The sequence below is a fragment of the Bufo gargarizans genome, chromosome 2, assembly GCF_014858855.1.
Source record: "Bufo gargarizans isolate SCDJY-AF-19 chromosome 2, ASM1485885v1, whole genome shotgun sequence".
NCBI classification, from domain to species: domain Eukaryota; kingdom Metazoa; phylum Chordata; class Amphibia; order Anura; family Bufonidae; genus Bufo; species Bufo gargarizans.
Genome location: NC_058081.1, coordinates 700543687 through 700615775, shown reverse-complemented (window position 1 = coordinate 700615775; position 72089 = coordinate 700543687). Strand labels below are relative to the sequence as shown.

Sequence of the window (72089 nt, the reverse complement as noted above, 5' to 3'; positions counted from 1 at the left end):
TCAACTCTGTCTCCCTCCCGCTCTCCCCCGTCCCACTCCTGCTCGTCTTCAGCCCCATCCCAATTACGCTCGGCCCACTCCGACTCACGCTCGGCCCGTCCTGCTCTCACCCATCCTTGGCCCCGTCCCACTCCCGCTCGTCCTCGACTTTGTCTCCCTCCCGCTCGCCCCCGTCCCACTCCCGCTCGTCTTCAGCCCCATCCCAATCCCGCCTGTCCCACTCTCGACCCTCCCCATCCCGCTTGCCCTTGGCCCCGTCCCACTCTTGCTTGTCCTCTGGCCTGTCCTGCTCCCGCCCGTCATCAGCCCTGTCTCCCTCCCGCTCATCTTCTTCCCTGTCCCACTCCCGCTCAGCCCCGTCTCATTAGCCCCCTGCTCGGCCCCATCCCACTCCTGCTCGTCTTCTGGCCCCGTCCCACTCTCGCCCTTCCTTGGCCTTGTCCCACTCGGCCCCGACCCACTCTTGCCCGTCCTTGGCCCTGTATCGCTTCCTCTCGGTCCTGTCCCACTCCTGCTTGCCTTTCGGCCCCCTCTCATTCGTCCTTGGTCCTGTCCCACTCCCGCTCCTCCTCTCTTCTTAATTATAAATGATCTCATATTTTCTTTTTGGTGCACGAGTATCTGGATTGGCCGGATGATTCATCATATTTAATTATCTCCGTGACCACCATCCCCCAAAATCACATGAGAAAGTCTGAAAAAAACATCATAGGTGTCTGGTTGTCAGTCTGGGGGCACTAGTTACCAGACCGGAGATTAGCGTAGAGGTAACCAGGTCCTAACCCTGGACCCACCTAGTAGGCTGGTAAAGTCTTGAATTTTGTGCCTGCTGCCATCCTGGTGGCACATCAAGCAGTCAATGTTTGTCACAATCATTGACTGGTGAGAGTATTCTGTTTATCTCTATGGAGTCATAACTGGGGGCTTTATCCCAGAGAGTTCTCTAGAGGCCCATGTGAGGGGGGCAGGGAAAGTAGATTATTAGTGCTTGATTTTGGGAGTCCCCCACACCTCTTCTCCACATATGCGATGTGACTGTGTGTGAAATGCTGGTGCTTTATGAATATACCGGGTGATAACAGAGTATACAAGCATGCATCCTAGCAGCTCCGATCCAGAGTTCATGACTAAGATTGAGCCGCCCCAATTGCTGCCCTGGACTCCAAAGAGTCCCCTGCATGTGGCCCCTGCACTCCTATGAGACTGGGAGAAACAGACGCTGCCCTCGCCATCTAGTGTCCAATCTCAGGAACTGCAGAGAAGCCAATTACAGTCTCCTGCAACTTTAGAATAGAGTTGGGGATTCACTGCCACCATCTCCTCTACTTGCTGTCTGTGAATGGAAACATGGTTTGCGTTCAGAGGCTGACTTAATCTCTTCCCATGTGTTTAAGGTTTCTTAAATCTTCAGTTTACAGCTAAGAGGATTGTCCAAACGGGATGCAACAGTAGCAAACCCTCAGCTGCGAGCAAAGCATTAGGTCAGTCTCTGACTAGCAACACGGATTGCTCCCATTCATTGACAGGGAGCAGAGATCTTGAAGTAGTGATGGAGCTGTACTGACATGGGACTGCCGGCCAGCCCCCTGCTAGTGTCCACTCTGGTTTTGGCTTTATGCATATGATGTACATGCCGTGCGCACACTGCCAGCAGCATAACTCTACTTTCCTTCTTACAGGATGGCCGAGCCACGCTTTAACAATCCTTATTTTTGGCCTCCACCTCCAGCGATGCCCAGCCAGGTGAGAATGACTCCATGACTATCTGTAACGCTTCATTCCTTCAGCAGCTGCGAGGCCGCCATGCTTCCTGCCATGTATCTGAACAGAGGGGCGATCCCCCAGTGCTGCAGCCTGAGCGACCATCAGCCTGGACCTCTGTGCTCTGGGGGGCGCTCTACCTCTGACCCTCATATATGTTCATAAAGCACCAGCATGTTGTATATCAGTGTGAGTAGCGGCAGCGTGCAGGTGATCCGTGTGCCTGGTTGTGACAGGGCCCATGTGCCCAAGGTGTAGGTGATGCTCCCAGGGATTCTGACATTGCACATAGGGGGCCACAGTAATGATGATGCCACATAATGTGCTCCCCAATACCTGCAGGTTACATCACATGTTACCATAGTCTGTGTGTGTGCACCCGATGAAGGGTCATGGGGGACATAGTCAACTGCACTGCCTCCCCACATTTGTAATAATACCGTAATTCCAGATCAGTACAGGACAAGTAATGTATGTACACAGTGACTCCACCAGCAGAATAGTGAGTGCAGCTCTGAAGCATAATACAGTACAGGATAAGTAATGTATGTTCACAGTGAGTGCAGCTCTGGAGTATAATACAGGATGTAACTCAGGATCAGTACAGGATAAGTAATGTAATGTATGTACACAGTGACTTCACCAGCAGAATAGTGAGTGCAGCTCTGGAGTTTAATACAGGATGTAACTCAGGATCAGTACAGGATAAGTAATGTAATGTATGTACAGTGACTCCACCAGCAGAATAGTGAGTGCAGCTCTGAAGCATAATACAGTACAGGATAAGTAATGTATGTTCACAGTGAGTGCAGCTCTGGAGTATAATACAGGATGTAACTCAGAATCAGTACAGGAAAAGTAATGTAATGTATGTACACAGTGACTGTGCACCAGCAGAACAGCGAGTGCAGCTCTGGAGTATAATGCAGGATGTAACTCAGGATCAGTACAGGATAAGTAATGTAATGTATGTACACAGTGACTGCACCAGCAGAATAGTGAGCGCAGCTCTGAAGCATAATACAGTACAGGATCAGTACAGGATATTTTCACAGTGAGTGCAGCTCTGGAGTATAATACAGGATGTAACTCAGGATCAGTACAGGATTATGTAATGTATGTACACAGTGACTGCACCAGCAGAATAGTGAGTGCAGCTCTGGGGTATAATACAGGATGTAACTCAGGATCAATACAGGATAAGTAATGTATGTACACAGTGACTGCACCAGCAGAATAGTGAGTACAGCTCTGGAGTATAATACAGGATGTAACTCAGGATCAGTACAGGATAAGTAATGTAATGTATGTACACAGTGACTGCACCAGTAGAATAGTGACTGCAGCTCTGGAGTATAATACAGGATGTAACTCAGGATCAGTACAGGATAAGTAATGTAATGTATGTACACAGTGACTCCACCAGCAGAATAGTGGGTGCAGCTCTGGAGTATAATACAGGATGTAACTCAGGATCAGTACAGGATAAGTAATGTAATGTATGTACACAGTGACTGCACCAGTAGAATAGTGAGTGCAGCTCTGGAGTATAATACAGGATGTAACTCAGGATCAGTACAGGATAAGTAATGTAATGTATGTACAGTGACTGCACCAGCAGAATAGTGAGTGCAGCTCTGGAGTATAATACAGGATGTAACTCAGGATAAGTAATGTATGTGCATGGTGACTCCATCAGCAGAATAATACCACTGTTAATTCTGTATGTGACCTGTAATATAAATTGTCAGACGCACACACTTGGGGCTTTGTTTCGGGTCAGTAAAGACGATCATTAATGTCCAGCGTGTCCTTAGGGAAACAGTGCTGAACATTACTTGGTCAGCTGTGACTCCCATGAGAGCACAGTCCCTGGAGTTCTGCCACCTCACACATTTTTGGGGGTTGATTGGGCTGCTCCAGAGGCACAGGGCGACATTATGATGATGTTGCTCTCTGTCACTGCTGTGTGTGAATGGTTGTGTCTGATAAATGTCTGGATCAGATCACACATTTACCAGTTATCAGCCACTACATCAAATAAAAGACGGTAAGTATCTAACTTATCACATCCAGCCCCCACTGGTCCTCTAGTCGCATCACATCCAGCCCCACCGCTCCTCTAGTCGCATCACATCCAGCCCCCACTGCTCCTCTATTCACATCACATCCAGCCCCCACTGCTCCTCTAGTCACATCACATCCAGCCCCCACTGCTCCTCTATTCACATCACATCCAGCCCCCACTGCTCCTCTAGTCACATCACATCCAGCCCCCACTGCTCCTCTAGTCACATCACATCCAGCCCCCACGGCTCCTCTAGTCGCATCACATCCAGTCCCACCGCTCCTTTAGTCGCATCACATCCAGCCCCACGGCTCCTCTAGTCGCATCACATCCAGTCCCACCGCTCCTCTAGTTGCATCACATCCAGCCCCACCGCTCCTCTAGTCGCATCACATCCAGCCCCACCGCTCCTCTAGTTGCATCACATCCAGCCCCACCGCTCCTCTAGTCGCATCACATCCAGCCCCACCGCTCCTCTAGTCGCATCACATCCAGCCCCACCGCTCCTCTAGTCGCATCACATCCAGCCCCACCGCTCCTCTAGTCGCATCACATCCAGCCCCACCGCTCCTCTAGTCGCATCACATCCAGCCCCACCGCTCCTCTAGTCGCATCACATCCAGCCCCACCGCTCCTCTAGTCGCATCACATCCAGCCCCACCGCTCCTCTAGTCGCATCACATCCAGTCCCACCGCTCCTCTAGTCGCATCACATCCAGCCCCACCGCTCCTCTAGTCGCATCACATCCAGCCCCACCGCTCCTCTAGTCGCATCACATCCAGCCCCACCGCTCCTCTAGTCGCATCACATCCAGCCCCACTGCTCCTCTAGTCGCATCACATCCAGCCCCACCGCTCCTCTAGTCGCATCACATCCAGCCCCACCGCTCCTCTAGTCGCATCACATCCAGTCCCACCGCTCCTCTAGTCGCATCACATCCAGCCCCACCGCTCCTCTAGTCGCATCACATCCAGCCCCACCTCTCCTCTAGTCGCATCACATCCAGCCCCACCGCTCCTCTAGTCGCATCACATCCAGCCCCACCGCTCCTCTAGTCGCATCACATCCAGCCCCACCGCTCCTCCGTTCACGCTGGGCCCCACCGCTCCTCAGTTCACGCTGGGCTCCTCCGTTCACGCTGGGCCCCCACCGCTCCTCCGTTCACTCTGGGCCCCACCGCTCCTCCGTTCACGCTGGGCCCCACCGCTCCTCCGTTCACGCTGGGCCCCACCGCTCCTCCGTTCACGCTGGGCCCCACCGCTCCTCCGTTCACGCTGGGCCCCACCGCTCCTCCGTTCACGCTGGGCCCCACCGCTGCTCCGTTCACGCTGGGCCCCACCGCTCCTCCGTTCACGCTGGGCCCCACCGCTCCTCCGTTCACGCTGGGCCCCACCGCTCCTCCGTTCACGCTGGGCCCCACCGCTCCTCCGTTCACGCTGGGCCCCACCGCTCCTCCGTTCACGCTGGGCCCCACCGCTCCTCCGTTCACGCTGGGCCCCACCGCTCCTCCGTTCACGCTGGGCCCCACCGCTCTTCCGTTCACGCTGGGCCCCCTTATCCCCGCTCTTGGCTGCGGTGCGGTTGGGCCGGGGTCTGTTGTTTCGGGATTATAATCTGAAGCCTCTTCTTTCCCGCACAGCTGGATAATCTCGTGTTAATCAATAAAATCAAGGAGCAGCTGATGGCAGAGAAAATCCGACCTCATCATCTGCCTCCCACCTCCGTCCCCTCGCAGCAGCCCCTGCTCATCCCCCAGTCACCTGCTGAGACCAGCCAGTCCGTCATGTCCCTGCAAAAGCTACAACAAGTTCCAGGACTGCACCCGCAAGCTGTACCCCAGCCAGATGTGGCGCTGCATGCCCGGCCTGCCACCAGCTCAGTCACAGGTACCTCACTGGTAGAATGGCGCAATGTTCTGTTCTGTAAAGAGCGGTGGACGGAGGCAGCCAGTCCCCTGAGGCAATGCATAAGATGTGTTATAGCGGTTTTCAGTGTCACCCCTTCTGGCCGCATGTCCGGTGTATGTGTCGTCACTACTGATCTTGGTGGCGGTTTTTCCTGCGACCAGAAGCCATGGCACTGAAAGTCTCTGTAATCGTGATACTGACTCGGCTCCATCTGTGATTCCAACTTTCTTCTCTTAGCGTTGTCTTCGCTTTTAGGGCTGGGTCTTTCATCCTCCCGCTCAAATATCAGCACGTCAGAGTCAAGCACCGGTACCAGCGGCACCCTCTCCACCCCCACCTCCAACAGTCAGACTCGGCTCATTGCAACCTCCCCCACCCTCATCTCAGGAATCACGGGTGCACCCATGCTGGATTCCATCAAGACCATCCATAGCCACGGCCTGCTGGGACCAACCAAACCCGAGAGAGGACGCAAGAAAATCAAGGCAGAGAACCCGCCCGGACCACCCGTGCTCGTCGTCCCCTACCCTATTCTGGCCTCAGGAGATATTGGAAAAGAGGGAAAAACTTACAGGTCAGCAAAATATTCTGGATGTGATACAGATGTTGTGTCCAGCTCCCTCCAACGCATCACCAGCGTGGAGTCTCGTGTGTCTGACCATTGACCAGTAACATGGAGTCTCGTGTGTCTGACCACTGACCAGTAACATGGAGTCTCGTGTGTCTGACCACTGACCAGTAACATGGAGTCTCGTGTGTCTGACCACTGACCAGTAACATGGAGTCTCGTGTGTCTGACCACTGACCAGTAACATGGAGTCTCGTGTGTCTGACCACTGACCAGTAACATGGAGTCTCGTGTGTCTGACCACTGATGAATAAGACTGAGTAATGTGTGGGGATGTCAGAGTTCGTGTGTCTGACCATTGACCAAGAACGTGGAGTATCGTGTAGTTGTCAGGTCATGTGTCCGACCATTAACTGATAACGTGGAGCCTGTATTGTGGAGTTGTCAGAGGTCGGGTGTCTGACCATTAACCAGTAACGTGAAGTGTGAAACTATAAGAGGTTGTGTGCCTGACCACTGACCAGTGTTGTGGAGTTGTCTGGTCGCTGTTCTGCAGTCCGGAGGATGCTGACTTCAGGTAATAGATGCATCTGTGGATGTGTGAGGTTCGATGTGATGCGGTATTCTGTCTGTGAGCAGTGTTGTTCTATGGCTGCATACTATGAAGGGGGCACTTATTTTTCCCAGTCCTGTTCCTTGCAGTTCCTCGTAGTGCTGTGGCGGTCTCTTCCTCTGGTTACATGGGGTGCTGAGAGACTGACCTCTTCTTCCCTCCTCTTGCGGTTCTAGGTGTAAAATTTGCCCATTGACCTTCTTCACCAAGTCTGAGATGCAGATTCACTCCAAGTCTCACACTGAGGCCAAACCTCACAAGTGCCCGCACTGCTCCAAATCGTTTGCCAATGCTTCATACCTAGCACAGCATCTGCGCATCCATCTGGGCGTGAAGCCCTATCACTGCTCGTACTGTGAGAAGTCCTTCCGCCAGCTCTCTCATCTCCAGCAGCACACCAGGTAAATGCCTGACACCCGCACCGCACACCCAATGTGCTCCTCGCTCCTCGCTCACTGCAGCAGACCTGTGGAAACTCTGCTTCTCCTCTGGGTAGGTCACTGGTTTTCAGAAGGGGTTAAAAAAAATGTAATCAATAAGTTATGTGTACCCCAAATTAGTGCCATTGGAAAATACAACTCACCCTGAAAAAAGCCTAAAATAGTAAAGTTATGGCTGTTAGAGAGGAGATGAAGGAAAAACAGAAAACACTTGTCCCTTTAAAGGGGAATTCCGGGATTTTGATGGCCTATCCATACCCCCCCCCCCCCCCCCCCGCTCTCAGCTGTAGCTCCAGGTACCAGAAGTCGGTGCCAGAACTGCATAGCTCTGTCCATTGTGTAGTGGACGGGACCCTCCATCAGCAGCCATGTGCGCAGCGTAGCACTGACACGCAGGGGAGCGGACCTGCATCTTAACATTAATTATTCTTATATGTTTAATAATGCTTAATACCAGCTGCGAGCGTGTGTTGTTCCCAGCGCATGTGCCGCTAGTAATATAAACTGGTCAGCAGCTTTGATAAGGCTGATACAGAAAAACGAAAATTGTCCTGGTCCTTAAAGGGTTGTTTACCTTCAGGGGACCTTTCTGCCAAAATCCAGCTAAAGCCCCTGCCCCATATAGCCAGACCTGCTCCTCGCTTCTGGGTTCCAGCTCCTTTGCCCCTCCGCCGCTGCCTCCCTCTGGTCTCCCCGTGTCAGCATCCAGTTTGACACGGGGAGACCAGCAGTGACGTGTTCCCAATGCGTCATGTGACCCAGTGCGTGGACCCTTGGGGGGGAAGGGGGGTTTCAGATCACCGCTGTGGCCAGACTTTGGCTGCAGCAGCTCACGTCGAACCGGAGGTGGTGCAGGCGTAATGTCATGTTTGTATCTTGTTCTGCAGGATTCACACTGGGGACCGGCCTTACAAGTGCCCGCAGCCTGCCTGTGAAAAGGCCTTCACACAACTCTCCAACCTGCAGGTAAGTGCACCTTCGGGTGCAGTGCGTGATAATGATAGGTAACTGGTGGTGGTGGTGGGGGGGGGGGGGGGGGGGGGGGGGATGTGACTCTTCTGTGTCCGGTGCTGAACCTTCTTTTCCTCAACAGTCTCACCAACGGCAGCACAACAAAGACAAACCCTACAAGTGTCCAAACTGCTACCGGGCGTACACAGACTCTGCTTCCCTCCAGATCCACCTCTCAGCCCATGCCGTGAAACACGCCAAGGCATACTGCTGCAGTATGTGCGGGAGAGCGTACACATCGGTGAGTAGCACCTTTTTATTCCATGTATTCGGAGACATACAAGGGTCGTGGATAGTAAGAGGTCACCAGTGATATGCAACACTGTGCTTGGTATTGCAGCCCCGGCCTATTCACTTGAATGGGACTGAGCTGTGCCTGGGACACGTGACCGATGAATGTGACGTCACTGACCTAGGAAGAGGCCGCTGCACTCAATGGAGCACCGCGGCCTCTTCAAACAGCTGATTGGTGGGTGTACTGGGAGTAGACCCCCACGATCAGATATTGATGACCTATCCTGAGTAAAGGCCATCAGTATTAAACGCCCGGCAAACCCCTTTAATGGAGGAGTCCCACTGCTGGCTGCTTCTACTTTCCATCCACTTCCATTCAGACTGACCGTGCTTATGGAATGGGAGCTGGGACCCTTTGTTCCATATCTAATAGACCCTGTATCCTTCCTAGCCTCTATGTCCCGCTCTGACTTCACTGTGTGGCTCTTCTTTTCTCTGCCTGTAGGAGACCTATCTGATGAAACATATGTCCAAGCACACAGTGGTCGAGCACCTGGTCAACCACCATTCTCCTCAAAGGACCGACTCTCCTGGCATTCCAGTTCGAATTTCCCTGATATAGAGAACGTGCAGCCCAAGAGAGGGTGACCAGACAGCAGCGGCTGACCAAGCTACCCTCCATTAGACACCTGCCCCGGACATCAATTCCAGACTGAAGCTCCAGAGCTGGTGCAGGTGCGTCGGGCTTAGGTTTGGACACCATTATTTCTGTCATCAGCTGCTTGAGGACTCCTTTCACGGCCTCTTGACACAGACAGACTTTACCTCTGGATTATTGCATTCTTCTCACTGGTCGCCCTCGGGAATCAAGTCCTTCTATGTGTCATACTAGAGACAAGCCGGATGTTACTCTGGAGCCACAGAACCTCTGATGGAGCCGCCTGTTGGGATGGCTCTGGAATGGCTGAATTTTGCAGTCCTGCGCTGTTATCCGATCTAAGTCTCCATGCTCATCGATTCGGTGACGTCCGGAGTCCCTAGCCGAGCACTTTGAATCTCTCACGTTTTATATCTGTTTATGTTTCTTTTTTATCCTCCATTTTTTACATATAAAAAAAAAACTAATAATAAAAAAAATCCTATTTATTGGCCAAGAATCTGTGCTGCTAATCGGGGAAATGAGACTTAGCGGAGTCTGCAGAGGGTGGAGGTGCAGAGCGGCAACTTAGCAATTTTGTTTATACCCAGCTCCCCTACAACCTGTGCTGAACCCTCCGGGAACCGCGCTGCTCGGCCCGGATATATCTTCTGGTTTAGCTCGCTGTGGACGCGGCGGGGAGTAGAACAAGGTTCAGGTTCGTGTCTTTGGGTACCGGGACAGATAACACCTTTGGCTTCAGGTCATGCACAGTATCAGATCTGGTTCTGAGTATTATGGCGCCCAGATGTTGTGACAGTCGACCCTGTTACTTTAACCATTTCACCGTTGTGTCATCAGTAACCATGCCACAGGAGAACACGGGCAATAAAGGCTCCCATAATGCACCAGTGCACCCAGTTCATATTGCAAGCAGTGTGTACTGGGGAATGCAGCTGGAAATCTGAAGAATAAGCCACTGGGCGTCCGGTGCTGTATTCTTCATGCCTTCTTGTCTGGCCTCGTACAGCCCAGTTGCAGTGACATTTAGTGCGCTGCAGTTTGGCGTAATAAATGTAGTAGTTCTATATGAGCCCAGACGGACGGCTTCATTACCTCAGAGGTATGTATGACTGCAGGGTGGTTGTCATATTCTGTCCCTACCATGAGGAGGCGCTGCAGATACGCGCTGTGTAGTGTTACACGTTGTCGTGCGCTCCTCTGCGCTCTGTGTGATGCTTGCGGGTTCGGCTCTAGGATTAGAGGGATATGGAGAGGGCTCATCAGTGATTACTGAGGCCTTGAGGTCAGGCCTGGCACTTAGCAATATGTCTCTTTGTTAGCTGTTGTGTGGGTGTTGGGGGGCACTTACCTCTCAGGCTCTTTACTCAGGACTCTTGTTGCTGATTCTGTTCCAGGTACTTGGGTTAATGGTGCACTGAACATACTGAGGCCAGTGCTTGGCACATATAGTGGTTTACTGTAGTTGGCATCAGAGAGATGGGCAGAGGAACGGGCAGCCATGCTGTGTGCACCATTCATCTCATCTGGAGCTGGTTTTCTGCAGTGCCGTGGTGCCTGGAGTAGAGATGTGCTGCTGTCGACATGGCAGCATGTCAGTTGGTGTTCTGTGGCTTCTTGGAGAGGGATGGTTTAGGTTGTACGGGCTTAGGGTCCATTGCTTGCGGTGATGCACCTGAGCTCTGAGGCTTGGGGTCCATTGCTTGCGATGATGCACCAGAGCTTTGAGGCACAGCTCCTGATCATCATAACCTCCCCACGTGACCGTACCACTCCAACTGTAGTGCAGGCCGGTTTGTCTAGCTGTGGTGTTTATCAGGAGATCCTTCTGGTCACTGCTGGATGTGGTGAAATGGCCGAGCAGTATAAGACACTGCAGACAGTAGTGTGCAGCCTCTCATACTTGCTTATCTGAAGTCCACGGTGTGCGTAACTGCCGCTGTGAATCCTTGAGTCACTAGTCCATGTAATACACGGAGAGAATTGATTCACCTGTTACCCTTTCAAATGACCCTCAAATCCCTTCCCAAATTCCCACTGAATCAGTGGAAGCAATCCCCTCCACCAGGCATTGTGAGGGTGGCCATACACAATAGACAGAAGCAGTCTCCTGAACCACCATTACACACACAGCTCTGCACATTTTATTGTACTCACTCATTTTATTTCACTACAGACATGATCTTCACTCGCTGTCCCCAATGGGGCTCACAATCTAAGTTCCCTATCGGGATGTCTTTGGAGTGTGGGAGGAAACTGGAGAACCCGGAGGAAACCCACGTAGACACAGGGAGAACATACAAACTCCATGGACCCCAGCACTGCAAGGCACCAGTGCTAACCACTGAGTCACCGTGCTGCCCCATTTAAATCTATATTGGCTGTGACAGTCCTTCAGACTGGCCATGTGTGTTCAATGACCCCGACGACCGATCGTTGTTAGAACGAAAGATCCTTCATCCAATTATCCAAAAATTTGAATCAAGCCAACCTCTTTTCAAAAGATGAAGGTGTCATGTATGGAACATAGTTAAGAATCGGGATATGTTCTGGTGTGGTATACTGTGGGGTGCGTTGCCATGATCTCACTGGGCAGGCGAGTGGATATTTAACTGTGGGGAATGCTATGGGTCAACCCTAGTCTTGTTGTTCTTCAGCCTTTTCCTGGTCTGAGAAGTGATCCAAGATCTGCTGCTCATCAGGACTTTGGGAGAGTCAATTGACCTGCTTTGATGTTCTCTGTTGGGTTAAACAAGTGAATGGACTCTTGTTCTGTGGAGCGCTGATAGTTGCGAGTTGGATCCTGAAGTCACCAGACTTGAGTGTGGCCCTAAGACGCCAGACCTGAAGTCTTGTTGTGCAGCATAAATAATGATTCCTCTTCCGGACGACCAAATCGCTTTACTTTTCTGGCCTAATAGCTCAAGTGGTGGTGGTGGGGGTTGTCTCATTCTCCATCCGACTGCTCCTTATGCTTTTCTTTACCATTCCCTCCATCACAGGACGCCACCTCCCTGACACGTGTTTGCCGCTCTGTGCGGACCATGTGCTGGTCTGTTGCTTTTTTTTATAAAGTTTGTGTTACGAGTGGTGTTACCAAAAGTCAAAACCAGTTACCTCTCCTCCTGTGACCCCCCTCCATCATCAGGTTCTGGGGGACACAGCGTGTCGTAGACCTATGTACTGACCCTTCTTGTACTGTTGAGTCTTTTAGTTTCTTCTGCTGGGAGGGATCACATCGTTCGTCCTTTCACTTTGTGGAAAGCTTTAAGATATCGTGCTCTGTGCGATGTAGGTAGCGGCTCCGCCCCGGTGAGAGGACGCTTGCTTATCGCTGATACCCGCTTCCTCTCGGATGTTGAGCTGATGTTCTCCGGCTCACAGACCAGAAAGGGGGAGGGGTCACGGTGAACGCCGATCCTGCTGACATTTCATGGGGCTGTACCGAGCAGCGGTGTAACTCTGTATCCGCCCCTCCGATTAAATATCTCTGTATCCGATCCTCAAACTATAACTGTTATTTTTATACGCGTTTTAAGCCTTAACTATACAGTTTATTTTACCAGTTGTATGTTTTATTATCATTTGTTTCCTTTTTTTTCTTTCTGTTATTAGGCTGAATTTGGCTGCCCCTTCTCCTCCCGCTTCTAATGTGTTGTATAAGGGTTATGCAAGGACTGACCTTACCCCCCCCCCCCCTCGGCATGTTAATAATGTGTACATATGCTAATATACTGATTAACACTTTCTTTTTCTATATGAAAATACAAGCCACATGTATGTAGAGCCTAGCTATCTCATTCGAGGCAATGATGGGGGTGATACTTCCTCCATCCAGACAACTGAACTAATTCACAGCTGAGAAATCTGTTTCATTATGTATAAAAAATAAAAAAATGAGGAAAATGGAAAAAAAAAAGTTGGAAAGTTGCTATTTGTATCTGTTGTGAAAATAAACTTGTAAATGCAACCTTTGTATAAACCCTGCGGCTTCTGCTGGCGTTATTTCATTGTGGGCACGTCCGGGGCTCGAGTGACAAACAACATGGCCCCCACAGTGTTTTTTTTTTTTTTTTAAGTCTGTCTGTCTTTGCTTTGTGTTTCTTTACCAAGGGCATCTGTCAGCAGTTTGTACCTATGACACTGGCTGACCTGTTCCATGTGCGCTTGGCAGCTGAAGGCTTCTGTATTGGTCCCATGTTCATATGTGCCCTCATTGCTGAGAAAAATAATGTTTTAATATATGCAAATGAGCCTATAGAAGCAACGGGGGCGTTGCCGTTACACCCAGGCAGTGTACACATTATCATAGCCTGGCCCTGTTACGCAGAGGGCACGCCAGTTGCAGAGAGAGCAGAGCCTCTAAGTGTAATGGTAACGCCCCCGTTGCTCCTAGAGGCTGATTTGCATACTTAAAAGCTTGTAAGGGAAGATGCGGGTTCCTCATCCAGGCACTAAGATCTTATCTCCGGGACTAGTTCGAGGGTCTCTTCATCCCTGGGGCCTATGGCTGTCCTGGTCACATCCCTAGATGTAATGCATAGTGTTGCAGCTCCTTGGTGGGGCCAATCAGTGGTGGAGGACTTTCCTGCAGTGTGTTTCCTGATGAAACTTCTATAAAGACTCATTGGATTTTCTACCTTGTCCCTGATAGATGTATGGAATGAGCAGATAAGGGGGTTTTCCTCCTGTATGTGCCGCTTGTCTCCAGTCTGAAGGACCTGATTTACAAGGACAAGATTCTTGTCTAGAGCCTGGTCTGTCCCAAGATATACGGCGGCCACCACTGTGCCCATGAGGACCGCTGCGTTGTCAAATCGCAGCAATGTGGGACATTCATGCGGAGATGGAGCGAAGCTGCAGGGAGGCAGCACTGGAGAAGTTATCCCCAGGGGCGTCTGAGGAGGCCAGGAGACGACGCTCCTAATCCAGCCAGCAGACGGGTGTTTTTTATGACTCATGCCGCATACTTGTGGTCTGTGGTGGTGAGCAAAATATATCAAGCCCGCCGTAGAAACAGCTGACCCAGGTATTACACATTTATCAAGACACAGCTGTCTGAGGAACTTCCGATCTCTCCCTTAGGCCTCTTTCACACAACTGTATGGCCTTTTCAGTATTTTGCGGGCCATTTTTACCGGGTCCGTTTTTCTATGTTTTGTTTCCGTTCCGTTTTTCCATCTGGCATATACAGTATATACATTGAAAAATTGGACTGGGCATAACATTTTTCTGCAAAAACGGAACAGATACGGAAGACATATGGATGCATTTCCGTATGTGTTCAGTTTTTTTTTTTTGCAGACCCATTGACTTGAATGGAGCCACGGAACGTGATTTGCAGGCAATAATAGGACATGTTCTATCTTTTAACAAAACGGAAAAATGGAAATACAGAAACTTTTTTTTTGCAGAACCATTAAAATGAATAGTTCCGTATACGGAACGCAAAAAAACGACCCATATACGAAAAAAAAAAAAAAGTTGTGTGAAAGAGGCCTTTCACACAAATGTGTGCACCCCGTGGCCGTATTGCGGATCCGCAATACACAAGCACCGTTCAGTGTGCATTCCGCATCACGGATGCGGACCTGTTCATTTCAATGGGTCCGCAAATCCAGAGATGGGGAATGGTGCGGAACCCTATGGAGTGCTTCTGGGGGGTTTCAGCCCGTACTTCTGTTCCGCAAAAAGATAGGACATGTCCTATCTTTTTGCGGAAAGGCCGGATCGCGGACCCATTAAACTGAATGGGTCCGCGATCCGCTGTGGCTGCCCCACAGTGGGTGTTCATGCATTGTTGCCCACAGCATGGGCACAGGGCGCACACGTTCGTGTGCAAGAGGCGTTATACCGGGCCCCTGTTTACAAGAGGGGCCCAAAGTGTAAATTAGATTACTAAATCATGCATTCCGCTGACAACAGCTTAATACAACTGCAACTTTATTTATAAAATAAAGATAACACGGACTTTATAACCTAGCACCAAGATAGCATCATGTGTCCCATCCCCAGGGCATCACACTAGTATCTGGGAAGCCCGCAGCCTAAGGGCACTGCCCCCTGCTGGAGGCCAAAGAACTGTCTGGAGGGTAGCACCATATGCCTCCTCTCCCAGTGACTTTTTGGCTGTGACATTGGCATACAAGAGAACGGAAGGGCAAGTCTAAAAGTAAATAAAACCAAGAGGCATGGGAAAAAAAACTCAAACCAAGCTCTGGGAATATAAAATGGACATAGCTCCAGAGTGGGACCCGGGCACTAGACCGTCAAGGGTTAACTTCTCTTTCTGATCTGCACAACCACCTGCACCTAGTGGAGAATGTGTCAGATCAAGAGAAGTGATACAGGGGCCCCTGTCATTGAGGGCCGATCAAGTTCAGGAGGTGGTCTGGTAGTGTGGAGCTGGCGGACTGGGGACCAGCAGGTGTCCAGGAACCCGTTCAGGTTGATGCTTTCTTGTAGTTAATAAAATACAGGTCAAACTCGAAAAATTAGAATATCGTGCAAAGTTCATTTATTTCAGTAATGCAACTTAAAAAGGTGAAACTAACATATGAGACTCATTACAGGCAAAGCGAGATATTTCAAGCCTTTATTATAATTTGGATGATTATGTGTCACAATCTCAGGTACCCTTTAGGCCTCTTTCACACGGGCAAGATTTCCGCGCGGTAAAATGCGTGAGGTGAACGCATTGCACCCGCACTGAATCCGGACCCGGAATTTTCACGCATGGTTGCTAGGAGACGATCGGGATGGAGACCCGATCTTTATTATTTTCCCTTATAACATGGTTATAAGGGAAAATATTAGCATTCTGAACACAGAATGCATAGTACAATAGGGCTGGAGGGGTTAAAAAAAAAAAAAAAAAAAATAATTTAACTCCGGCATCTCTTGTGTCTTCTATGAGGAATAGGACCTTTGATGACGTCACTGTGCTCATCACATGATCCGTTACCATGGTAAAAGATAATGTGATGGACCATGTGATGACCGGAGTGACATCATCAAAAGGTCCTATTCCTCAAAGAAGAAGACAGAAGAGAAGCCGGGCTGCGCGAACAAGTGGATTAAGGAGAGTTCAATTATTATTTTTTTTTTTAACCCCTCCAGTGCTATTTTACTATTCATTCTGTATTCAGAATGCTATTATTTTCCCTTATAACCATGTTATAAGGGGAAATAATACAATCTACACAACCTTGAACCCAAACCTGAACTTCTGTGAAGAAGTTCGGGTCTGGGTACCACATTCAGTTTTTTATCACGCGCGTGCAAAACACATTGCACCAGTGCGATAAAAACTGAACAACGGAACGCAATCGCAGTCAAAACTCACTGCAATTGGGTACCTACTAGTGTGGGTTTGCCGCAACGCATCCGGACACGCGCGTGTGTGTGAAAAAGGCCTTACTCAGGGGATATGGATTAATTAGCTGACTAGAGGGTGACACTTTGTGCCTAGAATATTGAACCTTTTCACAAAATTCTAATTTTAAGCTGCATTACTGAAATAAATGGACTTTCGCACGATATTCTAATTTTTCGAGTTTCACCTGTAGAGGTCAATGTGAATTGCAATGAAGTAGAAGACGATGGGAGTAGTCACCGCCATCACCCCTTTTTACCACTGATCCCATGTCGTACTCGCTGGGACCTCACTGCTGCAGGAAATGAGGCTGGACCTTTGTGAGGAAAATGCAGAAAATGCTTCTAAAAAAAATAAATAAAAATGAAATATCAGGCAGGTACAAATCTACAAATTCATTTTTGCTGAAAAACGTGAGGATCCTTATAAAATAGAGTATTTGGTCATAAAAATATACAAAATGAGGAAAACTCCTATAAATAACGCAGTTCCCAGCCCATGTCAATTCCTGGTTATCACAATACCCCTGCAGATGTCGGCTTCCTCAGTCCAGATACTGCACCCGTTCAGTATCCGAAGAGGAGGCGTCACCCCAACGGTTAGGAATCTTTCAGCATGCTGATCCGGGCATACAGCTTAAGGGCTGGCCCCAGTTTAATGTTCATGGTGCTCATTAAATGATCCTCTTTGAGGAGTAGCAGGGCCTGGCCATCAATCTCCTGTGCACGGAACTCTTCAGAGATCTCCTGACAACCTGCACAAAGAACAGCGGGTTAAGCCGGCATGGAGGAAGATACGGGGAACGACTTCCAGAAACTACAGAACAATCATGGACAGAACCCTCCTCCCTTGAGATTTAGTAGGAATTAGTTTTGGGTCACAAGACTGCCCGGTTTTAAAGACCAACAATCATTATATCTATAGAAGCAAAGGAACCGGTGGACACCCCCTACCTGGGTCAGTCTTGTATGGACCAGCACACAAAGGAGATTACGCACCTGGCAAGGACCGGATGAACTCGTAGACGTCTTCCACATTCCACTTAGCTGGGTCACTTGGTAAGAAGTTGTGGTTCACTGATATCAGGTCTCCCCTATGCAGGTCCGTCAGCTCCAGTCCCCGATCGTTGCGACGTTGGCGAGAGAGGGACGAGCTGGCAGACATGGGAGATAATGGCTCTTCATAGCTGGAGTTGTCGGAGTAGCGGCTGGAGTCCTCCTGGCTGTTGCTGTGTTTGAGGTTGGAGGTGGTAGTCTGGGGCGTTATGCTGATGGGTGTGATGGGTTCAGATATCTGGAGGAAGAAACGGGATTATATGATGAAAGAAAATTATCTGCCAGACTCATGACTTGTGGTCCTCACCCAACAGCAGCCCTAGCAAACACACATCGGCCCTCTACTATTCTTCCCCTGCAATGTTCTCCATAATTTACAACTAATACTAAAATGTAAAACGCAGTTACATGGGTACCTGTACGTGCACCCCAATCACTACTCTGTGTAAGGTGGATTTAACTTGTCCGGAGCTGGTCCCTTCCTCCCGCCAGTGGCGTAGCGTGGGCGCCAGACGGCAGGAGGGCGCTGGCGCAAAATCACGAATGTTTTCGCTCTGCTGCACTGCGCAGAGAGTGAGCGAGGAGCGGTAAACTCTCAGCCTGGCCGAAGGTGCGCGCGCCCTGATGAATCACCAGGGCGCGCACAGCTGTACGCACTGGCACTGATATAGGCTCCGCCCACCATCGGAGCCTATTTGCGGAGCAAGAAGAACTAAGAGAAGATGGCTGCCTTTTCAGGACCAAGCGCAGCCTGAGTGTGACTGAGCGACACCCGTCCCACGACACCGTCTCACTCATGACAGTGAGTGACAGACAGAGTCACCAACAGTTACTCACTCCCACTGACCAAGTTAAAAAAAATTACAAAAAGGTGTATTGATCGAAAAAAAATGATAGCTCTTGGAATGCAATTTTGAAAAAAAGTTTGTGGTCACTAAGGGGTTGAGAACTGGTAATACAGGTAAATGATATTTGCAGTATTTGGCTCTTGTATAGTATTATTGGTAATATTGGTCTTGGTATGCTGTGGGGCGTCGTTCTATAAAAAGGTGAGTGTCTAAAAGTTATGGGGGCGCAATACTAGGTTTGCCCCGGGTGATGGCAACACGCGGTACACCACTGCCTCCCGCTGCTATGAACACCCCTTGCTCTTATGGGGCGGTTTTCTATTAGAATCTGGCTGCCCGGACTCCTATTTGGCCCAAAATGATTACACAGTGCAGGCTCACAGATGGCGGTGTGGGGTGGGTTTGCGCCCCTTGGTTCCAGCACTAAACTACTGACGTGTGGTGATAACACAATATACACAGAGCCTGTGGAGGGTGCGGCAACATATCTCCGCCATGTTGTCTGATGCTGGAGCTCATTTTTGACGACTTATGATTGAACTCTGAAGTTCTCAGGTTTATGCGGTTCATCTCATTTGGGGCCACAAGCCCACCATCACACCCTTGGGGCCTGTAGCCCTACTGCAGACCGTACCTGCATCGTGCTTTCCGTGCCCAGACTCTGCAGGTTACCCTTGCGTGATCTCCGCCACGAGTGCTTGGCTCCTGCAGGTTTCTGTAGCTTGCTGCGGTCAGGATGAAATAGGCCAACGCGTTTAGTGCATCCCACATTATACCTAAAGGTTCAAAGGAGGAGAGTTATGCCAGAACTGCACAAAATATACACACCTCTTCCTATATACTTCTTACACTGTAGTAAGTATACACACCTGTCCTGTATACCTATTATACTATAGTAAGTATACATGTAATACCCCAGAGTGGCATTACTACTTTTGCACACCCTCACTATCTCTTTTGGGTGATCCTGTGTCATCATATGCATTTATTTCATATCCTGCATAACGTGTATATGTATTTCCTATTTTGCAACTGTGAAAGTGTAATGTGCCTGGTTCACCAGCAGATGGTGGCAATCTTGGCAGAGCTAGTTTCCCTGGAGTGGAACCTTCTATCCATTCCAGCTTTCTCTAGAGAGGGAGGTGGTGGTCAGTGAAAGTCAGTCTAACCTCCCCCATCTTGGGGAGAGGGAGGTTGAGTTCAGAGTAGCCCCTGTATGGGGAAGCTGCAGGCCCTCGTCCCTCCTGGATGAGCCTGCAGAAGATAGACTAGAGCAGCCCCTGCATGGGGAAGGCTGTGTGACAGCCAGCAGAGCATCCTCTGCTAGGCTAGGCCCAAAGAAAGAAGTAAAGGGCTTCAGAGCCAGGAGGAAAGATTCCCTGGATAAAGACAAAGATACAGATAAAGACAGAGTCAAACTACAGAAAGCTAAGTTGCAGTTTACGGCAGAAAGGAAAAGTTCCTAATTAATACAGGCATTAATACAGATGTAGCAAAGCTGATTGTGTTTGCCTGCCAGAAGTTATGCCAAAATCTGCTGATGACAAAGATAAAGTTGGAAGACTGTTCCCTGATGAAAGTTTATTCCAGTAAAGCTGTTTCAACTATAATAAAAGTCTGGACTCCATTCATTCTACAAATCCCTCAAATGTTAACTCTTTTATCACTGCTTCAGACGACCATGCTTGAGGTTCCCGGATATCCAAGTAGGAGCACCGTGACAAGTGCAAAGCCGCACCTAAAGGGACACTATAGGCAACCCTTATACCACTCTGGAATTCCTACACCTGGGGTCCACCATCACCTTCTACATAGGGGGACTTAGTCCCTCGTTGCTGAAATGCAACTGGCGTCACGACAAAAACTCAAAAAACTTTCATAACACCTGTAGAAGAGGCCCCTAGTGCGAGACTGGCCCGCTGCATACACACCTCTCCTGTATACTTCTTACACTGCAGTAAGTATACACACACACACACACACACACACACCTTTCCTGTATACCTATTACACTGCAGTAAGTATACACACCTCTCCTGTATACTTATTACTAGGGTTGTTGCGGGTATCGAAATTTCAGCGAGCTCATGTTCTCTCAGCAGCACGGGGAGAAGGAAGCAGTGTCCCCCTCCCCCCTGTGCTGCTGCCACCAATGAGAAGAGAGGGGCGGAGGAGGCGCAGGTGCGCTGCGCCACCAATGAGAAGAGAGGGGCAGGTGCGCTGCGCCACCAATGAGAAGGGAGGGGCGGTCGCACTGAGCCACCAATGATAGGACTATTCCCACACAGAGCGGCGCCCAGCGATGTCTCAGCACTCACCATTATTCCTGGGCGCCGCTCCGTTCGCCCGCAGTGCCCCATTACCGTCTCCTCTCCTGCTCCACATGCTGCTGATTACTATCGGAGCGATGGGGAGGAGACATCAGCTTCACTAGTGGGCGTTCCTTCTCCCTGCGCTGCGATTGGACAGCGCTACAGCCAGGGAGAAGGAACGCCCACTAGTGAAGCTGATGTCTCCTCCCCATCGCTCGAATCAGCATGTGGAGCAGGAGAGGAGACAGTAATGGGGCACTGCGGGCGAACGGAGCGGCGCCCAGGAATAATGGTGAGTGCTGGGACATCGCTGGGCGCCACTCTGTGTAGCCTGATACTTAGTCTGGACCCAGGAAAAGTAGTCAGTCAGTCTTTAACACAATACAGGAGGCGGGTGCCGGCAGCAGAATCGCATTGCCGGCACCCTGCCCCTAACAGGGAGCTGCGATCAGCGGCAGTTAACCCCTCAGGTGCGGCACCTAAGGGGTTAACTGCCGCTGATCTGCCAGTACCCACCTCCTGTATAAAGGGGTAATTATCATTGGTGGTGCAGTGTGCCCCCCCTCAACCCCCCCCATCCCATTAAAATCATTGGTGGCACAGTGCGCCGGCCCCTCTCAACCTCCCAGTATTAAAATCATTGGTGGCAGTGGGCACAGGGTCCTCTCCCCTCCCCCTCATTGGTGGTACAGTGGCAGCTTCTGATCGGAGCCCCAGCTGTGTAAGCCTGGGGCTCCGATCGGTTACCATGGCAGCCAGGACGCTACAGAAGCCCTGGTTGCCATGGTAACATCCCTGATGCTGTGTGCACAAAGCACAGAGCAGCAGGGACAGTGTGAAGTCCTATTCACCCTGATAGAGCTCTATCAGGCTGAATAGGACAAGGGATGAAAGATCCCAGGTTCTAGCCCCTAAGGAGGGAAATAGAAAAAAAAAAAAGTAAAAAAAAAAACCCACCAAGATATGAAGTATAAATCACCCCCTTTTCCCAATTTCACATATAAAATATATAAATAATAAACATATTACATATCACCACGTCAGAAAAGTCCAAACTATTAAAATATATAAAAAAAATCTAGGTGGTGAAGGCCGGAACAGGAAAAAAAAAAAAAAAAACGGCGCGATTCGCCATTTTTAAAAATGCGGAATGCACATGGCTTTTTTGGTTTATTTTTTTCGCGTGGTATCGAATATCGCAATACTTTTTCATGGTATCCAAACCAAATCAAAAATTTGGTATCGCAACAACTCTACTTATTACACTGCAGTAAGTATACACACACCTCTCCTGTATACCTCTTACAGTGTAGTAAGTATACACACCTCTCCTGTATACCTCTTGCACTGTAGTAAGTATACACACCTCTCCTGTATACCTATTACACTGCAGTAAGTATACACACCTCTCCTGTATACCTATTAGGCCTCATGCACACGACCGTGCCGTTTTTTTGCGGTCCGCAAACCGCGTATCCGCCAAAAACGGAAGGCACCCGTGTTGCCTTCCGCAATTTGTGGAACGGAACGGACGCCGGCAATATAAATGCCTATTCTTGTCCGCAAATCGCGGACAAGAATAGGACATGTTATATTTTTTTTGCGGGGGCCGCGGAACGGAGCCACGGATGCGGACAGCACACAGAGTGCTGTCCGCATCTTTTGCGGCTCCATTGAAATGAATGGGTCCGCAAAACGGCGGCTCGGATGCGGACCCAAACAACGGTCGTGTGCATGAGGCCTTACACTGTAGTAAGTATACCTCTTGCACTGTAGTAAGTATACACACCTCTCCTGTACACCTATTACACTGCAGTAAGTATACCTCTCGCACTGTAGTAAGTATACACACCTCTCCTGTACACCTATTACACTGCAGTAAGTATACCTCTCGCACTGTAGTAAGTATACACACCTCTCCTGTACACCTATTACACTGCAGTAAGTATACCTCTCGCACTGTAGTAAGTATACACACACTTCTCCTGTATACCTCTTACAGTGTAGTAAGTATACACGCCTCTCCTGTATACCTATTATACTGTAGTAAGTATACACACCTCTCCTGTACACCCCCATGCACTTTATGAAGTATACACATTGCCCCCTCCTGTTCACCTTTTTGCACATGCCATAGAACAGAACCGCTTAGAGCGTTTAAATTTGTACTCAAAGTCCACTCGACCGCAGAGCTCACACTTCAGTTTGGGGGGATCACCTTCTTCTTTGGATGCTAAAGGGGGAAAAAAAAAAATATTAAATATGATGAGTTTGGCCGTCTTTCCTGTGGACTGGCCGCTCTGCAGTCTTCAATATGATCCAGGTAGAGACTGGTTTTTCAGGGAGTCAGTGAAGACTGTTAGCTCTTGGGATGAGCAGCTACAGCCCGTACAGAACGTGGCCGCTCACCTGCTACAAAGGTTTCCTCCATCTCAGAGTCTGTTGTTGTGGTTGTCGTGTTTGTTTCTTGTTGGGGTACTTTTTCTGGAAGAGGTACCTGCTGATGCTTCTCCTGGGATCCCACAAGCAGAGAAGAGCGCCCCACCTGTCACACAAGAGCAACTGCAGTAAGGAGCCGAGACCTGGGAATGGAGCTATATTCCTGCACTATGTGGTGAGGGTTACCTCCCCAGGGCTAGGGCGCCTCCTGCCATGTTTATGTCCATTGGCCAGCTGGGACTAATATGAGCCGGGACACAGGGATTACAGGCCCAGCCACGTGACCATCCACATGGTGGTCACTGCATGCCACTTCTATAGCCAATACAGCAAAAAACCATGGCAAACCCAAGAAAATGTGCGGTGACCTCTCGGCACCAGGGCGACTGCCGCAGGCACCATTATGATACAGTCGTCATACATGTATATCAGTGTATGAGCCACCGGTTGTGTATAAAACATGTACCGCACCCTGCATATCACACTAAGAACCACAAGAATGGAAAGGGGGGGGGGGGGGGGTGTCTAGGTTTTGACTGGTCACCCATCAGCCTGTGTCCTGTGCCTCCACCCTCCTATAAGAAGACCCCACACAGCATCTCATGTACAGCAATGTAAATGTGGTGAGGAGTGCAGACCCACCTCGAGGACAGCTCGGCTCCTGTGCGACGACTGCAAAAGCAAGAAGATGAGTGACATGTAATCATCTGTACACAATGAACACGACATAGCATACACTGTGCAGGGAGGAGCAGCGCTACCGGCAGTACTACTACTCCTCCCATCTATTTATTACAGCGGCACTGTACAGTACCAATCTCAACAGAAACCCACATGGGCCATGCTACGTCACAGGACAGAAAACATCATACCGGGAACGGCTGGCCTCCCTCTTGGATCACGAAGCCCTCGATGACATGAGTGAGGATTTGCGGTTTGACCACAGCCTGCGGCGGTTTGTTCTCACCGTTCTGGTGGGTGTTGCCGGTGGCGGTGGCTGGAATAGGAGATGAACCATTCCCTGATGTCATGTCCAGTGGAGGGCAAGAGTCAGAGCCTGGCACGCCTGTGTAAGCGGAGTCTGCGGAGGGCAGAAACAGATGAGAAGCATGAGAAACCCTGACACATTGATACGAAACAACCCACCGACGATCACTCCAGAGTGAGCGCACTATAGGTGTACAGCAATGAGGACGAGGCAGAAACATTCCATAACTTGTTGGATTATGAATACGTTGAACTGAGTCCTTGGACTGAACCAAGGTACCTGTGACCTTCCCTAAGCTGACCCCACCTACCTGTGACCTGCCCTAAGCCGACCCCACCTAACTGTGACCTGCCCTAAGCCGACCCCACCTACCTGTGACCTGCCCTCAACTAACCCATCTACTGTACCTGTGACCTTCCCTAAGCTGACCCCACCTAACTGTGACCTGCCCTAAGCCGACCCCACCTACCTGTGACCTGCCCTCAACTAACCCATCTACTGTACCTGTGATCTGTCCACAGCTGACCCCACCTAACTGTGACCTTCCCTAAGCTGACCCCACCTACCTGTGACCTGTCTACAGCTGATCCCACCTACCCGTGACCTGTCTACAGCTGATCCCACCTACCTGTGAACTGCCCTAAGCTGACCCCACCTACCTGTGACCTGCCCTCAACTAACCCATCTACTGTACCTGTGATCTGTCCACAGCTGACCCCACCTACCTGTGAAGTGCCCTGAGCTGACCCTACCTACCTGTAACGTGCCCTAGGTTGACCCCACCTGACTAGCAATCAACTAATCCCACCTACCTATGATTTGTCCTCAACTGATCCTAAATACCTGTGACCTACCATCAGTTGACTCCCCATCTACATGTTACCTGCACTAAGCTGACCCCACCTAACATAGCTTGTCCTCAGCTCACCCAACCTACCTGTCCCCTGCCCTCAGGATGACTTGTCCTCAGGATGACCCTACCTCCCTGTGACCTGCCATCAGATGTGATTTGAGGGGTGTCACCTCCGACCAGGAGGCTCCCAGCTATGTCCAGCAGACACACAGAGGTCCTTATAGGATCTGCCCTTATCCTATACACTACCTGGATTTAAACCACAGTCATGATCTGTCCTGTGGTCTTGACATCAGAGCCCGACAGAAGCCACCAAAAACATACGTCTATAAGATGGGAACAACCCTAGGGGCCTGAATGCACCCCTCGCTGGGATATAGTCCTGCTGCAATTCAATGGAACACGTGCGATTCTATTAAGGCTCGGAGCAGCATTACCAGCTAGATGGACATGAAATACCCACAAGGCTGTGATTCGCATCAACCACCTAATTGTCACCAGTATTTCTGTGGAGTACAAGATGAGAAGAGCTGAGATGCTGTGACACATCCTGGGACTGAAGAGTGCGGACAGCATGTGTCATGATGCAGACCTCCACATGTCTGAGTGCGCGCGGCTCACATAACTGGCCTGGGGGTACATGGTGCCTTTGAACTTAAACCCTGCACTCATAGGAAACTGCTTGCAAGGTTGTAGGTAACTGGGCACTACTACTGAAGGGGGACCGGTACGTTATGCGATTCAATTTACACAAAGCATCAGAGATTAGGCAGGGAGCTTGGACATTTGTAGCTGCCAGCCTGCCCTCCTCACACCCCTCCAGCAGCCAGCCTGCCCTCCTCACACCCCTCCAGCAGCCAGCCTGCCCTCCTCACACCCCTCCAGCAGCCAGCCTGCCCTCCTCACACCCCTCCAGCAGCCAGCCTGCCCTCCTCACACCCCTCCAGCAGCCAGCCTGCCTCCCTTCCTCACACCCCTCCAGCGGCCGGCCTCCCTTCCTCACACCCCTCCAGCGGCCGGCCTCCCTTCCTCACACCCCTCCAGTAACCGCCTGTCCTCCTCGCACCCGTCCAGCAGCCGCCTGCCCTCCTCGCACCCGTCCAGCAGCCGCCTGCCCACCTCGCACCCGTCCAGCAGCCGCCTGCCCACCTCGCACCCGTCCAGCAGCCGCCTGCCCACCTCGCACCCGTCCAGCAGCCGCCTGCCCACCTCGCACCCGTCCAGCAGTCGCCTGCCCACCTTGCACCCGTCCAGCAGCTGCCTGCCCACCTTGCACCCGTCCAGCAGCTGCCTGCCCACCTTGCACCCGTCCAGCAGCTGCCTGCCCACCTTGCACCCGTCCAGCAGCTGCCTGCCCACCTCGCACCCGTCCAGCAGCCGCCTGCCCACCTCGCACCCGTCCAGCAGCCGCCTGCCCACCTCGCACCCGTCCAGCAGCCGCCTGCCCACCTCGCACCCGTCCAGCAGCCGCCTGCCCACCTCGCACCCGTCCAGCAGCCTCCGGCACCCTTTACACCCAATCAGCAGCCACCTCTTCTCATCCCATCAGACTGAGCCAAAAGTTAGTGCACTATGTTTAACGTAAATGCCAGGGGACGGTATTATTTTTGTTAACATGGGAACATATGGGTGACAGATGCTGCAAAACTCAGACGGGGGCCACAAACACATTGTATACAGAGCCTAATAGACTTGTGTTCATTTTCTCACCATGTTCAAGATCTCTGCTTATTGCCAGTGAACGGAAACTTTCTTGTCTACCTTTAGAGGAAAAAGAAACTCATCCTGACCTAATCCTACTCATGACTGTATCCGGTGTAAACAATCCTATATTTACACTGCAGCAGCGGAAATCTCTCTGCTGTCCTAACAGTTTGTTAAAGTGTATCAGTGCAGGTAACATGCATCAGTTTAGAGTCCTGACTGTTCGACGCTGTCATTCACTGACAGGAAGCAGACATCTCGAAAGTGGTGAGGAATTGAAAAGTTCTGCAACATTCTGAAACACTTTGTGCTCCACCATCATGTTCCCAAATCCCACAAACTCCCCCATGTAATGGCACCCGACACCAACCTGTAGGTGACTCTGTGGTCAGTGGCTTCTCCACAAATATGGACTGGTCATAGGAACATCACACGTGGGGCCCCGCTCCACAAGTGCCACCACCCCCAGACACCCACACTCCTGCCATCAGCCCCAAATCCTGACCCCAAATTCAGGCCTCTACTGGCTGGGAAGCTGGGAGTCGTATCCTCTGAGGTGAAGGTTGGAAGTTGTATCCTCCGGTCGGGAAAAGATTGTGGGTTGTATCCTCAGTGGGGAAGCCTGGGAGTTGTGTCCTCTGTGGCGGAGAAGGCTGGGAGTTGTATTCTCTGGGGAGAAGTCAAGAAGTTGTATTATCTGTGGGGGAGGCTGGGAGTTGTATCCTCTGACTGGAGGTTAGGTTCTGCTCTCTGCTATGCCCTGGAGTAGTGGGAGCGCTGTGCAGGCGCTGGTTCTTTGTTGTGACCAAGGAAGGTAGGAAGAGTTTCGTCTGCTCAGGAAAGTGATGGTCCAGGCCTAGGACTCCTGTTGTTCAGCTCCACATTGTCCACACACACACACACGGCCCCTCGCTCCACGCTCAGACAATGAATGAGAGAGACTCAGCCCTTTGTGAGTCTGCCCATCGCCCGCACTTCCCCTCCTCCTTCTCCAATCCCAGAGGCAGGCGGAGGCAGAAGGGGGAGTCAAAAAGGAAAACAAGTGGGAGGAGGGGGGGTCCAAACAGGGACACAACAGCAGCTGCTAAACTAGAAAGCCAGCTGTCCGCCTGTGAGCAACAGTCCAACCCAAAAGCTGTCTGCACACACCCCAAAGCGGGTCACACCAATTGTACAAAACAGACAAGGTCCCTTAGTGCACGGGCCTGAAACTGGGTCACACTGATCGTACAAAGCACAGAGGGTCCCTGAGTGCACACCCCCCAAAATGGGTCACACTGATCATACAAAGCACAGAGGGTCCCCGAGTGCACACACCCCAAAATGGGTCACACTGATCATACAAAGCACAGAGGGTCCCTGAGTGCACACCCCCCAAAATAGGTCACACTGATCATACAAAGCACAGAGGGTCCCTGAGTGCACACACCCCAAAATGGGGCACACTGATCATACAAAGCACAGAGGGTCCCTGAGTGCACACACCCCAAAATGGGGCACACTGATCATACAAAGCACAGAGGGTCCCTGAGTGCACACCCCCCAAAATGGGTACCCCCCAAAATGGGTCACACTGATCATACAAAGCACAGAGGGTCCCTGAGTGCACACCCCCCAAAATGGGTCACACTAATAATACAAAGCACAGAGGGTCCCTGAGTGCACACACCCCAAAATGGGGTCACACTGATCATACAAAGCACAGAGGGTCCCCTGAGTGCACACACCCCAAAATGGGGCACACTGATCATACAAAGCACAGAGGGTCCCTGAGTGCACACACCCCAAAATGGGTCACACTGATCATACAAAGCACAGAGGGTCCCTGAGTGCACACCCCCCAAAATGGGTCACACTAATAATACAAAGCACAGAGGGTCCCTCAGTGCACACACCCCAAAATGGGTCACACTGATCATACAAAGCACAGAGGGTCCCTGAGTGCACACCCCCCAAAATAGGTCACACTGATCATACAAAGCACAGAGGGTCCGTGAGTGCACACACCCCAAAATAGGTCACACTGATCATACAAAGCACAGAGGGTCCGTGAGTGCACACACCCCAAAATAGGTCACACTGATCATACAAAGCACAGAGGGTCCGTGAGTGCACACACCCCAAACCGGGTACAAAACACAATGACCCCGACCTCATACCTTCATTTCAGAATTTTGAAGTAAAAAAGTCGCAAAATAGGGCTTTTGCAACTTTTTGCACTCGCTGGCGCAAAATTCGTGACTTTTTGAATTTTTACACCAGACTCCAGACTTAAATGTCAATGTGACAATATTTTGTTGCACGGGTGTTTTTGTGCTTCGACACTTGGGGGTATCAGCCCTTGACACACGGATTGCGGTAGGTGCGACTAATTTATAACGAGACGCTATCATAGATGAGGTCCATTCTCTGCCAGCACAAAAAGGGAGACAAAGACTGGCATAAAAAGCTGGTCTTTGTAAATGACCCCAATTGTAGCCAAGATGGAGCCACTGAACAGATCTGTGCCATACACAAGCAGAGCTGCATTGTAAAGCATGGCATTCAAGAATCAGCCTGATGAGACTGGCAGTGATTGTCAGACCACCACATGCTCCAACAGACAATATAGCTGTGCTGGAGCCTTAGATCACAGTTGTGTTGTAATGGAGAAGAGCTGCGGTGTGAAGCATGTGGTCAAGGAAGCAGCCTGAGGAGACAGAAGGTGGATTTCAGACTTTGGCAGCCTCCAACAGACAATGCAACAGAGATGGAGCCACTCACGGGAGCTGTGCACTGGGGGAGCAGAGCTGCAGTATGTGCTGGAGCCTGTGATCAGAGCTGTGCTCTAATAGAGCAGAGCTGCGGTGTAAAGCATGTGGTCAGGGAGGCAGCTTGATGAGACTACAGCCTCCAATAGTCTTCGATTATAGGCGTGTTGTAAAGGAGCAGTGCTGCGGTGTAATGGTGAATTTCAGACTACGGCAGCCTCTAAGAGATAGTGCAACAGAGATGTGCGCTAGTGGAGCAAATATGCAGTGTAAAGCATGGGGGCTACAAAATCAGCAGGTAGGTGCCACCCATAGGCCAGGGGCTTAGATCTCAGGTAAGAGGAGCAAGAAACATCCTTAGTCCTCATGCACACAGCCATTGCCTGGCCGTGGTCGTATGACATGACATGTTCTATTTTTTTACGGTGCGAACGGATCACGGACCCATTCAAGTTGAATGGGTCTCGATCCGTCCTGGCCGCAGCCTGTGCATTGGGGACGCAAATTGCGGTCTCCATTGCACGGAACGGCCGTGTGCATGAGGCCTTACCGTGGGGGGCCGGTAGGTGGGGAGGGATGGAGGCACATTAGTGGACAGGAATAGCTCATCTATATGCCAGTGATTTCATACATGATAGCAGCAGCACATGGAGGACGACCATGTCCCCTGTGCCTGATTATTATTTCATGAGAGCGCGCTCTGCGGCCGCGGTCTAAGTGCAGGGGGGGGGGGGAGAGGAATCGCTCGCCGTATAATGTGCCCTCTCCACCTGCTCCTGCTTTTAGCTGCACTGCTCTTCCGCTGAATGACATGGCTCCCACCTCAACCATAAAGACCTGGTTGTAGAAGGGACCGTGCAAACAGCTCCACAGATCTCAGCTTCCTGCAGTGTGACATGAGGGGAGTTCAGCCTTTCCATTAGAATCACCGGATTCATCCGGAGACGACTTGTGTTTTAGATATAAGAGGGAGATGCTGTCATCGGGACAATCTATCTCTAGCAACCAAGTTGTCAGAACAAAGCTGGATTGTCAGCAGAGAGCGGCGGCCGGGTGGCAATCTCTTCCCTGCCTAGTCAGTCCTCTGCTCAGACTGCCATGTTTAAGGGCTTGTGCAGGATTAGACGGAAGGTATGATTTAGAAACAGCGCCCCTCCTGTCCATGGCTATGTCTGGTATTGCAGTTGAATACTAAAATACCAGAGACACCGTCAGGAAGGGGTGATTTTGTCGTACTACTCTTGGACCATACAATTCCAGTTTACTTAGGAGGAGGACCCCTTTATATGAGTGACAGGAGGAGCTAATGAGTCACCTACAGTTGTATGAATGTATGAGATAACTACTGGCAGCACTCACCGTGAGCCTGGTAACGGTCTGGGGCTCTGTTGATGGACACAGCGGCGGCATGGACTGGCACCTTCACCAGGGTCGGGCAATGTTTGTAGACGTTCGTTGCGGTCGGAGGAGTCTGCAAGACAAAGCATGTAAGAGAATAGCGTTAAGCACAAATATTCGAAAAGCGTATTTTTATCGCGAATATCGGCACTTCGAGAATTCACGAATATAGTGTTATATAGTCGTAATGATAAATATTGGTACACATCATCCCTCCCTTCTTCTAGCTTGTGGGCCAATGAGAAGGCTTTGTCACAGCGTGGCAACATCCCTAGCAACCAATAGAAAAGTTGCCTGCCCCTTACTATACAAGTTGCACGTATTGCGAAAAAATATGCGCATCATTAATTGCAGCGCGAATATATTGGAGCACTCTATCTGCATATAAAGCTATTGTAATGTTCTGCCGTGCCAACCATTTTCTCCAGTCTCAGGGAACGTATACCAGCTTGAAAAATGTAGCATAAGTGACACGCGCCGAAATTTAGCGCGCATTACGAGAATAATACATTGCCAATTTTCGCAATCAAGAATATAATCTTGAATATATGACGAATATTCTACAAAATAGTCCCTGCCGCTCATCACTATAAGAGAAGACTGCCATGTAAGTAAATATGTCACACAGCGCCCCCCACAGGGAGGAGACCTCACACTCAGTGTGCCTTCTAAGGCCTCTTTCACACGACCGTATGGCTTTTTCAGTGTTTTGCGGTCCTTTTTTCACGGATCCGTTGTTCCGTTTTTTGTTTCCGTTGTGTTTCCATTCCGTTTTTCCGTATGGCATATGCAGTAATTAGTCTGGGCATAAAAGTTTCAATAGATGGTTCCGCAAAAACGGAACGGATACGGATGCATTTCCGTATGTTTTTCTTTTTTTTGTGGACACATTGACTTGAATGGAGCCACGGAACGTGATTTGCAGGCAATAATAGGACATGTTCTATCTTTCAACAGAACGGAAAAACAGAAATAGGGAATGCATACAGAGTACATTCCGTTTTTTTTTTTTTTTTTTTCCGGAACTGTCGAAATGAATGGTTCCGTATACGGAATGCAAAAAACAGCACGTAAACGGGGGAAAAAAAACCGGTCGTGTAAAAGAGAATGGAGCGGCACAAGGGTAATGATCAGTCCCAAGTGACGCCGGCTGGATACACCGCCAGGTCATCGGAAGTTCCGCAACATTCTAACAGACTTTGTGCTTCAATTTCTTGCCATTTTCAAGACCTCGGCTTGCTGTCAGGAACTTACTTACATCCAGAGGCTTAAAGAGTTTATATAGTACTACTGCTTCTCACAGCTGAGGGCTCGTTACTATTTGTATGGGGGAGGAGAGCCATTTGTGCTCCTGCTGCGTTTAGCTCACAGAGGACTGACTGCACTGATACCTGGTAACAAATGCACAGCTGTGATAAGATGTACTAGTTCAGGAGTTCCACCTCTGGAAATATCAGTAAAAGGCCTCATGCACACGACCGTTGTGTGCATCCGTGGCCGTTGTGCCGTTTTCCGTTTTTTTTCGCGGACCCATTGACTTTCAATGGGTCCGTGGAAAAATCGGAAAATGCACCGTTTTGCAGCCGAGGCCGTGATCCGTGTATCCTGTCCGTCAAAAAAATATGACCTGTCCTATTTTTTTGACGGACAACGGTTCACGGACCCATTCAAGTCAATGGGTCCGTGAAAGAACACGGATGCACACAAGATTGGCATCCGTGTCCGTGATCCGTGGCCGTAGGTTGCTTTCATACAGACGGATCCGAAGATCCGTCTTCATAAAAGCTTTTTCAGAGGTGAGTTTTCACTTCGTGAAAACTCAGATCCGACAGTATATTCTAACACAGAGGCGTTCCCATGGTGATGGGGACGCTTCAGGTTAGAATATACTGAAAAACTGTGTACATGACTGCCCCCTGCTGCCTGGCAGGTGCTGCCAGGCAGCAGGGGGCAGACCCCCCCCCCCCCCTGTTTTTAACTCATTTGTGGCCAGTGCGGCCGCCCCCCCCCCCCTCCCTCCCCTGTAGTTAACTTCTTGGTAGCCAGCCCCCCCTCCCTCCCCTGTAGTTAACTAATTGGTGTCCAGTGGGCCCCCCCTCCGTCCGCTATAGATAACTCATTGGTGGCCAGTGGGCCCTCTCCCCTCCCTCCCCCTCCTAATTAAAATCGCCCCTATCATTGGTGGCAGTGGTGAGTACCGATCGGAGTCCCAGTGTAATCGCTGGGGCTCCGATCGGTAACCATGGCAACCGGGACACTACTGCAGTCCCGGTTGCCATGGTAGCTTAGCAATTTGTAGAAGCTTCATACTTACCTGAAGAGCAGCGATGTCTGTGACCGGCCGGGAGCTCCTCCTACTGGTAAGTGACAGGTCTGTGCTATAAGCAATGCGCCGCACAGACCTTTCACTTACCAGTAGGAGGAGCTCCCGGCCGGTCACAGACATCGCAGCTCTTCAGGTAAGTATGAAGCTTCTACAAATTGCTAAGCTACCATGGCAACGGGACTGCAGTAGCGTCCCGGTTGCCATGGTTACCGATCGGAGCCCCAGCGATTACACTGGGACTCCGATCGGTACTCACCACTGCCACCAATGATAGGGGCGATTTTAATTAGGAGGGGGAGGGAGGGGAGAGGGCCCACTTGCCACCAACGAGTTATCTACAGCGGAGGGAGGGGGGGGGGGGCCCACTGGCCACCAATGAGTTATCTATAGCGCACGGAGGGGGGGCCCACTGGCCACCAACGAGTTAACTACAGGGGAGGGAGGGGGGGCCCACTGGACACCAACGAGTTTACTACAGGGGAGGGAGGGGGGGGGCGGCCGCACAGGGGGGGGGGGGGGGGGGCGGCCGCACTGGCCACCAATGAGTTAACTACAGGGGAGGGAGGGGGGGCGGCCGCACTGGCCACCAATGAGTTAAAAACAGGGGGGGGGGGGGTCTGCCCCCTGCTGCCTGGCAGCACCTGCCAGGCAGCAGGGGGCAGTCATGTACACAGTTTTTCAGTATATTCTAACCTGAAGCGTCCCCATCACCATGGGAACGCCTCTGTGTTAGAATATACTGTCGGATCTGATTTTCACGATGTAGCTCATATCCGACAGTATATTCTAACATAGAGGCGTTCCCATGGTGATGGGGACGCTTCAAGTTAAAATATACCATCGGATTGGAGAAAACTCCAATCCGATGGTATAAAAGAACTCCAGACTTTACATTGAAAGTCAATGGGGACGGATCCGTTTGAAATGGCACCATATTGTGTCAACTTCAAACGGATCCGTCCCTATTGACTTGCATTGTAATTCAGGACGGATCCGTTTGGCTCCGCACGGCCAGGCGGACACCAAAACGACTTTTTTTTCATGTCCGTGGATCCTCCAAAAATCAAGGAAGACCCACGGACGAAAAAACGGTCACGGATCACGGACCCACGGACCCCGTTTTTGCGGACCGTGAAAAAAAACTGTCGTGTGCATGAGGCCAAAAAAGAATATTTCCATTCACTGACAGGAGATCTTATCTTAACTGAAAATGAAAAGTCTATTAGAAAGCTACAGCACTTTTTATTTCACAATGATGATGTTTTATTGACAGGGGATCATTCCCTCCGTCTTGCCAGAGGGCCGAGGTAGCTGTCCTATGTATAAATATTCCAGCATGCAGCCCTTCTGGTATTTACTCACCGAGCCCAGAGCAGCCGGGATCTGCAAGATGACCGCCGAGGTGACTGGGACAAGCTTGCGGGCTACGGTCACTTCTTGTCCTGCGAGGCTGGAGCACATTGACGGGCTCTGTCTGTGCCCATTGGTCTCGGCACATGTGGATGGCGGTTCCAGCGCTGCCAGGGATGTGATGGGTGGAGAGCCCAGATACTGGGCCGATGAGCTGACCTGGGTGAGGGGCAGTATCGGGCGAGGCTGAATATGCAGCGGCTTCTGTGGCTGTACGAGCTGCGGGGAGCAGGCTGCAGGGAAGCAGTACACATAAAGCAAATGTCCCTCCTGAGAGCGATCTATACTGCCTATTACCTATACTGTGCGCTGTCTACACTGCCCATTACCTATACTGTGCTCTGTCTACACTGCCCATTACCTATACTGTGTGCTGTCTATACTGCCTATTACCTATACTGTGCACTGTCTATACTGCCCTTTACCTATACTGTGTGCTGTCTATACTGCCCATTACCTATACTGTGCGCTGTCTACACTGCCCATTACCTATACTGTGCGCTCTCTATACTGCCCATTACCTATACTGTGCGCTCTCTATACTGCCCATTACCTATACCGTGCGCTGTCTATACTGCCCATTACCTATACTGTGCGCTGTCTATACTGCCTATTACCTATACTGTGCACTGTCTATACTGTGCGCTGTCTATACTGCCTATTACCTATACTGTGCACTGTCTATACTGCCTATTACCTATACTGTGCGCTGTCTATACTGCCCATTACCTATACTGTGCGCTCTCTATACTGCCCATTACCTATACTGTGCGCTCTCTATACTGCCCATTACCTATACTGTGTGCTGTCTATACTGCCCATTACCTATACTGTGCGCTGTCTACACTGCCCATTACCTATACTGTGCGCTGTCTATACTGCCCATTACCTATACTGTGCGCTGTCTACACTGCCCATTACCTATACTGTGCGCTGTCTACACTGCCCATTACCTATACTGTGCGCTGTCTACACTGCCCATTACCTATACTGTGCGCTGTCTATACTGCCCATTACCTATACTGTGCGCTGTCTACACTGCCCATTACCTATACTGTGCGCTGTCTACACTGCTCATTACCTATACTGTGCGCTGTCTACACTGCCCATTACCTATACTGTGCGCTGTCTACACTGCCCATTACCTATACTGTGCGCTGTCTATACTGCCCATTACCTATACTGTGCGCTGTCTACACTGCCCATTACCTATACTGTGCGCTGTCTATACTGCCCATTACCTATACTGTGCGCTGTCTACACTGCCCATTACTTATACTGTGCGCTGTCTATACTGCCCATTACCTATACTGTGCGCTGTCTACACTGCCCATTACCTATACTGTGCGCTGTCTACACTGCCCATTACCTATACTGTGCGCTGTCTATACTGCCCATTACCTATACTGTGCGCTGTCTATACTGCCCATTACCTATACTGTGCGCTGTCTACACTGCCCATTACCTATACTGTGCGCTGTCTACACTGCCCATTACCTATACTGTGCGCTGTCTACACTGCCCATTACCTATACTGTGCGCTGTCTATACTGCCCATTACCTATACTGTGCGCTGTCTATACTGCCCATTACCTATACTGTGCGCTGTCTATACTGCCCATTACCTATACTGTGCGCTGTCTATACTGCCCATTACCTATACTGTGCGCTGTCTACACTGCCCATTACCTATACTGTGCGCTGTCTATACTGCCCATTACCTATACTGTGCGCTGTCTATACTGCCCATTACCTATACTGTGCGCTGTCTATACTGCCCATTACCTATACTGTGCGCTGTCTATACTGCCCATTACCTATACTGTGCGCTGTCTATACTGCTCATTACCTATACTGTGCTCTATCTATACTGCCCATTACCTATACTGTGCGCTGTCTATACTGCCCATTACCTATACTGTGCGCTGTCTACACTGCTCATTACCTATACTGTGCTCTATCTATACTGCCCATTACCTATACTGTGCGCTGTCTATACTGCCCATTACCTATACTGTGCGCTGTCTACACTGCCCATTACCTATACTGTGCGCTGTCTACACTGCCCATTACCTATACTGTGCGCTGTCTATACTGCCCATTACCTATACTGTGCGCTGTCTACACTGCCCATTACCTATACTGTGCGCTGTCTACACTGCCCATTACCTATACTGTGCGCTGTCTACACTGCCCATTACCTATACTGTGCGCTGTCTACACTGCCCATTACCTATACTGTGCGCTGTCTACACTGCCCATTACCTATACTGTGCGCTGTCTATACTGCCGGACCCCATTGACTATAATGAGATGGGACGGGAATCCAGCAGCTCTCTGGCATATCAGCTGGAAGAAAGTTGCAGCACGCAATGTTTTTTCTCTGGCTGAATCCCGGCACATCCCATTATATAGTCAATGTGGTCCAGCTATGCCGGATCTGAAGAACTTGTTCTCTGCCATAACAGCCTGTTGGATTTCTTTGATGCACAGTATTGTATACTACTGTCTGCTCTGTACTGACCTGTATCTATGCTGCCTGCTCCTTTCTATACTGACTGCTGTCTATACTGCTTCCAAGTTGACAGACTGTTATCTAATTTTTATACCCATTTTCTATGACTGAACATTGAGGGTCAGAAATACGCCTATAACAGGTGTAATTCTGGCGTGGACGTGGCTTGGGAAGGGGGTGTCTCATTCATCATTTTCTACGCCTGTTTTAGGCGTAGAAAATGGTCTCAATTTAAGCCATCAAAGAAGCTGTCTTAGATTCAGACCGGCGCAGGATGCGCTGAAGTGTAGAGGCCGGTGCTTCTACATAGATTCGGCAGATCCACCGCCAGCGCAGGGGCTTTATTAAGACTGGCGTCTAAAACGATGGTCTTAATAAATGACCCCCATTATCTATACTGTCTGCCTTTATCTATCCTGACTCATGCTCCTATCTATCTATCTAGTAATATCCATCCGGATCACTATCTACTGTATTCTACCCGATCATATCTGTTCATACTGATTGCTAACTTGCCTGCCCCTAGCCATACTGACCACTATCTATGCTACCCGCTCCTATCCACACAGCTATACTGCCTGCTATCTATGAAGCCCATTATCTATACCAGTGATGGCGAACCTATGGCACGGGTGCCAGAGGCGGCACTCAGAGCCCTCCCTGTGGGCACCTGCACCAGTCTATGGTGTACAATATGCCTTAGACTTTTTCTGCCATTCATCAGCGCAGGCGCAATATGAACAGCACAGGCAGGGCACTGAATGTAGGCAGGCTATTATAGATAAATCATAAAGTACATAGAGGATATACTATATTGGACTGTAGTATTCAGGTTAAATTGCTTTGTTGGCACTTTGCAATAAATAAGTGGGTTTTGGGTTGCAGTTTGGGCACTCGGCCTTTAAAAGGTTCGTCATCACTGATCTATACTGTCTCCTCCCATCTATATAGTGTGGCCCATATCTATACAGTCCACTATCAATACTGCCTATGATCTATGCTGGCTGCTACTATACTTACTATTATGTATACTGCCTGCCATCTATAAAGCCCATTATCTACAGTGGAAGCTATCTATACTGTCTGGTCCCATCTATATATTCTGCTCATATATATATTATTTATTATTAAAGCGCTGCTCATGCCATGGCGCTGTACATATAAGGAGTGCACATACATAATGCAAAACAAATGCAACAAGCAAGGACAAATGAGTTACAAACTGGTAAAGAAGGGGCGAGGACCCTGCCCGCGAGGGCTTACAATCTACAGTATGTAAAGACCGCTATTACTACTGCCTACTCTATCTATACTGACCGCTGTCTATATATTCTGCCCCTATCTATAAAGACCGCTATCACTACTGCCCACTATATATACTGCCTACCCTATCTATACTGCCAGCAATCTATGTCTTCTCCCATCTATAGATGATGTCCCTATCTATACAGACCACTATATATACTGCCTACCCTATCTATACTGACAGCAATCTATGTCTTCTCCCATCTGTAGATGATGTCCCTATCTATACAGACCACTATATATACTGCCTACCCTATCTATACTGCCAGCAATCTATGTCTTCTCCCATCTATAGATGATGTCCCTATCTATACAGACCACTATATATACTGCCTACCCTATCTATACAGACCGTAAACTATACTTGCCGTTATCTATACAGCCTGCTGATCGCTGCGCAGGCAGTGGATGAGGATTGGATTACCACCAGTCTGACTATTTTAACACAATGACATCACTCTTATCACAGATCTGCCAGGCTACCATGGCACCCAGCAGCTGGGCAAGGACGGCGGGAGGACAGCAGATTTGCATTGCATTAAGAGTCTTTTGTGTTTTTTTTTTTTTTTCTTTCTTAGTTTTATATGAAAGCAAAGAGCCGTGTCTGCGCCTGAGGCGGTCCCCACAAGAACAGAGATGAGAGAGTGCGACAGAGAGGAGTCCGGGGCGAGAAGAACGCCAAGATCGTGTCTTCTCATCCGCTGTGTGTGTGTGTATATACAGGTCCTTCTCAAATAATTAGCATATTGTGATAAAATTCATTATTTTCTGTAATGTACTGATAAACATTAGACTTTCATATATTTTAGATTCATTACACACAACTGAAGTAGTTCAAGCCTTTTATTGTTTTAATATTGATGATTTTGGCATACAGCTCATGAAAACCCAAATTTCCTATCTCAAAAAATTAGCATATTTCATCCGACCAATAAAAGAAAAGTGTTTTTAATACAAAAAAAGTCAACCTTCAAATAATTATGTTCAGTTCTGCACTCAATACTTGGTCCGGAATCCTTTTGCAAAAATGACTGCTTCAATGCGGCGTGGCATGGAGGCAATCAGCCTGTGGCACTGCTGAGGTGTTATGGAGGCCCAGGAGGCTTCGATAGCGGCCTTAAGCTCATCCAGAGTGTTGGGTTTTGCGTCTCTCAACTTTCTCTTCCCAATATCCCCCAGATTCTCTATGGGGTTCAGGTCAGGAGAGTTGGCAGGCCAATAGAGCACAGTAATACCATGGTCGGTAAACCATTTACCAGTGGTTTTGGCACTGTGAGCAGGTGCCAGGTCGTGCTGAAAAATGAAATCTTCATCTCCATAAAGCTTTTCAGCAGATGGAAGCATGAAGTGCTCCAAAATCTCCTGATAGCTAGTTGCATTGACCCTGCCCTTGATAAAACACAGTGGACCAACACCAGCAGCTGACATGGCACCCCAGACCATCACTGTCTGTGGGTACTTGACACTGGACTTCAGGCATTTTGGCATTTCCCTCTCCCCAGTCTTCCTCCAGACTCTGGCACCTTGATTTCCGAATGACATGCAAAATTTGCTTTCATCCGAAAAAAGTACTTTGGACGACTGAGCAACAGTCCAGTGCTGCTTCTCTGTAGCCCAGGTCAGGCGCTTCTGCCGCTGTTTCTGGTTCAAAAGTAGCTTGACCTGGGGAATGCGGCACCTGTAGCCCATTTCCTGCACACGCCTGTGGATGTTTCTACTCCAGACTCAGTTCACTGCTTCCGCAGGTCCCCAAGGTCTGGAATCGGTCCTTCTCCACAATCTTCCTCAGGGTCCGGTCACCTCTTCTCGTTGTGCAGCGTTTTCTGCCACACTTTTTCCTTCCCACAGACTTCCCACTGAGGTGCCTTGATACAGCACTCTGGGAACAGCCTATTCGTTCAGAAATTTCTTTCTGTGTCTTACCCTCTTGCTTGAGGGTGTCAATGATGGCCTTCTGGACAGCAGTCAGGTCGGCAGTCTTACCCATGATTGCGGTTTTGAGTAATGAACCAGGCTGGGAGTTTTTAAAAGCCTCAGGAATATTTTGCAGGTGTTTAGAGTTAATTAGTTGATTCAGATGATTAGGTTAATAGCTCGTTTAGAGAACCTTTTCATGATATGCTAATTTTTTGAGATAGGAATTTTGGGTTTTCATGAGCTGTATGCCAAAATCATCAATATTAAAACAATAAAAGGCTTGAACTACTTCAGTTGGTGTGTAATGAATCTAAAATATATGAAAGTCTAATGTTTATCAGTACATTACAGAAAATAATGAACTTTATCACAATATGCTAATTTTTTGAGAAGGACCTGTATATATATATATATATCTTTTTCTCTTAAGAGTTTGCGAGCCCTTCAGGATTTCTGCATACACTTTACCTAAAACTACATCAGATTTTCACACAAGTTCTAAAAGTAGATAAAAATAACCACATCAATCAAATGAGCCAAAAATATGAGACTTTAAAATTTCTTTGTTGAGGAAAATGATCAAATATCACATGTGGTCCTCAGTAATTGGAATGGGGACATAACATTTTGTTAAAAATGTGAACACAGACGTTTAAAAAAAAACTAAAACGTTATATTATGCTGAAAAATTTGAAGAGTTCGCAAACATTTAAGCAGCAGTGGATATTTAAGAGCAGTAAGCGGTAAATGTATCTCATAGTCTTGTAATCGAGGTCGACCCGACATATTGTCCAGTAATAGAGGCTGACTCCTAATACTATACAGTCCGGTAGTAGAGGCTGACTCCTATACAGTCCGGTAGTAGAGACTGACTCCTAATACTATACAGTCCAGTAATAGAGGCTGACTCCTAATACTATACAGTCCAGTAGTAGAGGCTGACTCCTAATACTATACAGTCCAGTAGTAGAGGCTGACTCCTATACAGTCCAGTAGTAGAGACTGACTCCTAATACTATACAGTCCAGTAATAGAGGCTGACTCCTATAATATCCAGTAATAGAGGCTGACTCCTAATACTACACAGTCCAGTAGTAGAGGCTGGCCCCTATACAGTCCAGTAGTAGAAGCTGGCCCCTATACAGTCCAGTAGTAGAGGCTGGCCCCTATACAGTCCAGTAGTAGAGGCTGGCCCCTATACAGTCCAGTAGTAGAGGCTGGCCCCTATACAGTCCAGTAGTAGAGGCTGGCCCCTATACAGTCCAGTAGTAGAGGCTGGCCCCTATACAGTCCAGTAGTAGAGGCTGGCCCCTATACAGTCCAGTAGTAGAGGCTGGCCCCTATACAGTCCAGTAGTAGAGGCTGGCCCCTATACAGTCCAGTAGTAGAGGCTGGCCCCTATACAGTCCAGTAGTAGAGGCTGGCCCCTATACAGTCCAGTAGTAGAGGCTGGCCCCTATACAGTCCAGTAGTAGAGGCTGGCCCCTATACAGTCCAGTAGTAGAGGCTGGCCCCTATACAGTCCAGTAGTAGAGGCTTACTCCTATACAGTCCAGTAGTAGAGGCTGGCCCCTATACAGTCCAGTAGTAGAGGCTTACTCCTATACAGTCCAGTAGTAGAGGCTGGCCCCTATACAGTCCAGTAGTAGAGGCTGACTCCTAATACTACACAGTCCAGTAGTAGAGGCTGACTCCTAATACTACACAGTCCGGTAGTAGAGGCTGGCCCCTATACAGTCCGGTAGTAGAGGCTGGCCCCTATACAGTCCGGTAGTAGAGGCTGGCCCCTATACAGTCCGGTAGTAGAGGCTGGCCCCTATACAGTCCGGTAGTAGAGGCTGGCCCCTATACAGTCCGGTAGTAGAGGCTGGCCCCTATACAGTCCGGTAGTAGAGGCTGGCCCCTATACAGTCCGGTAGTAGAGGCTGGCCCCTATACAGTCCGGTAGTAGAGGCTGGCCCCTATACAGTCCGGTAGTAGAGGCTGGCCCCTATACAGTCCGGTAGTAGAGGCTGGCCCCTATACAGTCCGGTAGTAGAGGCTGGCCCCTATACAGTCCGGTAGTAGAGGCTGGCCCCTATACAGTCCGGTAGTAGAGGCTGGCCCCTATACAGTCCGGTAGTAGAGGCTGGCCCCTATACAGTCCGGTAGTAGAGGCTGGCCCCTATACAGTCCGGTAGTAGAGGCTGGCCCCTATACAGTCCGGTAGTAGAGGCTGGCCCCTATACAGTCCGGTAGTAGAGGCTGGCCCCTATACAGTCCGGTAGTAGAGGCTGGCCCCTATACAGTCCGGTAGTAGAGGCTGGCCCCTATACAGTCCGGTAGTAGAGGCTGGCCCCTATACAGTCCGGTAGTAGAGGCTGGCCCCTATACAGTCCGGTAGTAGAGGCTGGCCCCTATACAGTCCGGTAGTAGAGGCTGGCCCCTATACAGCCGGTAGTAGAGGCTGGCCCTATACAGTCCGGTAGTAGAGGCTGGCCCTATACAGTCCGGTAGTAGAGGCTGGCCCCTATACAGTCCGGTAGTAGAGGCTGGCCCCTATACAGTCCGGTAGTAGAGGCTGGCCCTATACAGTCCGGTAGTAGAGGCTGGCCCCTATACAGTCCGGGAGTAGAGGCTGGCCCCTATACAGTCCGGTAGTAGAGGCTGGCCCCTATACAGTCCGGTAGTAGAGGCTGGCCCCTATACAGTCCGGTAGTAGAGGCTGGCCCCTATCCAGTCCGGTAGTAGAGGCTGGCCCCTATACAGCCCGGTAAGTAGAGGCTGGCCCCCTATACAGTCGGTAGTATAGGCTGGCCCTATACAGTCCGGTAGTAGAGGCCTGGCCCCTATACAGTCCGTAGTAGAGGAGGCCCAACAGTCCCCGGGTAGTAGAGGCTGGCCCTATACAGTCCGGTAGTAGAGGCTGGCCCCTATACAGTCCGGTAGTAGAGGCTGGCCCCTATACAGTCCGGTAGTAGAGGCTGGCCCCTATACAGTCCGGTAGTAGAGGCGGGGGCCCCTATACAGTCCCGGTAGTAGAGCTGGCCACTATACAGTCGGTAGTAGAGGCTGGCGGTAGTAGAGGCTGGCCCCTATACAGTCCGGTAGTAGAGGCTGGCCCCTACACAGTCCGGTAGTAGAGGCTGGCCCCTACACAGTCCGGTAGTAGAGGCTGGCCCCTACACAGTCCGGTAGTAGAGGCTGGCCCCTACACAGTCCGGTAGTAGAGGCTGACCCCTATACAGTCCGGTAGTAGAGGCTGACCCCTATACAGTCCGGTAGTAGAGGCTGACCCCTATACAGTCCACTAATAGAGGTAGCCTTATGACTCCACCTCTTTAGAGGTCTCCACTGCGACCATTGTTGGTCCCCCTGTTGCTATGGGATGCGTGTACAGTACACCCGGTGGTCTCCATTGTCTGAGATCTCGTTGTGCTGTCTGTTCCCTGCAGCGCTCGGTTCATGTCAGAACTTGCTGCTCCCATAAATATTTAATTGTGTCATGTCTGTCAGGCCTCCGGCAGACAGGGGGTTAATAGAAAGCCTGGGGTTGAAGCAATGGTGGATCAATTATTTATGTCTGACAGAAGTGGGGGCTGTTTCCATGACAACGGATTCTTTATTCTTGTAAGGAGGTAAGGACTTGTCTGTGCACAGGCCAAGAGACAAGATCTGGAGGAGGCAGCCCAAAATGTACTGTATAAGGGGGTACAGGGTCACTACTAGTGGGGTCAGAGTCATGTATTGTATATGGGGGTACAGGGTCACTACTAGAGGGGTCAGTCATGTACTGTATATGGGGGTACAGGGTCACTACTAGAGGGGTCAGTCATGTACTGTATATGGGGGTACAGGGTCACTACTAGTGGGGTCAGTCATGTACTGTATATGGGGGTACAGGGTCACTACTAGAGGGGTCAGTCATGTACTGTATATGGGGGTACAGGGTCACTACTAGTGGGGTCAGTCATGTACTGTATATGGGGGTACAGGGTCACTACTAGAGGGGTCAGAGTCATGTATTGTATATGGGGGTACAGGGTCACTACTAGTGGGGTCAGTCATGTACTGTATATGGGGGTACAGGGTCACTACTAGTGGGGTCAGTCATGTACTGTATATGGGGGTACAGGGTCACTACTAGTGGGGTCAGAGTCATGTACTGTATATGGGGGTACAGGGTCACTACTAGTGGGGTCAGAGTCATGTATTGTATATGGGGGTACAGGGTCACTACTAGTGGGGTCAGTCATGTATTGTATATGGGGGTACAGGGTCACTACTAGTGTGGTCAGAGTCATGTATTGTATATGGGGGTACAGGGTCACTACTAGAGGGGTCAGTCATGTACTGTATATGGGGGTACAGGGTCACTACTAGTGGGGTCAGAGTCATGTATTGTATATGGGGGTACAGGGTCACTACTAGTGGGGTCAGAGTCATGTATTGTATATGGGGGTACAGGGTCACTACTAGTGGGGTCAGTCATGTATTGTATATGGGGGTACAGGGTCACTACTAGAGGGGTCAGAGTCGTGTATTGTATATGGGGGTACAGGGTCACTACTAGTGGGGTCAGTCATGTATTGTATATGGGGGTACAGGGTCACTACTAGTGGGGTCAGAGTCATGTACTGTATATGGGGGTACAGGGTCACTACTAGTGGGGTCAGAGTCATGTACTGTATATGGGGGTACAGGGTCACTACTAGTGGGGTCAGTCATGTATTGTATATGGGGGTACAGGGTCACTACTAGAGGGGTCAGAGTCATGTACTGTATATGGGGGTACAGGGTCACTACTAGTGGGGTCAGAGTCATGTACTGTATATGGGGGTACAGGGTCACTACTAGTGGGGTCAGAGTCATGTACTGTATATGGGGGTACAGGGTCACTACTAGTGGGGTCAGAGACATGTACTGTATATGGGGGTACAGGGTCACTACTAGTGGGGTCAGAGTCATGTATTGTATATGGGGGTACAGGGTCACTACTAGTGGGGTCAGAGTCATGTATTGTATATGGGGGTACAGGGTCACTACTAGTGGGGTCAGTCATGTATTGTATATGGGGGTACAGGGTCACTACTAGTGGGGTCAGTCATGTATTGTATATGGGGGTACAGGGTCACTACTAGTGGGGTCAGAGTCATGTACTGTATATGGGGGTACAGGGTCACTACTAGTGGGGTCAGTCATGTATTGTATATGGGGGTACAGGGTCACTACTAGTGGGGTCAGAGACATGTACTGTATATGGGGGTACAGGGTCACTACTAGTGTGGTCAGAGTCATGTATTGTATATGGGGGTACAGGGTCACTACTAGTGGGGTCAGTCATGTATTGTATATGGGGGTACAGGGTCACTACTAGAGGGGTCAGAGTCGTGTATTGTATATGGGGGTACAGGGTCACTACTAGTGGGGTCAGAGTCATGTATTGTATATGGGGGTACAGGGTCACTACTAGTGGGGTCAGTCATGTATTGTATATGGGGGTACAGGGTCACTACTAGAGGGGTCAGTCGTGTATTGTATATGGGGGTACAGGGTCACTACTAGTGGGGTCAGTCGTGTATTGTATATGGGGGTACAGGGTCCCTACTAGTGGGGTCAGTCGTGTATTGTATATGGGGGTACAGGGTCACTACTAGTGGGGTCAGTCGTGTATTGTATATGGGGGTACAGGGTCACTACTAGTGGGGTCAGTCATGTATTGTATATGGGGGTACAGGGTCACTACTAGTGGGGTCAGAGTCATGTATTGTATATGGGGGTACAGGGTCACTACTAGTGGGGTCAGTCATGTATTGTATATGGGGGTACAGGGTCACTACTAGAGGGGTCAGAGTCGTGTATTGTATATGGGGGTACAGGGTCACTAGTGGGGTCAGTCATGTATTGTATATGGGGGTACAGGGTCACTACTAGTGGGGTCAGAGTCATGTACTGTATATGGGGGTACAGGGTCACTAGTGGGGGTCAGTCATGTACTGTATATGGGGGTACAGGGTCACTACTAGTGGGGTCAGAGTCATGTATTGTATAAGGGGGTACAGGGTCACTACTAGTGGGGTCAGAGTCATGTACTGTATATGGGGGTACAGGGTCACTACTAGTGGGGTCAGTCATGTATGTATATGGGGGTACAGGGTCACTACTAGTGGGGTCAGAGTCATGTACTGTATATGGGGGTACAGGGTCACTACTAGTGGGTCAGAGTCATGTACTGTATATGGGGGTACAGGGTCACTACTAGTGGGGTCAGTCATGTATTGTATATGGGGGTACAGGGTCACTACTAGAGGGGTCAGAGTCATGTATTGTATATGGGGGTACAGGGTCACTACTAGAGGGGTCAGAGTCATGTATTGTATATGGGGGTACAGGGTCACTACTAGTGGGGTCAGTCATGTATTGTATATAGGGGTACAGGGTCACTACTAGTGTGGTCAGAGTCATGTATTGTATATGGGGGTACAGGGTCACTACTAGTGGGGTCAGAGTCATGTACTGTATATGGGGGTACAGGGTCACTACTAGTGGGGTCAGTCATGTATTGTATATGGGGTACAGGGTCACTACTAAAGGGGTCAGAGTCATGTGATGTATATGGGGGTACAGGGTCACTACTAGTGGGGTCAGAGTCATGTATTGTATATGGGGGTACAGGGTCACTACTAGAGGGGTCAGAGACATGTACTGTATATGGGGGTACAGGGTCACTACTAGTGTGGTCAGTCATGTATTGTATAAGGGGGTACAGGGTCACTACTAGTGGGGGTCAGTCATGTATGTATATGGGGGTACAGGGTCACTACTAGACGGGTCAGAGTCATGTATTGTATATGGGGGTAGAGGGTCACTACTAGTGGGGTCAGAGTCATGTATAGTATATGGGGGTACAGGGTCACTACTAGTGGGGTCAGAGTCATGTACTGTATATGGGGGTTACAGGGTTCACTACTAGTGGGGTCACTCATGTATTGTATATGGGGGTACAGGGTCACTACTAGTGGGGTCAGAGTCATGTATTGTATATGGGGGTACAGGGTCCCTACTGTGGGGTCAGTCATGTACTGTTATGGGTGGTACAGGGTCACTACTAAAGGGTCAGAGTCATGTGATGTATATGGGGGTACAGGGTCACTACTAGTGGGGTCAGTCATGTATTGTATATGGGGGTACAGGGTCACTACTAGTGGGGTCAGAGTCATGTATTGTATATGGGGGTACAGGGTCCCTACTAGTGGGGTCAGTCATGTATTGTATATGGGGGTACAGGGTCACTACTAGACGGGTCAGAGTCATGTATTGTATATGGGGGTAGAGGGTCACTACTAGTGGGGTCAGTCATGTACTTGTATATGGGGGTACAGGGTCACTAGTGGGGTCAGAGTCATGTATAGTATATGGGGGTACAGGGTCACTACTAGTGGGGTCAGTCATGTACTGTATATGGGGGTACAGGGTCACTACTAGTGGGGTCAGTCATGTATTGTATATGGGGGTACAGGGTCACTACTAGTGGGGTCAGAGTCATGTATTGTATATGGGGGTACAGGGTCCCTACTAGTGGGGTCAGTCATGTACTGTATATGGGGGTACAGGGTCACTACTAAAGGGGTCAGAGTCATGTGATGTATATGGGGGTACAGGGTCACTACTAGTGGGGTCAGTCATGTATTGTATATGGGGGTACAGGGTCACTACTAGTGGGGTCAGAGTCATGTGATGTATATGGGGGTACAGGGTCACTAGTGGGGTCAGTCATGTATTGTATATGGGGTACAGGGTCACTACTAGTGGGGTCAGAGTCATGTACTGTATATGGGGGTACAGGGTCACTACTAGTGGGGTCAGAGTCATGTATTGTATATGGGGGTACAGGGTCACTAGTGGGGTCAGTCATGTACTGTATATGGGGGTACAGGGTCACTACTAGTGGGGTCAGAGTCATGTATTGTATAAGGGGGTACAGGGTCACTACTAGTGGGGTCAGTCATGTATTGTATATGGGGGTACAGGGTCACTACTAGTGTTGTCAGAGTCATGTACTGTATATGGGGGTACAGGGTCACTACTAGTGGGGTCAGTCATGTATTGTATATGGGGGTACAGGGTCACTACTAGTGGGGTCAGAGTCATGTATTGTATATGGGGGTACAGGGTCACTACTAGTGTGGTCAGAGTCATGTACTGTATATGGGGGTACAGGGTCACTACTAGTGGGGTCAGAGTCATGTACTGTATATGGGGGTACAGGGTCACTACTAGACGGGTCAGAGTCATGTATTGTATATGGGGGTAGAGGGTCACTACTAGTGGGGTCAGAGTCATGTATAGTATATGGGGGTACAGGGTCACTACTAGTGGGGTCAGAGTCATGTACTGTATATGGGGGTACAGGGTCACTACTAGTGGGGTCAGTCATGTATTGTATATGGGGGTACAGGGTCACTACTAGTGGGGTCAGAGTCATGTATTGTATATGGGGGTACAGGGTCCCTACTAGTGGGGTCAGTCATGTACTGTATATGGGGGTACAGGGTCACTACTAAAGGGGTCAGAGTCATGTGATGTATATGGGGGTACAGGGTCACTACTAGTGGGGTCAGTCATGTATTGTATATGGGGGTACAGGGTCACTACTAGTGGGGTCAGAGTCATGTATTGTATATGGGGGTACAGGGTCACTACTAGTGGGGTCAGTCATGTATTGTATATGGGGGTACAGGGTCACTACTAAAGGGGTCAGTCATGTGATGTATATGGGGGTACAGGGTCACTACTAGTGGGGTCAGTCATGTATTGTATATGGGGGTACAGGGTCACTACTAGTGGGGTCAGAGTCATGTGATGTATATGGGGGTACAGGGTCACTACTAGTGTGGTCAGAGTAATGTACTGTATATGGGGGTACAGGGTCACTACTAGAGGGGTCAGTCATGTATATGGGGGTACAGGGTCACTACTAAAGGGGTCAGAGTCATGTGATGTATATGGGGGTACAGGGTCACTACTAGTGGGGTCAGTCATGTACTGTATATGGGGGTACAGGGTCACTACTAGTGTTGTCAGTCATGTACTGTATATGGGGGTACAGGGTCACTACTAGTGGGGTCAGAGTCATGTATTGTATATGGGGGTACAGGGTCACTACTAGTGGGGTCAGAGTCATGTACTGTATATGGGGGTACAGGGTCACTACTAGTGGGGTCAGAGTAATGTATTGTATATGGGGGTACAGGGTCACTACTAGAGGGGTCAGAGTCATGTATTGTATATGGGGGTACAGGGTCACTACTAGTGGGGTCAGAGTCATGTACTGTATATGGGGGTACAGGGTCACTACAAGTGTGGTCAGAGTCATGTATAGTATATGGGGGTACAGGGTCACTACTAGTGGGGTCAGTCATGTATTGTATATGGGGGTACAGAGTCACTACTAGAGGGGTCAGAGTCATGTATTGTATATGGGGGTACAGGGTCACTACTAGTGGGGTCAGTCATGTATTGTATATGTGGGTCCAGGGTCACTACTAGTGGGGTCAGTCATGTACATTATATCAGGGTACAGGGTCACTACTAGTGGGGTCAGTCATGTACATTATATCAGGGTACAGGGTCACTACTAGTGGGGTCAGAGTAATGTACTGTATATGGGGGTACAGGGTCAGTTGTAGTGTGGTCAGATTCATGCATTGTATATGGGGGTACAGGGTCAGTTGTAGTGTGGTCAGATTCATGCATTGTATATGGGGGTACAGGGTCAGTTGTAGTGTGGTCAGATTCATGAATTGTATATGGGGGTACAGATTCACTACTAGTGGGGTCAGAGTCATGTACTAAATAAAGGGGGTACCTGGTACCACATAGTAGTGACACCTCTTACCTTGAGTGATGATCGGATGCGCTGTCACGGGTACCAGGGTCTTGCTTGCCGTCACCCGGCTGTCCACGCTCTGGCTCTCAGCTGAGGTCGCACTTTGTGTTGTTTTGGTCTGTGCTGCAGTTGTCACTGGGTGAGGGTTAATGGTGGCTGTGGATGGCTTCATGGCTAGACTGGGAAGCTGTGACTGGGTTGTGCCTCCTCCTCGCACTGCAAGATTCTGTACCTGAGAATAAGATGGATGCATCTGCACCAGGATCTGGCATAGCCCCTGCATTACGAGAGCATGAAGATGAGTGGGCAGTGGGGTCTGATCATGGCCCTCAGTGTCCACCTGCTCTTCCCCTTGCTTTGAGGTGGACTTCAATGATAGAGTCACTTACCTGAGTGGTGGATCCTGGACTGACCTCAGATGGGATGTTGCTCACAGTGGCAGTCGGGGTAAAGATCAGCTGAAAGGAACAATGGCGGGATGTCAACTACAACCCTATATTGGTGGCCTCAACGACTATAAAGTCTGCATTACCCTGAATCACTAAGGCCCCTTTCACACGGGCGAGTTTTCCGCGCGGGTGCGATGCGTGCAGTGAACGTTTTGCACCCGCACTGAATCCTGACCCATTCATTTCTATGGGGCTGTGCACATGAGCGGTGATTTTTCACGCATCACTTGTGCGTTGAGTGAAAATCGCAGCATGCTCTATATTGTCCGATTTTCACGCGACGCAGGCCCCCATAGAAGTGAATAGGAAGCGTGAAAATCGCATTGCATCCGCAAGCAAGTAAGGATGCGGTGAGATTTTCACGCACGGTTGCTAGGAGACGATCGGGATGGAGACCCGATCATTATTATTTTCCCTTATAACATGGTTATAAGGGAAAATAATAGCATTCTGAATACAGAATGCATAGTAAAACAGCGCTAGAGGGGTTAAAAAAAAATAAAAAATAATTTAACTCACCTTAGTCCACTTGATCGTGAAGCCAGGCATCTCCTTGTGTCTCCTCTGCTGAACAGGACCTGGGGTGAGCTGCTGCATTAAATAGAGGTTAAGGACCTTTGATGACGTCACTCCGGTCATCACATGGTCTTTTACCATGGTGAATCACCATGGTAAAAGATCATGTGACGTACCATGTGATGACCGGAGTGACGTCATCAAAGGTCCTTAACCTCTATTTAATGCAGCAGCTCACCCCAGGTCCTGTTCAGCGCAGAGGAGACACAAGGAGATGCCGGGCTTCACGATCAAGTGGACTAAGGTGAGTTAAATTATTTTTTATTTTTAACCCCTCTAGCGCTGTTTTACTTTGCATTCTGTATTCAGAATGCTATTATTTTCCCTTATAACCATGTTAGAAGGGAAAATAATACAATCTTCAGAACATCAATCCCAAGCCCGAACTTCTGTGAAGAAATTCGGGTTTGGGTACCAAACATGCGCGATTTTTCTCACGCGAGTGCAACGCATGACAATGTTTTGCACTCGCGCGGAAAAATCGCGCATTTTACCGCAACGCACCCGCCTCTTATCCGGGCAAAAAAACTGACGCCCGTGTGAAAGAGGCCTAAGAAGGTGGAGAGCGACCAGAAATAATCCCTTCCTTCTCTGCTCAGTTTTCATCACTGAGGAGACTGCCCCCCTCCTGTTCTCATGTATACACCATTTCCAGCCATATACATTCTGCTAGATACTACGTGTGTATATGGTACTGTATGAGGACACGGATGGAAATGGTCAGCCTTATCCAAAGCAGGTTTCCTTGACCACAGAAATTAGAAAGGACATGTACTGGATTATTACATAAGCTTTGGTCAGCCTGGGTGGACACACGAGGACCACATTTGGGGGACAATTATCCCTGTAGGGGCGACAATCTGACTTGGGGGGTACAGGCGGTCAGTGATACAGTCGCATAGGGCATCCTGAACATGTAGGACCATGGCTTCTCCTGACTTTACTCCAGCCAGAAGTGGATGCCATTGACGCACACGTCCTGGGGTCTACTCCATTCCACCCAAGATACATGGCTTTACACACGTCTTCATCTCCCCTACCCCCTGGGACTTCAGGCCGACTCACCATTTGTGCTCGCAGATACATCTGTGCCTGGTTGGTGCTCAGGGCTGGAGATGAAGCATTTCCCAGGAGCACAGCCTGCTGAGTGATACCTGAGGATGGTGGAGGTGCGGAGCTGACAGTCTGTGGACGCTGGATGATCTGAGGAGAGGTGGTGAGACTAATCTGCTGTGGAGAAGACGGGAAAGAGGAAAAATCATCACCCCAAACGGCCAATAACAATACTACAATACAGTCTGTACTCCTAGCAATAGTCTGCACCCTGCAGTCTGCCCCAGTACAAGTCTAAAACTGTACAGCCTGCACCCCAACACAGTCTATAGCAATACAACAATACAGGCTGTACTCGTAGCAATAGTCTGCACCCTGCACAGTCTGCCCCAGTACACAGTCTTCTACACTGTACAGTCTGCACCCTGCACAGTCTGCCCCAATACACAGTCTACACTGTACAGCCTGCACTCCAATACAGTCTATAACAAGCACCCTCAAACTGCGGTCCTCCAGCTGTTGTAAAACTACAACTCCCACAATGCCCTGCTGTAGGCTGATACCTGTAGGCTGTTCGGGCATGCTGGGAGTTGTAGTTTTGCAACAGCTGGAGGGCCGCAGTTTGAGGATGCCTGGTCTATAACAATAAAACAATACAGGCTGTACTCCTAGCAATAGTCTGCACCCCGCACAGTCAGCCCCAGTACACTGTCTACACTGTACAGCCTGCACCCCAACATGGTCTATAAGAATATTAACAATACTACAATACAGGTTGTACTCCTAGCAATAGTCTGCACTCCGCACAGTCTGCCCCAGTACACATTCCACACTGTACAGCCTGGACCCCAACATGGTCTATACCAATACTACAATACAGTTTGTACTCCTAACAGTAGTCTGCACCCTGCACAGTCTGCCCCAGTACAGTCTACACTGCACAGTCTGCCCCCTGCACAGTCTGCCCCAGTACACAGTCTGCCCCCTGCACAGTCTGCCCCAGTACACAGTCTACACTGTACAGTCTGCCCCAGTACACAATCTACACTGTACAGTCTGCACCCTGCACAGTCTGCCCCAGTACACAGTCTACACTGTACAGTCTGCACCCTGCACAGTCTGCCCCAGTACACAGTCTACACTGTACAGTCTGCACCCTGCACAGTCTGCCCCAGTACACAGTCTACACTGTACAGTCTGCCCCAGTACACAGTCTACACTGTACAGTCTGTACCCCACACAGTCTGCCCCAGTACACAGTCTACACCCTGCACAGTCTGCCCCAGTACACAGTCTACACTGTACAGTCTGCCCCCTGCACAGTCTGCCCCAGTGCCCTAGTACACAGTCTACACTGTACAGTCTGCACCCTGCACAGTCTGCCCTAGTACACAGTCTACACTGTACAGTCCGCACCCTGCACAGTCTGCCCCAGTACACAGTATACACTGTACAGTCTGCACCCTGCACAATCTGCCCCAGTACACAGTCTACACTGTACAGTCTCTACCCTGCACAGTCTGCCCCAGTACACAGTCTACACTGTACAGTCTGCCCCAGTACACAGTCTACACTGTACAGTCTGCCCCAGTACACAGTCTACACTGTACAGTCTGCCCCAGTACACAGTCTACACTGTACAGTCTGCCCCAGTACACAGTCTACACTGTACAGTCTGCACCAGTACACAGTCTACCCTGCACAGTCTGCCCCAGTACACAGTCTACACTGTACAGTCTGCACCCTGCACAGTCTGCCCCAGTACAAAGTCTACACTGTACAGTCTGCACCCTGCACAGTCTGCCCCAGTACACAGTCTACACTGTACAGTCTGCACCCTGCACAGTCTGCCCCAGTACACAGTCTACACTGCACAGTCTGCACCCTGCACAGTCTGCCCCAGTACACAGTCTACAATGTACAGTCTGCACCCTGCACAATCTGCCCAGTACACAGTCTACACTGTACAGTCTGCACCCTGCACAGTCTGCCCCAGTACACAATCTACACTGTACAGTCTGCCCCAGTACACAATCTACACTGTACAGTCTGCCCCAGTACACAATCTACACTGTACAGTCTGCCCCAGTACACAGTCTACACTGTACAGTCTGCACCCTGCACAGTCTGCCCCAGTACACAGTGTACACTGTACAGTCTGCACCCTGCACAGTCTGCCCCAGTACACAGTATACACTGTACAGTCTGCACCCTGCACAGTCTGTCCCAGTACACAGTCTACAATGTACAGTCTGCACCCTGCACAATCTGCCCAGTACACAGTCTACACTGTACAGTCTGCACCCTGCACAGTCTGCCCCAGTACACAGTCTACACTGCACAGTCTGCACCACAACACAGCCTGGTCTGCACCAAAATCTGTGACTTTTTGCGATGGTTAAGGGCACAGTTAAGTAAGCAACTCTTTGGAAATGTCATAAATCACGCCAGCAAGGGAGTGGCATAGGAACAGGGGAGCAGCATTTCTACACAGTTTAAAGATGTGCCAAATTTACCCAAGATCGTGCAAGCTTTGATAGATTTGGTACAACTTTCGCCACAACTGAATTCAAAAAGTTGCGTCTTGACACATTCACCCCATAGTCTACACAATACTGTGCACACCTCAACACAATAGTCTACACTCCAGTACACGGTGTGCACCCCGGCACACAGTCTACACTTCATTGGGCAGTATATATCAGGAAAGACTCACCGTCAGTGGCTGGGATGGATTCTGCTGTGAGGAGCTGACAGCAGGGGGAGCTCTGCTTGCCGCCAGGCTGGCCTAGAAACACAACAGAGGTTAGTGCCTTGTAGACTACAGAGAATGTAGGAAGGATACCCTCAACATCCCTGGAGGATGAGGCACTCACTTGCTGGGCTTGCTGCGCTGCGGCCAGGTTCTGCAGTTGCGTGCTGTTCAGGTGCTGCTGCTGTTGTAGCGCTGCAGTTTGCAGCATTAGGTGCTGCTGCTGCGCTGCATACATCTGCTGCAGATACTGCGCTGCTGTGTTGGGCTGGCGAGTCAGAGCCTGTTGGATCACCTGCAAGGGACAGAACCGGGAAGACTGCTTATGGAGAAGCATGCACTACACATTATTATACACATTTATGACATCACAGCCTCCCCCATCACTGTCAGATACACCACACACAGTATTATATACAGTTATGACATCACAGCCTGCCCCATCACTGTCAGATACACCACACACAGTATTATATACAGTTATGACATCACAGCCTGCCCGATCACTGTCAGATACACCACACACAGTATTATATACAGTTATGACATCACAGCCTGCCCCATCACTGTCAGATACACCACATACAGTATTATATACAGTTATGACATCACAGCCTGCCCGATCACTGTCAGATACACCACACACAGTATTATATACAGTTATGACATCACAGCCTGCCCCATCGCTGTCAGATACACTACACACAGTATTATATACAGTTATGACATCACAGCCTGCCCCATCACTGTCAGATATACTACGCACCGTATTATATAGTTATGACATCACAGCCTCCCCATCGCTGTCAGATACACTACACACAGTATTATATACAGTTATGACATCACAGCCTCCCCATCACTGTCAGATACACTACACACAGTATTATATAAAGTTATGACATCACAGCCTCCCCATCACTGTCAGATACACTACACACAGTATTATATACAGTTATGACATCACAGCCTCCCCATCACTGTCAGATACACTACACACAGTATTATATAAAGTTATGACATCACAGCCTCCCCATCGCTGTCAGATACACCACACACAGTATTATATACAGTTATGACATCACAGCCTCCCCATCACTGTCAGATACACTACACACAGTATTATATACAGTTATGACATCACAGCCTGACCCATCACTGTCAGATACACCACACACAGTATTATATACAGTTATGACATCACAGCCTGCCCCATCACTGTCAGATACACTACGCACCGTATTATACAGTTATGACATCACAGCCTCCCCCATCACTGTCAGATACACTACACACAGTATTATATAAAGTTATGACATCACAGCCTCCCCATCACTGTCAGATACACTACACACAGTATTATATACAGTTATGACATCACAGCCTCCCCATCACTGTCAGATACACTACACACAGTATTATATAAAGTTATGACATCACAGCCTCCCCATCGCTGTCAGATACACCACACACAGTATTATATACAGTTATGACATCACAGCCTCCCCATCGCTGTCAGATACACTACACACAGTATTATATACAGTTATGACATCACAGCCTGACCCATCACTGTCAGATACACCACACACAGTATTATATACAGTTATGACATCACAGCCTCCCCATCACTGTCAGATACACCACACACAGTATTATATACAGTTACATCACAGCCTGCCCCATCACTGTCAGATACGCTACACGCAGGTATATACAGTTATGACATCACAGCCTGACCCATCACTGTCAGATACACCACACACAGTATTATATACAGTTATGACATCACAGCCTGCCCCATCGCTGTCAGATACACTACACACAGTATTATATACAGTTATGACATCACAGCCTCCCCATCACTGTCAGATACACCACACACAGTATTATATACAGTTACATCACAGCCTGCCCCATCACTGTCAGATACGCTACACGCAGGTATATACAGTTATGACATCACAGCCTGACCCATCACTGTCAGATACACCACACACAGTATTATATACAGTTATGACATCACAGCCTGCCCCATCGCTGTCAGATACACCACACACAGTATTATATACAATTATGACATCACAGCCTCCCCATCACTGTCAGATACACTACACACAGTATTATATACAGTTATGACATCACAGCCTGCCCCATCACTGTCAGATACACTACACACAGTATTATATACAGTTATGACATCACAGCCTGCCCCATCACTGTCAGATACACTACACACAGTATTATATACAGTTATGACATCACAGCCTGCCCCATCACTGTCAGATATACTACACACAGTATTTTATACAGTTATGACATCACAGCCTGCCCCATCGCTGTCAGATACACTACACACAGTATTATATACAGTTATGACATCACAGCCTGCCCCATGACTGTCAGATACACTACACACAGTATTATATACAGTTATGACATCACAGCCACATTCATAAGCCAACACTGAAATCTAATATCCAGACCTAATACTTTTCACAGCCATGGATTTGTTAAAATGCGTCAGTGCAGGTAAAACCCTAAGGCCTCATGCACTCGACTGTAGTAGGTCCGGGCCCATACTGCGGCTCCGCAATATACCGGCACCGGCCATGTGAATGCTGTATCATGGATGCTGACCCCTTGACTTGAATACGAAGATACGGTGCGGTTCAGAACGGAGGCACGGATCGGAAGTCCACAGAAGCACTACTGAGTGTTCCCGTGGGTTTTCTGTCCCTGCCTCAGTAGTCCAGACAGTCGGATGCGGATCGCGGACCCCATTCAAGTGAATGGGTCTACGTCCGCAGACGGCAGGCACACGGTTGGTGCCCGTGCATTTTGCAATTTGCGGGCCGCAGCATGGGCACGGACACCACACGTTTGTGCACATGAGGACAATTTGAGAACAGATTTTGAATGTCAACAAGAATGTCCCAATCACTGACAGGAAGCAGAGATCTTGAAAATGAATCCACACTGAATCCTGACTTATTCTTTTCAATGGGTCTGTGCACATGGGTGGCGTTTTTCATGCTACGTTTCTGCATTCAGGAAAAATCGCTGTGTGTTCTATATTGTGCGTTTTTCACGCAGCTCTGGCTCCATAGAAGTGAATGGGGCTTGTGTGAAAAACGTATTGCATCCGGATACAATGCGTTTTTCACTGATGGTTGCTAGAAAATGTAGCTTGCAATTCTTCAGTTTTGCGCATGAAAAACGCATCAAAAACTGATTGCACCCGCGCGGAAAAAACTGAAACACTGAACGCAACTGCAGACAAGAATGACTAAACTTGCGTGCAAAACCATCCGTTTTTTCTTGCACAGATCCTGACACAATCCGTATTGTTCGTGTGAAAGAGGCCTAAGTTAGCCTCATGCACACGTCCGTTGTTTGGGTCCGCATTTTTTTGTGGCTTGTGGCTCGGTTGCGGACCCATACACTTCAATGGGGCAGCAAAAGATGCAGTCAGTACTCCGTGTGCTGTACGCATCCGTCGCTCCGTTCCGTGGCTCGGCAAAAAAAAGAAACGTGTTCTATTCTTGTCCGTTTTGCGGACAAGAATAGGCACTTCTATTATCGGCGGCCCATTCCGTTCTGCAAACTGCGGAACGCACACGGGCGGAATCCATGTTTTGCGGATCCGCAATTTGCAGACTGCAAAATGTGGCGCGGCTGTGTGCGTGAGGCCTGAGGGGGTAATTTATTGTGTGGGTAATTTCTGAACAACTTTAAAATCTGGAGTAAAACTAATAAACATAGTAAAAACAACTAAAAACTTTACTGCCAATTTTTAAAACTGGAACAAGTGGTGTTAAAAAAGGCAGAAATCTTTCAATTTCTTGCACCAATAAATCCAAAAAGTGGCAAAGCTGCATTTTTCTACTTTCTAAAGCCAGAATCCTGGAGTGCTGGGTGCGATAAATTCCCCCCCCCCCCCCCCCCTTTGATTAAAAGATACGTCAAATTTAACTGACAACATGCGACGTTTGATCATTTTGGAGCAAAGGACACAAAAGCAAACAAGCAAAAAGGACTTCAAATATCCCCCCTAGATAAATTGCCCCAAAAAGGGTATTGAGGGCCATTTGCTGCGCCCACAGTGCAGGCATCCAAGTCAGGAAGGCTCCATGGGCCCCAGCACACAAGCAGTTAACATTCTTCAGGAAGGCGGGGACTGTTCCGAGTTTAAGAGGGGTGAAGAGGTGAAGTTACCCCCCTCTATATAATATGACACAATACGTTCTTGTATAGAGGGGAGGGGTGCGCTCCCGGATGTGGAGGCCCATCCATCACTGTCCTCCCTTCTCCCCGGCCTCAGTCACAGGTCCTCCATCATCCTGTGTCAGGGCAGGAAAAGCAGCTCATGTATCCAAGCCATGCCAGGCAGGTACTCAGCAGTCACATCCCATTACAGGCAGGTACTCAGCAGTCACATCCCAGTACAGGCAGGTACTCAGCAGTCACATCCCAGTACAGGCAGGTACTCAGCAGTCACATCCCAGTACAGGCAGGTACTCAGCAGTCACATCCAAGTGCAGGCAGGTACTCAGCAGTCACATCCCAGTACAGGCAGGTACTCAGCAGTCACATCCCAGTACAGGCAGGTACTCAGCAGTCACATCCCAGTGCAGGCAGGTACTCAGCAGTCACATCCCAGTACAGGCAGGTACTCAGCAGTCACATCCCAGTACAGGCAGGTACTCAGCAGTCACATCCCAGTACAGGCAGGTACTCAGCAGTCACATCCCAGTGCAGGCAGGTACTCAGCAGTCACATCCCAGTACAGGCAGGTACTCAGCAGTCACATCCCAGTACAGGCAGGTACTCAGCAGTCACATCCCAGTGCAGGCAGGTACTCAGCAGTCACATCCCAGTACAGGCAGGTACTCAGCAGTCACATCCCAGTGCAGGCAGGTACTCAGCAGTCACATCCCAGTACAGGAAGGTACTCAGCAGTCACATCCCAGTACAGGCAGGTACTCAGCAGTCACATCCCAGTGCAGGCAGGTACTCAGCAGTCACATCCCAGTGCAGGCAGGTACTCAGCAGTCACATCCCAGTGCAGGCAGGTACTCAGCAGTCACATCCCAGTGCAGGCGGGTACTCAGCAGTCACATCCCAGTGCAGGCGGGTACTCAGCAGTCACATCCCAGTGCAGGCGGGTACTCAGCAGTCACATCCCAGTACAGGCGGGTACTCAGCAGTCACATCCCAGTGCAAGCAGGTACTCAGCAGTCACATCCCAGTGCAAGCAGGTACTCAGCAGTCACATCCCAGTGCAGGCAGGTACTCAGCAGTCACATCCCAGTGCAGGCAGGTACTCAGCAGTCACATCCCAGTGCAGGCAGGTACTCAGCAGTCACATCCCAGTGCAGGCAGGTACTCAGCAGTCACATCCCAGTGCAGGCGGGTACTCAGCAGTCACATCCCAGTACAGGCGGGTACTCAGCAGTCACATCCCAGTGCAAGCAGGTACTCAGCAGTCACATCCCAGTGCAAGCAGGTACTCAGCAGTCACATCCCAGTGCAGGCAGGTACTCAGCAGTCACATCCCAGAACAGGCTGGTACTCAGCAGTCACATCCCAGAACAGGCTGGTACTCAGCAGTCACATCCCAGAACAGGCTGGTACTCAGCAGTCACATCCCAGAACAGGCTGGTACTCAGCAGTCACATCCCAGAACAGGCTGGTACTCAGCAGTCACATCCCAGAACAGGCTGGTACTCAGCAGTCACATCCCAGAACAGGCTGGTACTCAGCAGTCACATCCCAGTGCAGGCAGGTACTCGGCAGTCACATCCCAGTGCAGACAAGTACTCTGCAATTACATCCCAGTGCAGGCTGGTAGTCGGCAGTCACATCTCAGTGCAGGCAGGTACTCGGCAGTCACATCTCAGAGCAGGCAGGTACTTGGCAGTCACATCCCAGAGCAGGCAGGTACTTGGCAGTCACATCCCAGAGCAGGCAGGTACTCGGCAGTCACATCTCAGTGCAGGCAGGTACTCGGCAGTCACATCTCAGTGCAGGCAGGTACTCGGCAGTCACATCCCAGAGCAGGCAGGTACTCGGCAGTCACATCCCAGAGCAGGCAGGTACTCGGCAGTCACATCTCAGTGCAGGCAGGTACTCGGCAGTCACATCTCAGTGCAGGCAGGTACTCGGCAGTCACATCTCAGTGCAGGCAGGTACTCGGCAGTCACATCTCAGTGCAGGCAGGTACTCGGCAGTCACATCTCAGTGCAGGCAGGTACTCGGCAGTCACATCTCAGTGCAGGCAGGTACTCGGCAGTCACATCTCAGTGCAGGCAGGTACTCGGCAGTCACATCTCAGTGCAGGCAGGTACTCGGCAGTCACATCTCAGTGCAGGCAGGTACTCGGCAGTCACATCTCAGTGCAGGCAGGTACTCGGCAGTCACATCTCAGTGCAGGCAGGTACTCGGCAGTCACATCCCAGTACAGGCTGGTACTCGGCAGTCACATCTCAGTGCAGGCAGGTACTCGGCAGTCACATCTCAGTGCAGGCAGGTACTCGGCAGTCACATCCCAGAGCAGGCAGGTACTCGGCAGTCACATCTCAGTGCAGACAAGTACTCTGCAATTACATCCCAGTGCAGGCTGGTACTCGGCAGTCACATCTCAGTGCAGGCAGGTACTCGGCAGTCACATCTCAGAGCAGGCAGGTACTCGGCAGTCACATCCCAGAGCAGGCAGGTACTCGGCAGTCACATCTCAGTGCAGACAAGTACTCTGCAATCACATCCCAGTACAGGCTGGTACTCGGCAGTCACATCTCAGTGCAGGCAGGTACTCGGCAGTCACATCTCAGTGCAGGCAGGTACTCGGCAGTCACATCTCAGTGCAGGCAGGTACTCAGCAGTCACATCCCAGAGCAGGCAGGTACTCGGCAGTCACATCTCAGTGCAGACAAGTACTCTGCAGTCACATTCCAGTACAGGCTGGTAATCAGCAGTCACATCCCAGAGCAGACAGGTACTCGGCAGTCACATCTCAGTGCAGGCAGGTATTTAGCAGTCACATTCCAGTACAGGCTGGTAATCAGCAGTCACATCCCAGAGCAGACAGGTACCCGGCAGTCACATCTCAGTGCAGACAAGTACTCAGCATTGACGTCACATTGCCTTGTATTTACAAGGCAAAAATACTTACACATACCCCGTTAGCAGGCAGTTCTCACCCAGTGTCCTAGTTCGGACTGTATTGAGTGCGCAGTGAATGTGGAGGCTGCGGTGCCTCACTAGTAACCTCTGCCCCCTCCTGACATCTTTCTTACAGACCATACAAAGAGTAGAGAAAGAGGGTGGAGACCCTGGGTCCATGTGCTACCAGTGACCATACCTCCAGCAATTCACCACCAGTGTCACATGATACTATGCTAAATCAATAAGAAGCCCCTGGACCCCCCCCCCCCCCCCCATACTGGTAGATGCCATACTGCATGTCACAGTGTGAATGCACAGCGCTGCATACTATGTTGGTGGTATATAAATGAATAAATTAAATCATCGCTGAGCAGTAGTCGAAGTATCATTGGTACCTGTACTGTCTGGCGGTCTGGGATCCCGCTGTACGCCGTTCCTGAGGGGTTCACTGGGCGGGGTGTGGCGGTGTTTGGGGGCTCATTCTCCATCGTTGTGGTGTAAAAGTGCAACCGGCGGCTGCAGTGACGTCAACTGCGGAGACACAATGATTACAGTAACTGGAGGGAAGGATGATGTAAGTGTACCCCCACATATGACACCCCACTATTTCTGCACTTGGTGAATAAAATGCAGTTCTGGACTGATGAGAAGAGTACACATTGTGAAAAGGGGAGCAGAATGATAATGTGGGGTATCACCTGGACGTGTATCCATGCATTAACATTGAAAAGTTTGCCACCATGTTCTGAGCCAATGCTTCAGAAATGTGCAACACTTCTAAAGCACTGGTACCTCTACACCTCTAAATCACTGGTACCTCTGCTCCACTGGTACCTCTACACCTCTAAATCACTGGTACCTCTGCTCCACTGGTACCTCTACACCTCTAAATCACTGGTACCTCTGCTCCACTGGTACCTCTACACCTCTAAATCACTGGTACCTCTGCTCCACTGGTACCTCTACACCTCTAAATCACTGGTACCTCTGCTCCACTGGTACCTCTACACCTCTAAATCACTGGTACCTCTGCTCCACTGGTTACGGGGAGATTTATAGCATTTTCACTGGATATAGAATAGTGTTTGCTCTCAGGATTGGTAGTAGTACACTTCAGTATCTGTGCCATGTCCTGGGGTATGGTAGCAGTACACTTCTACAGCTGAGGAGTGTATTTATTTAATGCACTTACATAGCGCTGCTATATTCCTCAGCGCTTTACAGACATTAGCATCCAACTGTCCCCAATGAGACCCACAATCTAAGGTCCCTATCAGTATGTCTTTGGAGTGTGGGAGGAAACCGGAGAACCCGGAGGAAACCCACACAAACACAGGGGGAACATACAAACTCCATGGACCCCGGCACTGCAAGGCACCAGTGCTAACCACTGAGCCACCCTGCTGCCCGTGCCATGTCCTGGGGTATGGTAGTAGTACACTTCTACATCTGAGGAGTGTATCTGTGCCATGTCCTGGGGTATGGTAGTACTACACTTCTACATATGAGCAGTGTATCTGTGCCATGTCCTGGGGTATGGTAGTACTACACTTCTACATATGAGCAGTGTATCTGTGCCATGTCCTGGGGTATGGTAGTAGTACACTTCTACATATGAGGACTGTAGTCCTGGGGTATGGTAGTAGTACACTTCTACATCTGAGGACTGTAGTCCTGGGGTATGGTAGTAGTACACTTCTACATATGAGCAGTGCATCTGTGCCATGTCCTGGGGTATGGTAGTACTACACTTCTACATCTGAGCAGGGTATCTGTGCCTTATCCTAGGGTATGGTTAGTACTCTGAGGAGTGTATCTGTGCTGTGTCCCGGGGTATGGTAGTACTACACTTCTACATCTGTGCAGTGTATCTGTGCCATGTCCTGGGGTATGGTAGTACTACACTTCTACATCTGAGCAGGGTATCTGTGCCTTATCCTAGGGTATGGTTAGTACTCTGAGGAGTGTATCTGTGCTGTGTCCCGGGGTATGGTAGTACTACACTTCTACATCTGAGCAGTGTATCTGTGCCATGTCCTGGGGTATGGTAGTAGTACACTTCTACATCTGAGGACTGTAGTCCTGGGGTATGGTAGTAGTACACTTCTACATCTGAGCAGTGTATCTGTGCCATGTCCTGGGGTATGGTAGTACTACACTTCTACATCTGAGCAGTGTATCTGTGCCTTATCCTAGGGTATGGTTAGTACTCTGAGGAGTGTATCTGTGCTGTGTCCCGGGGTATGGTAGTACTACACTTCTACATCTGAGCAGTGTATCTGTGCCTTATCCTAGGGTATGGTTAGTACTCTGAGGAGTGTATCTGTGCTGTGTCCCGGGGTATGGTAGTACTACACTTCTACATCTGAGCAGTGTATCTGTGCCTTATCCTAGGGTATGGTTAGTACTCTGAGGAGTGTATCTGTGCTGTGTCCCGGGGTATGGTAGTACTACACTTCTACATCTGAGCAGTGTATCTGTGCCATGTCCTGGGTATGGTAGTAGTACACTTCAATATCTGAGGAGTGCATCTGTGACATGTTTCGGGGTCCGTTAGTAGTAGAATTCATTATCTGAGGAGTGTACCTGTGTCGTGGCCTGGGATTTGCTAGTAGTAGTACGCAGCTATGTATGATGAAATTTCCCAGTATAAGGTAATATGCCATTATGCATAAGGGTCAGGATCCCGACAGGAGTACTACTAACACCAGAGGGCGTGCTGAGGACATGCATAGGCAGGGCAGAATGTAGCTACATACAGGAGTTACTGGATCTCAGCAGTGTTTGGGGACACATCTACTGTCTCTTCCTCCTGGTCTTTTGGAAGAACAAGCAGATCTCAAGATATCATCAAGTAGGGGCTCAGGGGGTTGGATATGAATGACCCTGTCATGTTATTGCATTTATCTCTGAAAAATGTCTGTTTTTTTCCCCTCTAACAACTCGAGGAGAATTGGTTTCCCATGAAGGAGAAACACTGCTCCTAACGTAATTTAGGTCCTCACTCCTGTAGAGTGTAAGCTCTTATGGTCAGTGGGGTCCTCTCTCCTTTAAAATGTAAGCTCTTATGGTCAGTGGGGTTTTCTCTCCTGTAGAGTGTAAGCTCTTATGGTCAGTTTAGTCTTCTCTCCTGTAGAGTGTAAGCTCTTAGGGTCCTCTCTCTTGTAGAGTGTAAGCTCTTAGGGTCCTCTCTCCTGTAGAGTGTAAGCTCTTAGGGTCCTCTCTCCTGTAGAGTGTAAGCTCTTAGGGTCCTCTCTCCTGTAGAGTGTAAGCTCTTAGGGTCCTCTCTCCTGTAGAGTGTAAGCTCATAGGGCCCTCTCTCCTGTAGAGTGTAAGCTCTTAGGGTCCTCTCTCCTGTAGAGTGTAAGCTCTTATGGTCAGTGGGGTCCTCTTTCTTGCAGACTTGACCACTTATGGTCAGCAGAGTTTACTCCTGTCTTGTACTCACCTGTCAGGGACGCGATCCTTCTGCTGCTGGAGGTTGCTTGTTAGACGTTAGGGTTGGATACTTATGAACTCCATGACATCACTGGTGCCTGGATATACACATCCTGGATATATATATGATGAAAGGTTACCTACCCATGAAGAGGCTGCAGGGGCCCCATGTCAGCAGTCCTCCTATCTGCAGGGAGCATCATCTATCAGCCAGGTTGAGCCTTGTACCTCTCTGTATCCAGCACTGGCCGGGCCCGTCCTCACCCCGCTGCCCTCATCAAAGGCAGCATGTTTCCTGCACAGGGGGGAGGGGGAGCGGAATCTGCCACTTTCTGGCTAGGATATAGTTACAGGAGGATTTCTGGCAGTGTCTCATTACTCCTGTTCCTGTGTACTTGCTGCGCAGCGAAACCACCCCCAGCACTGAAAGGGTTACTGCACTTTACTAGTGGACACTGAGGACTGATCATATAGAAAAGGGTCAAACAGACAAAGATACTGTACTTTCTAAAAACACTAATGATTATCCCAATGGACAAAGGGAAACTGCAGCCACAGCCCCCCCCACTAGCTCTGAGTGACCAATCATCATCATCCGTCCCAACAACTCAGCCTGGGATTGGATGGTGATGTCACAGATGAAGGCAGTGAGGTCACACAGTCTATGTAGTAGGTCTCTCTCTGTTAGTGGACGGCGATGTCACAAGGGTTCAGCAACGAGGTCACACAGTCTATGCAAGAGATCAGTCTGTCATTGGACAATGATGTCACAAGGGATAGACAGTAAGGTCATGATGTCAGAGGCGGCGGGCAGCGACATCACATACTCTGTGTACCAGGTCAGGCTGTGAATGGACAGTGATGTCATAAGGTGAGGGCAGTGAGGTCACAAAATCTATGCATAATTTGTCATTGGACGGTGATGTCACAGGGGGCAGGAAGCAAGGTTGCACAGTCTATGTAGCAGCTTAGTCCATGCCTGGCCAGTGATGTCATACGGAGCAGGCAGTGAGGGAATCTAGTCCGTGTAGGGTCTGGATAGGACAGAGAAATCTAGAGGAACAGATGAGTCTGAAGGGTTCAAAGGGGTCTACAGACAATAGTAGGGTCTGGGGGGCCGAGAGGCCTGAGGGGGGCAGAGGGCCCTGGGGGAAGGCATAGAGAAGTCCATAAAAACCTGTTGGGGGGAACTTAAGTGAAGAGCGGGATCTGGAATTAACAGAGTGGTCTGGAAGATAGGACAGAGAAATCTTGAAGGACAGAGAGGGGCTGAGGAGTCTGGAGGGAGGGAGGACAGAGGGAACAGATGTGTTTGGATGAAAGGTGGGGCAAAGGGATTTGGTGGGAGGATAGACAGAGCAGGGGATCTGAAGACAAAGGGGAGCAGAGGGGACTGCAGGGAGGATAGACATGAGCAGAAGTGTCTAGAGGGAGAATGGTGAGCAGAGGGTTCTGGATACAGAAAAGAAGGGATGGCAGAGGAGCTAGAGGGAAGCGGGGCCTCTGGGACAAACAGAAGAGCCTGGAGGGGAATAACCAGTCAGAAGGGGACAAATGGGTCTGAAGTAGGGGAAAAAGGCGTCTGACGTGGGGCATATAGGGGTTGGGAGGGCACAGGGTTATGAAGGGGGACATAAGGGTCTGAAGGGAGGACAGAGGAGCCTGGAGAGGACAGAATAATCTGGAGGGCACAGAGTGGCCAGGAGAGGGGGGAGAACATGAGTATATTAAGAGGAAGAGTTGTCTGGAGGAGGAAACATAAAGGGTCTTGTGTGGGCAGAATGGTAAATAGGGGGCATGGGGAAAGGAGGGGGACTCAGGACGCAGAAGGATGACAGAGGGATCAGGATGGAGGATAGAGTTGGAAAAAGTGGTTAGGAAGTACAGTGGGGTCTGGAGAGAGGACAGAGGGGAAAAAGGGGTCTGTAGGGAGGACTAGGTAAAATAGACAGTTCTGTAGGGAGGACAGGGAGACAGAGGGGTCTGGAGGTAGCAGTGCAGACCCATTCATTCTCTATGGGGAAGGAATGGATGCGGACAGTGTCCACATCCGCATTTCCGGATTGCGCCCCCGATCTTCCGGTCCGCATCTCCGGAAAATAATAAAACATGTCCTATTCTTGTCCGCAACTGCGGACAAGAATAGGCAGTTCTATGGGGGTGCTGGATGGGTATATTGCGGATCCACAATACACTACGGACGTGTGAATGGACCCTTAGATATAGGGGACTGAAGTGGGCACAGCAGTATGAAAGGTGGATTTAGAGTCTGGGGGGACGAAAGAGGTGGGCAGAACGATTTAGAATAGAGGGGCTCAAATGGAAGACAAGTGGAATAGAAGAGCTTCCAGGGAGGACAAGGGGCAGAGGGGTTTTGAGGGGACATAGGGTCTGGAAGGAAGAGACAGTCTGGAGAGGGGACACAGGGGCCTGGAGTGAGGATAGAGGTGGGCAGTGGGGTTTGGAGGGAGGATGGAGAGGCCTGGAGGCAGAACAGAGGGGAATAGAAGGATCTTTACGGAGGATAAGGCGCAGAGGGGTCTAAAGGGGGCAGAGCTGCCTGGAAGGGGCAGAGTAGCCTAAAGGGAAGATATAGAGATCTGGAAGGATAGCAGGATCTTGGAAAATAGGGAAATCACTATCCAATCACAGACTAACATGCTGCATAAAATAGGAAACTTTTACCAAAGGAAATAAGCTGTGATGACAAACCCCGACATACCAGTGTACAGAGGTGACCTGTCCCAATCATCCACCACTTCCTATCATGGCCTTTCTCTGTTGGCGTCCCTCAAGGCTCTGTCCAGGGTCTCCCACTATTCTCCATTTATACATTTGGCCTGGGACAGAATTGGCTCTTTTAAAGTGTGGAGTGAGGGGGATTAGAAAGGGGAATTGTGGCTGGTGAGAGTTGTTGCGTAAGGCTACTTTCGCACTTGCGTTTTTGCTGGATCCGGCAGGGTTCAGCAAAAACGCTTCCGTTACTGATAACACAACCATTTGCATCCGTTATGAACAGATCCGGTTGTATTATCTTTAACCTAGCCAAGACAGATCCGTCATGAACTCCATTGAAAGTCAATGGAGGACGGATCAGTTTTCTATTGTCAAATTGTGTCAGAAAAAAAGGATCTGTCCCCGATGACTTGCATTGTGGGTCTTGCTCCGCATCCCAGGACGGAAGGCTGCGGTTTGCTCTCCAGAATGAGAACGGAACAGAATGCATTTTGAAGCATTGACAATTAATGGGTACAAAACGGAAGCGTTCTTTTCCGGTATTGAGACCCTATGACAGATCTCAATACATTAAAAATATTAAAGGGGTTGTCCGGGTTCAGAGCTGAACCCGGACATACTCTTATTTTCACCCAGACAGCCCCCCTGAGCCTATCATCGGAGCATCTCATGCTCCGATGCGCTCCCGTGCCCTGCGCTAAATTGCGCAGGGCACGGGCTCTTGTGTTTTCAATAACACACTGCCGGGCGGTAACTTCCGCCCGGCAGTGTGTTCGGTGACGTCACCGGCTCTGAGGGGCGGGCTTTAGCTCTGCCCTAGCTGTTTTACTGGCTAGGGCAGAGCTAAATCCTGCCCATCAGTGCCGGTGACGTCACCGGGGTTCCTGTCAGCCCGATGGAGAGCCCCGGTACGTCACCGGAACTCCTAAAAATGCGTTTGCCCTGCGCAATTTAGCGCAGGGCAAAGGAGAGCATCGAAGCATGAACTGCTCCGATGCTCATGTCAGGGGGGCTGCCGGGGGGAAAATGGAGGGATGTCCGGGTTCAGCTCTGAACCCGGACAACCCCTTTAACGCTAGTGTGAAAGTAGCCTAATCAGTGGATTGCATGTATTTATTTATGTACTGAACTGTTACAGTTAAAGGGCAGCATTAAATCCGCTATAAGCTTGCAATGCGACCGGTTACAGCGTTCATAGCAGGGTTTTGTGAATCAGTGAAAAGATTTCAGACTGATGAGGCTGACAGTCTAATGATGGCACCAAGGCCTATCAGGCTCACAATATATTAAATCATTTGCTTTTCCAGCTCTAATGCTTTTGTTTTCCCCCGTTCCTAACTCGGTCCAACTCTAGGGGTAATTGATTTGCTTCTGCTGTTCATTCACAGTTTTAGCATGGCTGTATTGGTACAAGTACCGAGATTGATAGTGAGAACGCATACACACACTCTCACTGCCTAATGAAGCACTTCCCCTGTATTCACCTTCATATCGGAGTCTTTTTTAACTTTCCCCTACCTATCTTGTACTGCCCCTACTGGTGCACTACAGGAGGGTATTATACCTATTGGGGGCACCACAGGAGGGCCTTATTACTACTGGTGCACTACAGGCGGGTATTATACCTATTGGGGGCACCACAGGAGGGCCTTATTACTACTGGTGCACTACAGGAGGGTATTATACCTATTGGGGGCACCACAGGAGGACCTTATTACTACTGGTGCACTACAGAAGGGTATTATACCTATTGGGGGCACCACAGGAGGACCCTGTTTACTACTGGTGCACTACAGGAGGGTATTATACCTATTGGGGGCACCACAGGAGGACCCTGTTTACTACTGGTGCACTACAGGAGGGTATTATACCTATTGGGGGCACCACAGGAGGGCCCTGTTTACTACTGGTGCACTACAGGCGGGTATTATACCTATTGGCAGAACCACAGGAGGGCCCTGTTTACTACTGGTGCACTACAGGAGGGTATTATACCTATTGGGGGCACCACAGGAGGGCCCTGTTTACTACTGGTGCACTACAGGAGGGTATTATACCTATTGGGGGCACCACAGGAGGGCCTTATTACTACTGGTGCACTACAGGAGGGTATTATACCTATTGGGGGCACCACAGGAGGGCCCTGTTTACTACTGGTGCACTACAGGAGGGTATTATACCTATTGGTAGAACCACAGGAGGGCCCTGTTTACTACTGGTGCACTACAGAAGGGTATTATACCTATTAAGGGCACCACAGGAGGACCTTATTACTACTGGTGCACTACAGGAGGGTATTATGACTATTGGGGCACCACAGGAGGGCTCTGTTTACTACTGGTGCACTACAGGAGGGTATTATACCTATTGGGGGCACCACAGGAGGACCTTATTACTACTGGTGCACTACAGGAGGGTATTATATCTATTGGGGGCACCATAGGAGGACCTTATAACTACTGGTGCACTACAGGAGGGTATTGTGACTATTGGGGGCACCACAGGAGGGCTCTGTTTACTACTGGTGCACTACAGGAGGCTATTATACCAATTGGGGGCACCACAGGAGGGCATTATTAGTACTGAGCCACTACAGGAGGGTATTATACCTATTGGCAGAGCCTTATTACTGCTGGGTGCACTATGGTGGACATTATTATTGAGCACAATATAGAGGGCACTAACAGGGGCACTCTTGGGGAGCAGTATCATTATTGGGGGCATTGTAGGGGTCAGTATTACTAAGAAGGGCACTCTGGGAGGGAATTATTGCTATAAGTAGGACTTATATTCTATAGCTGGACTAATCTGTATGACAGTATCATTTCTGTGATATAGTATTTAGGGGCATTGGGGAGCACAGTAGGCACAGTATTCTGGGCAGCACCAGGATAATACTGTTGGGGTAGCAGGGTGGGGATCTTTTGAGATGGCAATGCCCCTGGTCTGCCATATCGTCATTCTTCTCCTCCGGCTTTCTAAAACTCAAAATGGAGATAACTGAATTCATCATCCTTCCACCAGGTCACTCGGCTCCCATACCAGACCTATCCATAAGGCTACATTCAGACAACTGTATATGTTTTGTGGTCCGCAAATTGCTGATCTGCAAAACACGGATACCGGCTGTTACCGTTCCACATTTTGCGGAATGTACATGGCCGGCCCTGTGATAGAAATGCTTATTCTTGTCCGCAATTGCGAACAAGAATAGGACATGCTTTATATTTTTAGCGGGGCGGTGGAACAGAACTACGGATGTGGACAGCACCCGTTACGCTAAATTGAGGAACATATGCGGACCCTCCTTCTCTGTTCTTCTCTAGTCTGTTCTTCATACAATCGTCTTCAAGATTTCTTATGTGCTTCTCCCCTACTCTGGAACTCGCTACCCAGTACATCAGACTCTCCCCAACATCCAAACCTTCAACAGTAAAGGCCCCTTGGCACTGCCCGAACATCTAACAGATCGTCGCTAATAAGCGTTGGTAACCGCGCAACAATGATTTTGCTACTGAGAGAAAAACGTGATTTATACTAAAATGAGCGCGCTGATTCCAAATATGAACTCGGATTTGCCTGACACGTCTAGAT

The 72089-nt window shown here is 49.7% G+C and overlaps 3 protein-coding genes across 7 annotated transcripts in view; 1 reads left to right on the top strand and 2 right to left on the bottom strand.

Annotated features, from left to right (window-relative positions):
• Positions 1 to 58, bottom strand: part of LOC122926332 (circumsporozoite protein-like) — an 864-nt gene extending 806 nt beyond the window's left edge. The window contains exon 1 of the mRNA XM_044277708.1: positions 1 to 58. This exon is cut by the window's left edge and continues 806 nt beyond it. Coding sequence (XP_044133643.1) covers positions 1 to 58 — 58 coding nt within the window.
• Positions 1 to 13243, top strand: part of ZNF362 (zinc finger protein 362) — a 23530-nt gene extending 10287 nt beyond the window's left edge. The window contains exons 2-8 of one of the 3 annotated variants that reach the window (XM_044282424.1): positions 1680 to 1743; positions 5470 to 5716; positions 5993 to 6311; positions 7095 to 7319; positions 8246 to 8324; positions 8452 to 8610; positions 9109 to 13243. In XM_044282424.1, coding sequence (XP_044138359.1) covers positions 1681 to 1743; positions 5470 to 5716; positions 5993 to 6311; positions 7095 to 7319; positions 8246 to 8324; positions 8452 to 8610; positions 9109 to 9225 — 1209 coding nt within the window. In that variant the 5' untranslated portion in view covers position 1680 and the 3' untranslated portion in view covers positions 9226 to 13243. Of the gene's footprint in view, positions 1 to 1679; positions 1744 to 5469; positions 5717 to 5974; positions 6312 to 7094; positions 7320 to 8245; positions 8325 to 8451; positions 8611 to 9108 lie in introns of all 3 variants that reach the window. The other 2 variants (XM_044282423.1, XM_044282425.1) reach the window with 2 other exon arrangements.
• Positions 13244 to 16714: 3471 nt separating this feature from the next.
• On the bottom strand, positions 16715 to 66016 carry PHC2 (polyhomeotic homolog 2). Of its 3 annotated transcripts, none has more exons than XM_044278577.1 (16): positions 65904 to 66016; positions 62717 to 62852; positions 55279 to 55449; positions 55119 to 55190; positions 52415 to 52579; positions 50714 to 50782; positions 50334 to 50556; positions 34672 to 34952; positions 30945 to 31056; positions 24163 to 24371; positions 23933 to 23962; positions 23261 to 23396; positions 22970 to 23084; positions 19174 to 19315; positions 17635 to 17929; positions 16715 to 17390 (listed from the first exon to the last, which is right to left on the bottom strand). In XM_044278577.1, the coding sequence occupies exons 2-16, from the start codon at positions 62807 to 62809 to the stop codon at positions 17236 to 17238; spliced, it is 2268 nt and encodes a 755-aa protein (XP_044134512.1). In that variant the 5' UTR covers positions 62810 to 62852; positions 65904 to 66016; the 3' UTR covers positions 16715 to 17235. The 3 variants fall into 3 exon arrangements, with proteins under 3 accessions (XP_044134512.1, XP_044134513.1, XP_044134514.1); XM_044278578.1 differs by having other exon boundaries at positions 52415 to 52576; XM_044278579.1 differs by lacking the exons at positions 30945 to 31056; positions 34672 to 34952; positions 50334 to 50556; ... (4 more) ...; positions 62717 to 62852; positions 65904 to 66016 and adding an exon at positions 27206 to 27808.
• Positions 66017 to 72089: the final 6073 nt, after the last annotated feature.

Bases quoted from the DNA above. Each gene is read 5' to 3' on its own strand.
- PHC2 (XM_044278577.1), bottom strand. From the start codon at position 62,809: ATGGAGAATGAGCCCCCAAACACCGCCACACCCCGCCCAGTGAACCCC. The intron at 31,057-34,671 runs GTGAGTAAATAC...TTTGTCTTGCAG, and splicing joins TCCCGGCTGCTCTGGGCTCG to ACTCCTCCGACCGCAACGAA. The intron at 23,963-24,162 runs GTATGATGTTTT...TTGCTTTTGCAG, and splicing joins AGGGAGGCCAGCCGTTCCCG to TCGTCGCACAGGAGCCGAGC.